This window comes from Polypterus senegalus, chromosome 17 (assembly GCF_016835505.1).
Source record: "Polypterus senegalus isolate Bchr_013 chromosome 17, ASM1683550v1, whole genome shotgun sequence".
NCBI classification, from domain to species: Eukaryota; Metazoa; Chordata; class Cladistia; order Polypteriformes; family Polypteridae; genus Polypterus; species Polypterus senegalus.
The window spans coordinates 18,986,036-19,051,553 of NC_053170.1; the positions used below are offsets into that span (position 1 = coordinate 18,986,036).

Below are 65,518 nucleotides of genomic sequence, written 5' to 3' on the forward strand. Positions count from 1 at the left end.
AGACTGGTTGGCTACCTCTTCTTGATATTCACACTTCTGCCTCCACGTAAATCAACTTGTCCAAAATCCCCCCACACTCAAGTGGAGAACTTACTTCTTTGGATGAAGACTCTATGAATGTATAATACCATTTGGAGGATCCTTATAATGTTTAGGTGTCTTGTTGTAGACAGTTAAGCACAATGGAGAATTGGAAATAGACTAATTTTCTTAACTAATAACAAACAACTAAATGTAACTTAAAGCAGCAGATGACAGTTGGTCTATGCCATTAACATTTTAATAGTGTCACTAGGATAAATGCACATCCTAAAATAATATATTGTGATAAATCAACTATTTTTCTCACCTTCTACTAAGTGTGGAGCTCATCAATTAACTAAATGAGTTCCAAGCACCTGGCCCTACATATTCATTTTGTTACAGAGAACCATACTTACTGTGGCCTCAACCAACATGTTGACTCTTGTTCTAAAGGTAGGTCTAGTGACGTTTTCCATTTTATCTTAGCCATTCCCCCTCTTTTAGCTTGACTCTATGTCTTTTGCTAAGCCAAAGTGCAGGCACAGCTGCAGAAGCTTACCTACTTGTGGTTTGCATTAGAAACTGTTTCAACATGTGCTGCTCAGACTTGGGAGTATCACTGTGTTCAAGAGTCTAGTATCTTTGTGTACACTTGAGTTCTCTTCTTTTTTGTGTGGTTGACATTGTGATTGTCTGAATAATGACAACTTATATGTACCCTTGACAGTTTTTGCTTCTTGAAATACCAACTTCTATCTATTACATTTACATCTTGGCTCTCCCAGAATTTTCTGTCTGCTTTACTAAATCCATATCAAGTTCAAGTTAATTGAGCGTATGTTATGCATTATGATCATCTAAGACCGGCTGTCCAGTTAAAAGAAATGCATCTGGAGACTACCATAGGCAGAACAGCACATAACAAAGGGGGCATAATTTTAACCAACATTATTGCTGATGTAAGTACCTAGATTTTTTTAAACAGCAGCTACAGTATAACTTACTTGCACTTGTGTTGAATGGTATGCTTTTGTAAACACTTTGTAATATGTTCACTGCAACTTCATAGATATAAATATTAACAAGTTCCTTTTTAGCATTTAATACTACTTAAGGAATACTTACTGTCTTAAATCCTAACAATTTTAAAATTGCCACTTTTACAAATACTATTTTTACCAAAGCCCGTCATTTGTCATTGTTAAAAAATAAACGATATACAGTATTTAAGTGTACAAAGTATTTTGCAATAAGAATGCTGTAAAAAAAAAAGTTACTTCGAGTAAGCTTTTCATTTTGTAATGTCTTTTAGCCAACACTGTACACCTACTGTAGTGTTGTTTGAATCCTAAATGTTTAATTGGTATATGATGTGCATAAGATATCTTGAAAAAAACCCAGATCAGTAATAAAATTACTCATTGAAAAAAGTTATCTACAAATGATTTTTACAACAAATTAAAAAAATAAAAGAGCGAGAGACACTTTGGAAAACAAACTCCTGGTTGTTGAGAGAACAATATTCTTTCTGTGAACTGAGTGATGACACCTTTGTAGACCTGTTTTAACATTGCGTCGCGTTGACTTTTTTCCAAGAAGTTACAAGTTCGATTACTTAGTTATTTAGTTATGACATTTGTTACACATTTAATGATGGAACATATTTTCTCAGAAAACCAACATCGCCATTGTTAGTTATTTTTTGATTAATACTTGATAACCATTGCTAAAAATGATAACCAATACACCCACGGCTACCCATTTTCTGTTAGAATCGTAAAGTCTTCAGATTGCTACAGGCCTTCAAAAGTTACAGAACGCAATACGTATTTTGCTAGACAAACGAAACGAGTAAATGCCTATTTCCACCTTAATCTACATACTGCAGCATTTCACATTCTTGTACGCCCCTGGCGGCGTGGAGGAGAGCGCGCAATGCTTCTTCTTCCCATGATGCAAACATACTGTGGGATGTACCATTTGTAAATAAACTAGGGGTACAACGATAAATTCTAATAGCATTTTTGATAGATCGCCTTGTACTATCTTCAGAAAACACGAGTAACGATAAAAATAATAAAATTAGAGTGTGTCGGTTCCATGTCAGTCCATTCTGTTTTCATGATCTGAGACAGCGACACGTCATTTCCCCACCAGCAGTGAGTCGTCCCTGTTGTAATAGTGGTAGCGTCCAGAGCGGAGTCGTTCTTTCTCTCTCTCTCGGCAGCCATGAGGTAAGGAGTGTGGCGTGGTAGCTCCGAGGAAGCCGGGTACCTCTAGTAGAGACTTTATAAAGTAACGGGATATTGTATTTTAGTCTAGTACGCCGGAATTATGTTTATTGTCTGGCACCTAATGGCTGTTGGTCTATTGCATATCGTTGTCTCGTGTATACTCTAGGGGCATGCCTGCCACTCATGTCCTCGTTGGGCCCTCAAGCCTGTGAACCTCATTTAGTAAGAAACAGACCATGTGATAAATCGCTTGTCCAAGAAAAGTCACGTTGCAGATGATAATATTTTGACTTCAGGACACAAAGAGCCAACGGGAATTGGGGCCTTGGCGGAGTCTTCGCCCCTTAGACTGCGTCCCGTTTTTGATGTGCTCAGCTTGTCACATACAAGAACGGTCCTTGTGAAACGTTGATGTGTACGTTTCTTTTTAGATGAAATAAGCCAGTATGTTCCACATGTTTCTTTTGCTGTTGCCCACATAAAGTTGACTTTAGGGTCATTTTTGAAAAATATGGTCACTTAACGCGTTTAAACGAGAGGGTGGAAATGTGCGCTTGTCACTTGTGCCTGAATCACCATTTTCATTTCTACCATTTGTGCCTGAATTGTCATTTTAACTCCACAGCATGCTCAGGCTTCAGAAGCGACTGGCCTCCAGCGTTCTGCGCTGCGGCAAGAAGAAGGTATGGCTCGATCCCAACGAGACCAACGAAATCGCCAACGCTAACTCCCGTAAGTGCGACTCTACTATTTGCCTTGATAGTTATCATCGTGGATATCAATCATTTTACTGCACCTTTGTCTGATGCTTGTACCGAGAGATTTTAGGTGCTGCGTTAAATTTATATAAACCCCTAGTCTGAAATGTAATGTTTTTAGGGTTGACATGTTAAAAAGCAAGCTGGTAGAAAGATTTGCTCAAAAACTGGAAAAAGACATTACAGTTTCTTGAATATAATGTTTAAACCTGGTGTTTCACCAGTGAAGGTAATTTCACGTTATTTGTTTGTAGGTAGACATTAGGTGTTTAGATAAAGTAACCCAGAATTAAATTGGACCGAGTTATCAATGTAAACTTGTACAGGAAGCTGTACATAAAATGTGCTAGATTATATGGATTCACAGGTGCTCATAACTGTTGATCACAAACAGCAACTTTAAAATGGCAGCTCAAGGATATGGTTTAATTATAAAACATTTTTTGTTTAAAACTGTTAAGAGCAGTGTCCAAACACCAGTAACATATTAAATTAAAGGACAGTGATTTCACAGTATTGTAATAAAAATGAAACTGCTTCTGCTGAAACTGTTAAGAGAGGGGTTTGGTGATTTTTTTTTTTTTTCAGGTCAGAAGTTAACTACTTCTGGGGCAATTTGTGTCAAGCTGAACTTGAAAAATAATTGCTGTTCTTTAATATCAACCAAGAAACTGGTTGTAGGAACAGTTCATCAATTGTAAACATTTGCGTGTGCTTGAATTTTCACCGGCTTTTAGTAATTTTTGTTTGTCTAAAGACCATCTCCTGTCTGTATGTGCTAACAGATATTGATTCCATGTGTACAGCATGTTTGCAAAGCATTGGGAACAAATGGAGAGTAATGTGCATTTTGTAAGAAGCAAGCAAATAAACTTTGGTCACCTTATTTTTAGGTTAACTATTGCACTGGAATTCAGTTACTTTCAGCTACAAGACTTCTGGCATATTTTGTGTTAACAGTAGAACAACACGAAAAGATCACAAATTTGGTACAGTGGTGCCTAAAGGTTCTGAGAGCAAGATTCACATTCATGACAAAGAATGGCAACCTGTGCTGCACAAGACCTCCCTTCATAAAATGAGAGAAATTAATAGCATTTGCTTGTTGACTCAGATTATTGTAATCTTTGAAGAACTAATTAAAACCATAAATCAACAGGACAATATCAATACTGAAATGAACTCCTGTGGAAAGCCTCAAACTTATCTTTAATCTCTGACTTGGTGATGAAGTGTCTAAAAAATGCACAAATAAGGCAATTTTAAATGTTTCTATGTGAAGCCCACAGACAGCCTTTGGCTGTTTTTTGTCCTTCCCTGTAGTAAAGACACATCATAACAATTGATTATTGACTTGTCACATTACAGAAATTTGATTACACTCTTTTAGTAAATGTACTAGAGAAAATCCCTCCACTATCTGTAGTAGTTATGATTAAAGTCAAAACGGTTTCTTTTTAAAGTGCTGGTTCACTTGTGGCTGACATCAGTATTATTAATAGAATTATATTTCCTTGTAGAGTAACCAAATAGTATTGGCATTTTTTTTTTTTTAAACATTTGTTCTTGATGAATGAAAGCTTGTGTAAACCAAGATCCTCAAAATAGGGGTGTTCCATTGCTAGTAATGTGTTTTTTTTTACGCCAGTCAAATGTTAAGGATTTTAATACCTTTATATCATCATCTAACTTGTAGGTCAGCAGATCCGCAAGCTGGTCAAAGATGGTTTAATCATCCGCAAACCAGTAACTGTTCACTCCAGGGCTCGCTGCAGGAAAAATACTCTGGCAAGACGTAAAGGGCGTCATATGGGCATTGGTGAGTTTCATTTATTTAAAAACCTGTAAATATGCTACATTTCACTGCATAAGGATGTTCTGGGAAATATCTTTATTAGCATAAATGTTTGGTGGAATCTGCCAACTGCAGGGTATAATTATGTACAATTAAATATACTTTTAAGGAGACTCGTGGTTACATTTTTAGTAGAAAATAAGTTTTGTGATGCATCAATTAAACTAGAAACAGCCTTGAGGCATTGTATCTATCTTCTCAAAATCAAAATTTTTGTCCTCTAGGTAAGAGAAAGGGTACAGCAAATGCCCGTATGCCAGAGAAGGTTTCATGGATGAGGCGTATGCGGATCCTCCGTCGATTGCTGCGTAGATACCGAGAGTCTAAGAAGATTGACCGCCACATGTAAGCGGCCTATTTTAGAAAGTCCGTATTGGATTGATTTGTGTAGGGTGATATCAGTCTAAAAGCGGTACTGAGAAGCAATCAAATCTGCTTTACCCAGTTAAGTGTTGCACAGAGTCGGAGAAAATTTCAGCAGCCTTGGGTGCAAAAACTAAACCAGCTGTGGCCAGAGAGCCAGTCCATCTGAGGAACAATTTAGAATTGCCAGATAACAAAATGCACATGTCTTTGTGATCCAAGGGGTACTGCTATGAATCTGGAAAGAACATACATCCAACACTCAAATGGTGACTGGTCGCACAGGATTCAAAGCCAAGTTCGTGAATCTGTACCACAGAAGACTGCTCTATGGTGATGCCCAGTCACATTGATTTAAAGAGTGTAAGGCAGAAATTAACCCTGAATGTGGTGCTAGTCCATCATAGGATACATTTGCATCCATTCTCTCACAGACCAGGCAAGTTTTGGATTTGGCAATAAGACCAACATGCTGCTTCCTCCAATATGACAAGGATGTGAATTGATATGATCGCATACACTTTGGATGGAATTTTTTTTTTTGACTCATCATGCAGTGTTAAATTTGTCTTCAAAATATCTACATTTTTTTTTCTGTAGTGTATTTAGTGTAGTTCTCCGAATTTGGCCTGTTTTTATTCATTTTTATTTTTCTGATTTAATGTTCCAAAAAAACTGGTAGTGTCTGAGCAGAGCAAGGCTAAAATCACCATTTTGCTTATGTCTCAGCCAGTATCTTAATTGTACTTCAAATTCAGCTACCAAAGGAATGTTATTAATTGGATGCTTAGCACAGCTACCTTTTTGAAAATTACTAATGAGGTAAACATCTTCCTCCTACATGAAACTTAACTGAAATAAGCTCCTTTATTAATAGCCTTTAATGCCTTCAAATCAGACTTTTCTGTCAGTTTCATTGCTTTTTAGTAGTGAAGTTTAAATAATACAGCATTTAATTGAATTCTTTTTGCAGTGCTTTTTCACTGTATTGTTTAACCATGCTCTTGAATACCTAAAAAATTGTTTTGGAAATAGTAAATTGTATCTTTTTATTTAACTCTTAAGTAATGTTTGACTTTTTGTTGCTCAAGGTATCACAACTTGTACTTGAAGGTCAAGGGTAATGTGTTTAAAAACAAGCGCATCTTGATGGAACATATCCATAAGCTGAAAGCAGACAAGGCTCGCAAGAAGTTCCTGGCGTAAGTACCTGCCTGCTCAAGAGCATCCTTTCTTTGATACTTTGCAAGTGGTTTAACTGTGTTGCTGCATAGAGCAACATTGTTAATATAGTTTGCATTTTCTTTTGTCATACATATTTTTTTTAAAGCCTTAATTATACAAGAAACACTAGTCGCAGCTGTTTTATGGCAAGTATTTTAAGTGCTTCTATCTTTATGCATTTTAATTCAAATTCTAATTATGGGCATCTATATTTCTTACAGTGACCAGGCAGAAGCCCGCAGATCTAAGACCAAGGAGGCTCGCAAGAGACGTGAAGAACGCCTGCAGGCTAAGAAAGAGGAGATCATAAAAACTTTGTCCAAGGAAGATGAAACAAAGAAGTGATCATGCTGTTTCTGTTTCATAGAAAATAAAATGTACAGAAAAGTTATTTGTTGTTTTCTTATTTTGCAATTTGGTAGCCTAGTTTCAAAATTTACTTAAGTTTGTAATTTAGAAGATGCTCAGTTCCCTTTTGAGTTAAATCCTTATTCTTGATTATTTGTCTTTACAAAGTCAATTTTGTTTAATATTTACAGTCAAAGGCAAGTATCAATACTTTGTGGATGAGGCATTAGACTTTATACCACAAGGTTGCAAGTTCAGTCCTTAATACAGTCCTACCACTCGTAATTCTGAGCAAGTCCGTTTGTCTAGCTGTTTCAAGATTGATGGGGGGGAGGGGGGTAAACTTTTGTATTAAATCTCATCATTTGTAATTGCCTTTATACTGTTTTCTGCTATAGAAAGGCACTATATATAGCTTTTACTCTGAAATAACTAAAAGTAGCATGGCAAGTCATAACTACTCCAGACTGCAAACCTTAGAGCCCATGGGTAGGAAATGATCCAAAATACTTTTTTTAACATAGTAGTCAACAGTGTTGGCTGTGAATATTATGGTACATTTTGATATGCAAATATAGTAGGGATTTACCAGTATTGTGCAGTACATTTTCAATAATGCCAAATAGAAGCTTTGTTACACAAATCAGATCTATTGTTCTTTTCTAGCACTTTTTTTTCCTTCTACTTTTGGGAGGTTCTGCCCTCTGGCGGTAGGAACTACTTACTGATTTTATGTAAAATGAGCTACAGTCCACCATTACCCAAACCTGTCAATTGTAGGCAAAAATAGTTAAAGAATAAGAAGAAATTATTTTGTTCAAATCTGTGGATTAACATTTATTTGTAATACAATTTAAAGGTTATCTTAATAACCATGTATGTCACACTTTTAGTGTTACGAAGGCTCTGTAGAGGAAATGTCTAATATTCAAGTTGCATCCAAATTGTATAGGAACATTTTAACAAAGTCCCAACTCTAATAAATGTTGCAAGATCTTAACTACCTATCCATTAACATGTGCAAAAAAATATAGTAAACGTGTGGGACCATAAAAAGTGGTAAAAGGTAAATTGGCATGTTTTTAACCTGTTCTTAAAGTTAGCTTTGTAAACATTTATGGATGAACAATGATTCCACTTTCTCGGTTCATAATTTGCCTTCCACAATGTTGGTAATAAAAATTTGAGGGGTTGGTTTTAGAAGAATGGGTCTAGTGAATAAACGTGCAAATGGCTGACGATCAGAAGCATACAGTAGGGACAAGCTCATAAATACCTTTTTAAGTATGAAAAATGTTTTGTAACATAACCAAGATTGATGGTTAATAATAATAGCATGTCTGATATACTCCTGAAATTACAGGTTACAACTCTCACCAAATTCTAGACATGTAGTTTGTGGACTTGGTTATCAAGCCAATATCTTGATGATTGTATTGATCATACGTTGGTTTCTGCCATATAGTAGTATACCGATCATTTTAAGGCAATTGGCATCCGTTGCGTTTTTAAAAGACTCTTAATAATGAGCGGGTTCAGTTCTGACACCCAGCTACCAATGAGGCCAGGTCAGGATACAATAATCTCAAAATTGCATTGTAAAACACAATTCTGGCTGCTGTGGAATCAGTCCAGTAGCAATACAGTGGGATGCAAAAGTTTGGGCAACCTTGTTAATAGTCATTATTTTCCTGTATAAATCGTTGGTTGTTAAGATAAAAAAATGTCAGTTAAATATATCATATAGGAGAGACACACAGTGATAGTTGAGAAGTGAAATGAAGTTTATTGGATTTACAGAAAGTGTGCAATAATTGTTCAAACAAAATCAGGCAGGTGCATAAATTTTGGCACCGTTGTCATTTTATTGATTCCAAAACTTTTAGAACTAATTATTGGAACTCAAATTGGCTTGGTAAGCTCAGTGACCCCTGACCTACATACACAGGTGAATCCTATAATGAGAGAGAGTATTTAAGGGGGTCAATTGTAAGTTTCCCTCCTTTAATTTTCTCTGAAGAGTAGCAACATGGGGGTTACAAAACAACTCTCAAATGACCTGAAGACAAAGATTGTTCACCATCATGGTTTAGGGGAAGGATACAGAAAGATGTCCCAGTGATTTAAGCTGCCTGTTTCCACAGTTAGGAACATATTGAGGAAATGGAAGACCACAGGCTCAGTTCAAGTTAAGGCTCGAAGTGGCAGACCAAGAAAGATTTCGGATAGACAGAAGTGACGAATGGTGAGAACAGTCAGAGTCAACCCACAGACCAGCACCAAAGACCTACAACATCATCTTGCAGTAGATGGAGTCACTGCGCATCGTTCAACCATTCGGTGCACTTTACACAAGGAGATGCTGTATGCGAGAGTGATGCAGAGGAAGACTTTTCTCCGCCCATAGCACAAACAGAGCCGCTTGAGGTATGCTCAAGCACATTTGGACAAGCCAGCTTCATTTTGGAATAAGGTGCTGTGGACTGATGAAACTAAATTTGAGTTATTTGGGCATAACAAGGGGCGTTATGCATGGAGGAAAAAGAACACAGCATTCCAAGAAAAACACCTGCTACCTACAGTAAAATATAGTGGTGGTTCCATCATGCTGTGTGGCCAGTGCAGGGACTGGGAATCTTGTCAAAGTTGAGGGACGCATGGATTCCACTCAATATCAGCAGATTCTGGAGACCAATGTCCAGGAATCCGTGACAAAGCTGAAGCTGCGCTGGGGCTAGATCTTTCAACAAGACAACGACCCGAAACACTGCTCAAAATCCACTAAGGCATTTATGCAGAGGAACAAGTACAACGTTTTGGAATGGCCATCTCAGTCCCCAGACCTGAATATAATTGAAAATCTGTGGTGTGAGTTAAAGAGAGCTGTCCATGCTCGGAAGCCATCAAACGTGAATGAACTAGAGATGTTTTGTAAAGAGGAATGGTCCAAAATACCTTCAACCACAATCCAGACTCTCATTGGAACCTACAGGAAGTGTTTAGAGGCTGTAATTTCTGCAAAAGGCAGATCTACTAAATATTGATTTCATTTCTTTTTTGTGTTGCCCAAATTTATGCACCTGCCTGATTTTGTTTGAACAATTATTGCACACTTTCTGTAAATCCAATAAACTTCATTTCACTTCTCAAATATCACTGTGTGTGTCTCCTATCTACAGTATATATATATAATTCACTAAGGCAAGACAACCATGGAAAGCACGCCGGAAGGGGCGTGGATTCACTAAGCTGCTGACAAGTGAGACACCTATGGCGCACGCAGGAAGGAGCCACGCCCACCAACTCCAAGACCATTGGATACGACGACAACTCACAGAGCCACGCCCACCAACTCGGACGCGACGACACAGAAAAACCGGCGTCATTTATATTCGTCTGTCGTAGAGGTCACATGCAGCTCCAACCCCCGTTGACTGTTAATAGAGGCATGTTTCTCGTGGAGGTGAATTGCCATATGCGCCGTGTAAAACTGTTTGCAAGGGGTTTCCCATGGGATCCTTAAAACTTTCCTTTACAAATGAGATTAAAACACAATGAAGTGAGCAGTCTTTAAAAAACGAGTTTTCGGTTACGACGCACGACCGCGTGCACTATAGCAAAATGTTTTACACGCTACATACAGCAATTCCCATCAGCGACAAACATGGGTCTTCTTAAATACTCCTGCACTTTGTACACACCCCCCTCCCACCGTGGTCGGGTGTCTTGGTGGATTATATATAGAAAGGCAGCCAAAACCGCACAGAGCAATGAAAAGTCTACGTGAGTCACAGGTGCATCTGGACTGTACAAAGACCACAACGACTCGAGTGACGAGTTGGAGGTGGGCACATGAGCAGGCAGTGTATACTGAACGAGAAATCAGCAGACTAGCATGACGGAGGGAGCGGAGTGGATGTCCTTCTCCTCTCCTCCCGTTCCACCCTGAGCGCCACACGGACGATTGTGTGTTGGTTCGTTCCGTGCATTGGTTAAAACCCAATGAAGGAAGCAGTCTTTAAAAACCAATAAGCCCTGTGCCTCTGTTTCATTACCGTCTCACCTGCTTCACCAATGCAGGCCCCGCAACAGGCGATCCGGCGGCGTCATTCCCATGACCCGCTGGGCAGCCAACCGGGTAACCAAAGTCTTTGGGTTCAGGGGGGAGAATGGTTACAAAGCTAAAACTTAAAGGAATTGACGGAAGGGCACCACCAGGTGTGGAGCCTTTCGCTTCATTTGACTCAACACAGGAAACCTCACCCGGCCCGGACACGGACAGGATTGACAGACTGATAGCTCTTTTTCGATTCTGTGGGTGGTGGTGCATGGCAGTTCTTAGTTGGTGGAGCGATTTGGCTGGTTATTTCCGAAAACGAACGAGACTCCGCCTGCTAAATAGTTACACGACCCAACAGCGGTCGGCGTCCAAATTCTTAGAGGGACAAGTGGCTTTCAGCCACGTGAGATTGAGCATTAACAGGTCTGTGATGCACTTGTATGTCCGGTACTGCACGCGCGCTACACTAAATGGATCAACGTGTGTCTACCCGCCGCGGGGAGGCGTGGGTAAGCCGTTGAACCCCATTCATGATGGAGACCATGGCTTCCAATTGTTCCCTACGAACGAGAAATTTCCAATACGTGCGGGTCATACGCTCGCACTGATTATGTCCCTGCCCTTTGTAAAGCCCCCCATGGTCAGGTGACTTGGTGGATTACATATAAAAAAAAGCAGGCGGAACCGCAAAGAACAATGAAAATTCAACGTGGAAACCGACTGAGGCGGTGTTTGGAAAATTAACAGGCAACGTGACTCACAGGTGCGTGTGGACTATACACAGACGAAAGCGACTCAGGTAGGGAGTTGGGGGCGGGCACATAAGCGGGCAGTGCGTACTGAACGAGCGCCGTTCAACCCCGTCCTTTGCTTTGGAAGGAGAAAGCGCGACGGCGCTCCTCCGGTTTTCAGTCACGGACAATTGTATGTTGGTTCGTAGCGTGCATTGTTGCAATGTTACTTTTCTTGGTGGTTTATTAAATTACGGATTTTTCAAATGTTTATTTTTTCCTCTGTGCTTAAAAATCATTTAAAAAGCGGCCTGATTATTCGGCGTATGGTTCGCCGCGGGTTGGCTAGTATGATATATTTAACTGACATTTTTTATTGTAACAACCAACGATTTATACAGGAAAATAATGACTATTAACAAGGTTGCCCAAACTTTTGCATCCCACTGTATATCTCAAATATTGTAAGTCACCTTTCATAAAGTCATCAGTCAAATAATAAGTATTAATACCATTAGGTAATTGGAGTTACTTACTCTTGAACATGCTGTACACAGTTGTCCATGAGTAATAAACTTTTTCTGTATTAGATCAATTCCCGCTTTTTTCTGCTTTTCCTAGTGACTTGGCTTTAGTTGATAATTGAAAAACTTTTTTTAATTTAAAATGGGTAATAGGTTATGATGCCTCTAAGCTTCAGCTGTGCACCTTTGTTCTTGGTGCATTGCATCACTTTTGAACTGCTGTGCAGCTTTTATCGCATTGCTCACTCCCACTCCATTAAGCAGTTTGGAAGAGCAATACAGCTGTCACAGCGCCTTTCACCTTTTTGGTATTGCACTCAAAACTCCAACTACTGTTAGTTTATGTGTTGGTGCTTTGTGGCACTTAATTCCAAACACCAGCTCCCCCTGTCTTTTATGTAAGAGTGCTTCACAGTGCTCAGTACTTCGTGCTAGGAGGTCAATGGAGCAGAATGGATAACCAAGATTAGAGCCAGTAGCCAACAGAAAAAATAGCACTTGCTAACCACTGCACTTTGCATCTTCCTTGAGCTACACTTTTTCTTTCAATTTCAAGCATCATCACGTATCTTTTTTCCCTGTCGTGTTCCAGAACAACACCCGTCATCTGTTGTACATCCACCATATTGGTTAATGGTGCATTTGTATGGCCTATCAAGTACTTACACACTGTCAGCTCAGTGCAAAACATGTCAAGTATGTTAGCATAATACTGTATTAATAATTATCAATTAAAAATTATCAACAAATAAAAAAACATGTCTGCTAATTTTCTTTTTTCAATGACACTACCAAATTTCAATCAAGTCCACCAACCATTTTTGAAATTCTGAACCTCATTAATCCCTTCCCCTCCATATCCACCTACCCTCACCTCCTTATTGGTTATATATTGCCATGAATTCCTGTAAGTCAAATCATCTTCTTCTGATGATGATTCCTGATAGGAGTCGAAAGCTTATAAATAAAAAACTATTTTAAGATACGTGGTTCATTTCCTTCCTTTGTGGATTTCGAGCTACTAATAGGCAAACCGTATCACAGACCTTTGCTTCCACATACACATACATACATACACATATATATATATATATATATATATATATATATATATATATATATATATGCAAACTTAATAAATAAGTTTAATGGAGGTTGAAGCTATATGGCCTAAAGCATATTTAAAGGTTCCCTAGTGCCCCAATGGTCATCCATCCATCCATTTTCCAACCTGCTGAATTCGAACACAGGGTCACGGGGGTCTTCTGGAGCCAATCCCAGCCAACACAGGGCACAAGGCAGGAATCCAATCCCGGGCAGGGTGCCAACCCACTGCAGGACACACACAAACACACCCACACATGTGAAAAGAAATTTCCCCTCAGAAATTAATACAGTGTACCAAATACCACAATATTTTGATAGAAGCTGTAGGTTTTATTTGTCACCCATCACAACTAAGAGAGGCTCCAACGCCCTTCCCCCAGTCTTTCAGTAAAAGCAGTCAGCTGTTAATTTAGTTCTGGAATCATGTTACAGACAAGATTGTACTATACAGAGGCAGGACATTTGGCATTACTGAAGAAAGGGCAGAGTATTTCTTAGTACAAACATGCAGCCTAACGGATCTGCTCTAGAGAGAAAGTACAAAAAAACAACAAATAAGCTTACATCATAAATCAGGGAATGGAAGTCCAAATGAAATAATCAAAGGACAGAAGATGTTGTGGAGGTTCATACTGTATGCTGGTTTAAGTGTCTTCATTTTGAGCACAGTTTTAGCAAGTTTTTACTACACTTTTAATTACAGGTGCGCTCACAGGTAATACTTTTAAATTTCATACACGTGTAGAAGATGAAAAACGTTTTGTGGTAATGTCTCTAGTAAAATAAAGATGATAAACACAGGGTGAGAAGTAAAAGGTAATTTTCTAAGAAGATGTGGTGCAGGCACTAACACTGTTGTTTAATGCAGATATGATTACACAAGACTTAATGGCCATGGCAAACAAGCTGTACAGAGGCTCAGATCTGGTGAATGCAAGCAGTGCCTGGAAAGGTAAGGATGTGTATGAGAACTGCAATCGTGACACATTGGAAAAACACATTTAAAACATTGGAACCTTAATGTGTTCTCTGCCACAACACATTCAATGGACACCTTCACAACTCAATTTCCAAAGTATATACAAATTTGATTCTGTGCAACAATATAACTACACAGATAGAATGCTAGAACTGTCTTATATTGGTTTGAGAATTATTATTATTAAACATGGGATTTTTTTCATTGTCTCCTAAGCTGATTTGACTAGCAGTCTTATCTATTCTATATATACTGTATAAAATCCTAAGCCTAAAAGTGGAACGATTTTATGTGACGTTTTTATGTCACTTTTTTGTCACGCTTTAAATTGGGCTTATTTTAAAACCTACATATATATGTTTGGTTTCATTCTTTTCAGAATTTATCAAACTTTAATGTGATGTTGTTAGATTTTCAGATTCTTATTCCATTTATTAAATTATAAACTAAAAAATATCAAGAACTCAGGTCCTGTTAGACGAGACTTTGTGCCAAGAGATTTAACCACGCCCGGGGCCGGAAATAAAAGCCAAATAGTAGGACAGCTGCTGTACAGGCTTTTAAATGTTCGAAGCGCCACGTGAGATGCAGAATACAAAGCACGGCAGCAGCAGCAGCTGATCGTGCAAAGACGAGGTTTTAAAAAAACAAACTATTTGTTTCCCATTGTATCACAGTTTAAGAGGGGGGGTTTTGGAGCAGCAACCGCATCTCCTTGGGGTGCGTTCAGACCCCCTCTTCACAATGCGAGCGTCAGAAACACAAAGTGGCTGGTGCATAGCGCAGGCCGCCGCCAGGGAGGTTTGAGTGAGCAAAGCGAGCAGGGGGCAAACACACTAGTACTAATATAAATGTTGGGGTACATATATTAACAGGTATGATGGCATTAGAAGGCAGGCAATCCATTTAAAGGAGGAGAAATGGCAAAAACAGGAAGCACATCACCAAAGTCTCAGGTGAGAAGAAGCATGTTTTTAAACAACTTATAAAGCCATTGGGTGGTAAACGGGTACTTCAGAAACTCATTTAACTTATATTTTAGAATAGCTTTGAAGAAGGAGTGTAATGCAGTCATAGAAGCCATCATCTCTAAGAGGAACACCCCACTGGGATCAAATGTTATATATGATGGGGAAAACAAAAAAAATATGAAGATCACTCCCAAGATATTCAGTACCTTCCCACAGGTGAGCACCACTGTGACATGTTAAATACCTATGGGAACACAAATTTAAGAAACCTCAATCTCCTTTTGTTTCTGCTTGCATTCTGCAATAAATCTAACCTTCTAGACACTGCACTTTTTAAATTTATCTTGGTAAGCCTTTATTTGTTGTTACTACTTCCTAGGAGTCACCTTTCATAAATCTTACTTATGAAAATTGTTCTGTGGTTGGAAATGGTGGAATCCTGGAAGACAGTGGATGTGGAATTCAGATTGACAACACAAATTTTGTAATAAGGTAGAAAAAATGTGACATGATTTCTCAAATCAAATGTAAAGCCGTTTATAGTAGTTAAGTATTGTGGGCAAGTATTTTACTATGTGGATTAAAATAATGTTGAAAAAAAAAAAAAAATTTCCTTCCCTATTAGGGCACATATGAGACACAACTGTGCACAAACAAATGCAAAATCATTATCTCCACAGGACAGCATCTACTGAAGCAATGTTGCTGAAATTCAAAATGCTTCTGTCTTTTCACGTGGCTAACAACTACAAACTATTTTAATTTAGATTGGGTGATTGTGTCTACAGCAGTGCATCCTGACACACACAGATAGATACCAGTCTGAAGGTGCTCATATCATGACCAGGGGTTTCTAAAATGTGTAAGTCGACTGAAACCTTGAACTTGAAATTTTGACCCTATCACACACAAATAGTATACTCAAGACATACAGTATGCTCTGTATAGGTCTATGTAGGGTAAAGTCTACTGAAGCGATTTTGCTCAAATTTAATAGGCCTCTATCATTCTGCAATACTAATACCTGTGCCATTTCTTTTAAATTGTTAAGCGTTTCTTTTACTTCAGGGAGCTTTAATGACTGGGACAACCCACACATGAGACAAAAAGACTATATATTTTTTTTGGTCAGTGTACTCAACTCTGACCCTGGAGGTCTGCAGTGTCTGCAAATTTTCGTTTTTTAACCAAATTTTTAATTAGAACTCATTTATCTACTACCAAAGAAATATGTTTTTTGGAATTTAGTTTTAGCTAACTTGCTTGTTATGATTCAGAACCATTAATTTGCTATTTTTGTTTTAAACTGCTGTTTTCTTAACCAGTCATAAGTTAATAGTGAGGTGCACATGGTAAAATAACCATCAGCACTCTAGATAACTTGTTTCCATTTAAACTAGTGTACATGCATCATGAAGTATTTGTGTTTTTAAATAAATGTGAGAGATGGGAAGGACCAAGAGGTATTAATCTGTTCCGTCCATCCATCCATCCATCCATTTTCCAACCCGCTGAATCTGAACACAGGGTCACGGGGGTCTGCTGGAGCCAATCCCAGCCAACACAGGGCACAAGGCAGGAACCAGTCCCAGGCAGGGTGCCAACCCACCACAGTAAATCTTTTCCGCACATTGATAATGTTCTCAGAAAACAAAAAATCTACAATGTGATAAACATTTGTCTTGGAAGAAAGAAAGCACTAACAAGCCATGTAGTTAAATACCAAGTTTAATTATCTGCTAGGCCTGGCTTCTAATTACAAAACTCTTTTGATTGAAATCTTGCACACACTGTGAACCAGCAGGACCAGAGTGGAGAAGGCTGTTAAATTTAGCAAACTTGCATCCTATGACCCAAAAATCTTAATAGTGAGTGCTGTCATTACAGTTCAAACATTTATGGTTATGACAATTCAATGACACAGGAAACTGCATTAAATGGTGTATTATAGGGTATTCAAAATCATAAGTAACCTGGCACAAACTTTCTCTAACATTTGCCTTCTGCATTAGTACTGCCAATGTCAGAGATATAGCCGAGCCTTGTAAGAGAAAATGGGGAATGCTTGGGTACTATTAGTTAACTTCCCTTCTGAGACAAATAAAGTAATAGTGATTGATCTCTCTGTCTATCTAACTTATATTGTCCCTTTTATGTCCGTTGTTTTATCGATCAGTTAATTAATTATATGATGCCTTTCATGTCTGTCACTTATATAATGCTTTTCACATTCCTACCTATCTACATATTGTCAGCTCATTCATTTAAACAGGTTAATTCTGTAGTATGGCCTAGTTCTACATTCTAATTCATATTGTTCAGTTTTTTTCTGAAAACACGTATTTATTAATATTATGCAGTTTTCCCCAGCTGATATGGACTGTGGCAACCCCTAACGGAAGCAACCAAAAGAAGAAGAATGTAATTTTCCCCAGCTCAACTGCAAATAATTAAAAATGATCAAATATAATTGTATTGAACTACTGTTCACTTTCTATCAGTTTTTCATGGCAAGGGACATGTTGGTAACATGACAAGTTGGACTATCTGGCTACTGTTTGCTTAGAAACTTTTATTCCATTCTCTTTCAAACTTTCAATGGCAGCTGAGAGTTATAATACTTCCATTTATGTATTTTTTCTGTGCCTAGGTCTCCTCCCCATGGACCTAATTTGATAAACCCAGCAGTAAGAGGCAATTGGGGACATCCTAACAAAATGTCGAAAGCAACTCCAGTGGCTCCTCTCAATCTATAGAAGCAGGGGTTCTATTCTGATGTCCTCCCATACTGCACAGCTCATGCCAGATAGCAATTGATAAAAGCTTAACTTCACCCTAAAGTGTATTTATATGTTACAGCAAACATAAGTATAATATTGAAATTGCACATTTTAGTTTGTCTGCCTTCTTTTAGGAAATACTGTATATTGTATGTATTGTTGGCAGGAATAGAAAAACAAAGAAACATATGAACCTATATTGTTATAGCGCTCTTGACTGTGATAGAAATTTCTCTTTCTTTGCCAGATGCAACCTCCCACCACTGAACAGAGATGTGGGTTACAAGACAAACCTGGTAACAGCCAACCCAAGCACTCTGTTTGAAAAGTGAGTAATCTGATAGGATGCTTTTTAAACAGGAATAGCCTGCAATTGACTTTCATGAAGATGCATGAAGCTTTAAAGAAACTAAGTCACTGCTTGAGAGTACATGCTGTGTGTGTGTGTTATTTTTTCGTAATTTATATATCTTCAGATGTTTTATTTAATGGTCTTGTTGCCTTCATCATCTGCTATTGGTTTTGTATTACTGTCAATAGTCCATCCATCCATCCATTTTCCAACCCACTGAATCCGAACACAGGGTCACGGGGGTCTGCTGGAGCCAATCTCAGCCAACACAGGGCACAAGGCAGGAACCAATCCCGGGCAGGGTGCCAACCCACCGCAGGACACAAACAAACAATTTAGAATCGCCAATCCACCTAGCCTGCATGTCTTTGGACTGTGGGAGGAAACCGGAGCGCCTGGAGGAAACCCACGCAGGCATGGGGAGAACATGCAAGCTCCACGCAGGGAGGACCCGGGAAGCGAACCCGGGTCTCCTAACTGTGAGGCAGCAGCACTACCACTGCGCCACCCTGCCGCCCCACTGTCAATAGTCTGTCACAGAAATGCTGGTTAAAATCTTATTGTTCTACGGATATACAGTATGAAAGTAAGTTTGAACCTGAACTACTAAGCAGCATGTTTCTTATTAAAGACTAGGCTTAGCATACAAATCGGAAGAAAATAAACCACAATAAAGAAGCAGGCTGTCATGTTAAACATGTGCTATCTAAACTTAGACTTTAGCAGAATCACTGTAAAAACTTTAATTGTACTTCTACTGTAATATATAATACTAGCTGTGTAAGCCTGTGCTGTAAAAAGCATGGAGTCCTAGAAACTATTGAAATCGTCAGAAAAAAAAATTTAAATGTTGAGTTGTCAGGTAATTGAAAGGAACTACTCTGGGCATCTCTCTCCTAGGAGGTTTCGTTTTGCTGATGTGCTCGCATTGTTTGTGCATTAGCGGCTAAGCGACTGTCTTTCTTCAGAAATTTAATTTTGCCGATGTGCTGGCCTTGCTTGTGTATCTGCGGAGGTGGAGCACTTACCCCGACTCCATCTCTCACTTCTGGGCTAGACAGACAGACGCACACACTTCCACATGTAGGCATTTATATATGAGATATAGGTCTATATTAATTTATTCATAATACAGAAATTTACAAAGCTCCATTAACTTTATTTTGAAAGCTTATTTTTGGAGCCAAACATAGTACAATTTTCAGAAAATATAAAGTGACATAGCAGTGATGACAGTGGAAACAACCAAGCTTTGTTGTGTACATTTGCTTATTTAAATCTATGTTTTTCTCTTTTGTTTGTAGGTTTGCAGGACCAGCAGAAAGGCACAGACATTTTGTGGACAGTGTGGATGTCTATGGGACTACCCTCCTTGCTCTTCCAGCATTTTCATACAAGCGAAATACAGCAGTCTCCTTTCGAGCTCTGAACACCCTGCAAGACTTTAAAAGCCAAGTACAGCCAATTTTTTTGAACCCTAAGTACCTACAGAATCTGGCCCAGTTTTGGAGACATCATGGCTTTCAGGCTTCTCAATTAAGCTCAGGTTTCACTATAGTCAGTCTGGCTTTGGAACTGTGTCACAACATTCATATTTACGGCTTTTGGCCTTTTACTGATGGCCTTGAAGGACAGCATCTCAAGCATCATTATTATGATGACTGTAAAGCTAAAACTATTCACAACTTGCCAGCTGAGTTCAGATGGCTACTTACCCTGCACAAAAAAGGAATCCTTCAAATGCACTTAGGCAAATGCAAATAATCAATTCATGAGGAAGGAATGTAATATACCTGTCATAATGACACATCTGGAAACTTTAGGAGGTTGTCCTTTCTTAGACATCAAAAGGCAGACTCATCTGCTAACCATACAAATTTGTATCAACAATGAATGCTAAAGAAATTCCAGTTACGGGTATTGTAATAAACCACATATGACAATTATATCAAAGGATCGAGATGTATGATCCATATATTATTAATAGGGCCTTCCATATTTAAAGAAGAATTCAAAGAAGCCAAAGGAATATTTTGGTAGACCATTATTATAGCACATTTAATATTTTCAATTCTTATGTTTACAGTTTAAGAGTTTGACACTAAACATTTCCAAACAGATAAATATTATTTTAAAAGCATTCATGGTAGGTACTAAATCATATGATGCATAGCTACCTGATCTTTTATTAAAATTAAAAAGGGAGAGGTCACAGCAATTACCCTTGTGTAATCTCCACTTCCACTTTCTAACATGACAAATGATAGCATGACATTTTTAGACCCAGTTAATGCAAGTTGAGGTTACACAGCCTGTCCAAGCAGCACTAGGTGTAGGGTTGGAAACAGTCCTAGACAGGGCACCCGTGCATTACGGGGCTCATTCACTACGGGTCATTTTGGTTTTGCCCATCAACCTAACCAGCACATCTCTGGGGATGTGACAGAAAAATACACGCCAATATAGTGTGAACATGCAAACTCCACATGCACAAGAACCAAGCACCGAATTCAAGCCCAGGATCTGTAAGATGACAGTGATACACAATGTAACACCAATGTGACAAATGATGCTGGTACCATAATCAATTTGCCCTGTACTTAAAATAATAATATGCCCCCTGAAGTCAGTAGTGCAATTCATTAATTGTAAAGATGTTTACAAGGTAATGCTGAAAAAGATTTTTATCTAGGAACATAATCAAGTCATATTGCAACAAACATCCCTGAGCTTTTGAAATCTGATTTTTTGCCAGCATGTGAATTTCAATGTAGTCGCAGCCACAGACATTTCTAATTTATCTTAATGTTATCCATTATACATTATTTATTATTGTAACATAACATTTCAATCTCACATTCACTTAATCAAACTCAGGGTTGTATGGGTATCTTGCGTGTTCTAACAGGATACAAACTTGGATAGGGCACCTGACCAATTCAGGTCCCACTCACACTCATACAGAACCAGTTTAGAATTGCCAATCTACTTAACTTCCATGCATTTGAGGACATGAGTGGAAACTCAATCCAGACACAAAGAGAATTTGCAAACTCTACAGATACAACAAACGGACACTTTTTTTTCAACATACTGGCATTTAACCCAGCATGCTTTATGCATAATAACACAAAAAGATAAGCAGAACCTTACAACTACATGATAATTTGAAACATAAATCAGTATATTTAATTAAATCTTTAATAGTTGACAATAAAGAAATAATGCTATAATAGGGAATTTTATAAATAAGGCAAAGCATACATATTAAAATGCAACAGACAAATAATTATAATGAAATATATTTATACAAGAATAGACTATCTAAACACAAAATACAAGATATAACCAAGATCTAATGAACTATCCCTTTTTTAGATTAGTTTAGTAATGAAATGAATAGGGAGTTATTACTTACATCAATAAAGTATCTACTACTTCTAATAGGACAGTCATTTATGACCTAACACTACCTATGGTTCCCTTGAAGAATTTATTTTATGGACAAGAACAACACATACAAGGATTCCTACAGTGGTGTGGAGAGAGGCACCATGTCTGACAGTGCAGGGTTTTCTCTCTCTCTGTTGCAAATGCTTCCTAACTTCTGGCTCCTAGCAAAATCTCTGTGCTTGGAAATCCTTACTATCGGGAAAACCTTTTTCAATACATACACTAACAGTCAAAAGATATAGAACACATCAGTTTTTTTGGAAATGCACACAGTTTAATGTCTTAATGTTTTATGAAATCAATGCAGAGAACACGTAAACAATGGCAAATTAAAAAAAAGTCAAGGAATCATTAAGTGTACAAAATTTTATTCAAATTTTTGTTTTATCAAAGTAACCACCTTTTGCTGATATAACAGCCAAGCTGTGGTAACTCTTTTGATTCAGAATGCTAGTCACTCTGTGCAAGCCACTAATCTGCCTCCAACAAAAAAAACCCCAGACCATCACACTTCCTCGGCAGTGTTTGACAGTTTGTGTCACGCACTGAGGAATCATCCTTTCATCAGCTCGAAGGCATACATCTTGTGTGATGAAACAATGATTTGAAATTTTGGTTCACAAGACTTTCTTCCAGTCTGCAGTAGTCCACAGCTGGTCTTTCAATGCCCTAGTCTGTCCTTTAAGGAATTGCTTTCTTACTGCCACGTACCCAGTCAAACCTGCAGCACAGTTTCCTCTTCACAGTAGAAACTGAGACTTGCTTTTTTTCGATCTGCACAGTTAAGCTCTGTTTGAAGCTGTTATGGTGTGAGGCGCCTGTGATCACTCCAGCTGTTGACCCTCATAAACTTTGGGTCTGCCAGATCTCTTCCTATCAGAGTTTCTTCCATTGTCTTTGGATTGTGTAGGACACCACTGTACTTGCTGACAATTTTTTTTTTTTTCCAACAATTTCTCTAAATGAAAGGCCTACACTTCTAATGATAATACTGCTCTCTCTCATTTCAGTTGTTGATTGCCATTTTCTTGCCATTATCACTGGAACTTACAACATTCTACAGTGTAATATGGCTCAAGTAGCACTTCAGAGGATGTAGTAACATAGTCTGTTCCAACTCTGCTTTAAGACAAACAGGGGTTTTTTAAGTTATTAACAGAAGGTAGGACACCTGTGCAAATTGTTGCTTCAGGTGGCAAGGCTTAATTTACTTTAGTTGCTGCAGAACATCTATAGGTTGTAACCTATTAGTTGTTCCCTGAAGAAGGTCTATTTAAAATATTCTGAAATTTCCTTTTTTTTTTCAGTTTTTGCTAACCTAAACTTTAAATTAAAATTTACTGCTTACCTGTTCACCTTTTTATGTCATTCATTGTATTTCAACTGATTAAATTTGAAAAAAAAAAAAAAACTGGAAAAACTGAGTGAGGTGTTCTAAAAGTTTTGACCAGTGGTGTAACAGAACAAGAATACACACATCGAAAGTAAACAATACACGACACTAATAAGAAGCAAAGAACAAGGCAAATAGTTAACACAAGTAACACTATTAATGTAAACAAAAGAATCAAAAATGGATAAAAAGCAATGTGGCTGAAATATAACAAGTACACTAAATGTAAGGATTAGTCACCAAAGTACAACAGGCAACATTAAACTCGAATTAGAAAGAGCAAGGCAAAGTCAAAAGCAAAGTCTAAAATGACTTACTTGAATACAAGTTCAGATACCGATTTATAGTGTGACCATGCAGACATCATATGTCATACAACACAAGCCTAGCAACATACAGCACACTGATGACTTGAAGCTCCAGAATGGTGGTGCCCTTGGAGAAAATAAACAAACAAAATGGAATTGAAATGTCTCCAAAACAACAATAAAAGTACAAACCAACTTGAGTAAAAATAATAAATCTGTAAGGAATATTACATTTGAGGTTGTACGGTTATTCTGGTTCAAGACCTCTTGTGAGAGTAAAGTAAAAAAGCACAGCCAGTTGGCAAGAGAGGAGATAAATCCAAAAATTTAGTTAATACCAATCCTTTGGGGGCCTGCAGTCCTCATAATAGATAAAGTGAAGGTCTAGCTGACACTAGCCAACTGGACACCCATTCTATTTTTGTAAGTTCCCCAGAAGTGCTGTGCCTATGATTGTGATGACATCATGTACTGATCTAAGATGATTATGCTGAATTTCTTTCTTTGCATTTAGTTTGAAAATGGATTTTCTAGGTACATTGTGAATTATCACTTAAGCAAATAAAGCCAACATGAATCCAGGATAACCAAGCTTGATATTATTGCTTTATTAGTGTGCATATTAGCTTAGGTATTTCTAGTCTTTTAAAAGTTCTGGTAATTTGCATGTACAGTATATGTACATTTTCTTACACAATGTGACTGCACTTTTGTGCATTGCTTGAACCTATTGTAGTTTATTTTAAGACAGTAATAAGACAGCAGTCTAAAATGTAACAGACTGAACTGAGCTCCAGGATGCCAAAAAGCTATAACAATATAGAGACTTTTGCTAATGTACCTGAAAAATCAAGACTCAGAGTGTCAGGTGCTGTGAATGCAGAAATTAATAAGCGGGAAAGCTAATTAGGTAAAAAGCTCATTTGCAGATGTGAACTGGACACTGATTAGGAGTTTGGTAGGAAAGAAAATTAGATACTACTGCAGGGCCAAACTTGATCATTCTAAACTTAATCCATTAGTGAAGATTTTGAGTCCAATTGCCTTTTGAGTAGCATATGTATATCCTCCATGTGAGCTTTCTTTTGGCACTCCACTTTCCTCGCACATCTAGACACCTACAGCAGTGTTTCCCAACCTTAGTCCTGGGTGCACCAGTGGCTGCAGGTTTTTGTTCCAACCAGATTCTTAATCAGTGACAACAACTGATAGCACTGATCTCATTTAATTAGCTGGTATTATTTTCCTTTTATTCTACATTCAGAAAAGCACAGCAGCATGGTTTTTATATAAGACATTTAGAAATATTTCTGCTTTTTGCTGTAGATTTAAATGCGTAACTCTCTTTTGTTGATTTTGTTATATTTTGCCCTTTCTCTGTGCAGTTTCTCCCCTTCGTTATATCTTATTAATGACAAAAATAAGTAGCGCAGACACGCTGGCAAACAATACTGAATAACCACAGGCGGAAACTACTTTAGCATCAGACCCACTAATTACTAAATAATGGATTATTTAAACAATTAGAACACCTAGAAAAGTAGAATGAAAATCAAGATGAATAATATTGTTAAAAGGAAAAAATACATTATTCCCATATAACTGCTTGGTACATTTTAATATATACAGTGGTGTGAAAAACTATTTGCCCCCTTCCTGATTTCTTATTCTTTTGCATGTTTGTCACACAAAATGTTTCTCATTATCAAACACACTTAACCATTAGTCAAATATAACACAAGTAAACACAAAATGCAGTTTTTAAATGATGGTTTTATTATTTAGGAGAAAAAATCCAAACCTACATGGCCCTGTGTGAAAAAGTAATTGCCCCCTTGTTAAAAAATAACCTAACTGTGGCGTATCACACCTGAGTTCAATTTCCGTAGCCACCTCCAGGCCTGATTACTGCCACACCTGTTTCAATCAAAAAATCACTTAAATAGGAGCTGCCTGACACAGAGAAGTAGACCAAAAGCACCTCAAAAGCTAGACATCATGCCAAGATCCAAAGAAATTCAGGAACAAATGAGAACAGAAGTAATTGAGATCTATCAGTCTGGTAAAGGTTATAAAGCCATTTCTAAAGCTTTGGGAATCCAGCGAACCACAGTGAGAGCCATTATCCACAAATGGCAAAAACATGGAACAGTGGTGAACCTTCCCAGGAGTGGCCGGCCGACCAAAATTACCCCAAGAGCGCAGAGACGACTCATCTGAGAGGTCACAAAAGACCCCAGGACAATGTCTAAAGAACTGCAGGCCTCACTTGCCTCAATTAAGGTTAGTGTTCACGACTCCACCATAAGAAAGAGACTGGGCAAAAACGGCCTGCATGGCAGATTTCCAAGACGCAAACCACTGTTAAGCAAAAAGAACATTAGGGCTCGTCTCAATTTTGCTAAGAAACATCTCAATGATTGCCAAGACTTTTCAGAAAATACCTTGTGGACTGATGAGACAAAAGTTGAACTTTTTGGAAGGCAAATGTCCGGTTACATCTGGCATAAAAGGAACACAGCATTTCAGAAAAAGAACATCATACCAACAGTAAAATATGGTGGTGGTAGTGTGATGGTCTGGGGTTGTTTTGCTGCTTCAGGACCTGGAAGAAATGGCGCTTTTCCACTGCATAGTACGGCACGACACGGTTCAGTTCAGCTCACTTTTGAGGGGTTTTCCACTGGGAACAGTACCTGGTACCTGGTCCTTTTTTTAGTACCACCTCAGCCGATGCTCCAAGCGCCGAACCGTTACCAAAACGTGACGTGTAAACTCTGCTGGTCACTGATTGGCCGGAGAAAATCGTCATTACTGCGTCACTGGCTATTCTTTTCTTCAAAGGTACACACACGCGGAGGTTTGTGTCCCGTCTCTCCATCGCTGGACGCAGTTTGTTGCATAAGTGGATGAATGTTTCTTCAGACATTCGAAAGTTCTCCAACCACTGAGTGTTTGTAAAACCGGGAACAATCACATCCCACCACTCTGAGGCACGGTTAAATGTCCAAACAGATGGTCTGTTGCGGCGACTTTTTTGCAAAATGTGGAAGATCTGTAATATACAGAATCAGCATTTTAATGTTACACTGGCAGTTAAGTTCATTTTATGCTTTGCAACAGTGATAAAAGTTAGCTAGTGATGTGCTTTTTTTTAGATTCTTACCCTTGCGCGTCGTCGAGCTAAAGTGTTGTCGTTGTCTGCGTGTTGTTGTAAAAGTTCCAAGGTGTCACGGCAGTAGAGGCGGCGCAACTATAACGACACTTGAATAATCCCGCCCACTCTAAAGCGGTACTAAACTGCAGTCGAAACGCAAACCGAGCCGAACTGAGCCAAACCAAGGTGAGCTGCACTGAACCATGCTGTGCCGTACTATGCAGTGGAAAAGCGCCTTTGCTGTGATAGATGGAACCATGAATTCTACTGTCTACCAAAAAATCCTGAAGGAGAATGTCCGGCCATCTGTTCGTCAACTCAAGCTGAAGCGATCTTGGCAATGACCCAAAACACACCAGCAAATCCACCACTGAATGGCTGAAGAAAAACAAAATGAAGACTTTGGAGTGGCCTAGTCAAAGTCCTGACCTGAATCCAATTGAGATGCTATGGCATGACCTTAAAAAGGCGGTTCATGCTAGAAAACCCCCAAATAAAGCTGAATTACAACAATTCTGCAAAGATGAGTGGGCCAAAATTCCTCCAGAGCGCTGTAAAAGACTCATTGCAAGTTATCGCAAAGGCTTGATTGCAGTTATTGCTGCTAAGGGTGGCCCAACCAGTTATTAGGTTCAGGGGGCAATTACGTTTTCACACAGGGCCATGTAGGTTTGGATTTTTTTTTCTCCCTAAATAATAAAAACCATCATTTAAAAACTGCATTTTGTGTTTACTTGTGTTATATTTGACTAATGGTTAAATGTGTTTGATGATCAGAAACATTTTGTGTGACAAACACGCAAAAGAATAAGAAATCAGGAAGGGGGCAAATAGTTTTTCACACCACTATATATATATATATATATATATATATATATATATATATATATATATATATATATATATATTACCAAACTTAGTTTTGTAATTTCTATATTGTTCCCAAAACACAGAATTTGGGAAATAACACATCATTTAATTAGCCCAGGAGTCCAATTAAAAACAGAAGCTGGTTGGAACAAAAACCTGCAGCCACAGTGTGCCCCCAGGACTGAGGTTGGGAAACACTGACCTACAGGGTATGTTAACTGGGGTCTCTAAATTGGCTTGGTATAGGTGATTAGCAATGTTGTGTAAACCTGTATTAATACATGCAGGATGGAAAATGTATGAATTGCTAAATATTAATAAAAAGGGCTGTTTGGCACACTGGTGCAACAGTTAACACTAATCCTTCACATGCAGCTTCAGGAAGACTAGGTTAAATTCCCAGCCTTGTTTTCATCTATATGGTTCATGAATGTTCTCCTTGTGTTATTCTGTGTACATTTTTCTCTAGTATTCAGTTCTGATTTTTTATCTAGTATTTTGTTCTTTCTCACACTTTAAAAAGACAAAACAAGGTTTATTGATGACACTTATCTTGCCTAATATAGGTGTGTGAGTATGTTTGAGCTAATGTTTTCACCATAAGTATTCTGAGACAAGTCACCATTCAGGGGGATGATACAGAAGTGACGCAGAGATACAAATATCTGGGGGTTCATATAAACCACAGACTGGAATAATGTGAGAAACAAGTGGCACTATACGAGAAGGCCCAGAGCAGACTGTACTTGCTAAGGAGACTCAGGTCTTTCGATATGTGCAGCAAGCTTTTCTACCAGTTCATAGTAGCCAGTGTGGCGTTCTACGCTGCAATCTCCTTTGGAAGCAACCCGAGCACAAAGGATGCACAAGGCCTGATCAAACTTATCAAGAAACCCTGGACACACTGGAAGCTGTTTTGGAAAAAGAGGATGACGGCAAAATTTAATGACATCATGAAACCCCCTCCCCCCCCATCCTCTCCAGGATGCGCTCTCTTGGAGCACTTTTAGCCACATGCTCATTCCACCATGGTGTGCTAAGTAGCATCTCTGGGGGTCTTTTCTGCCCACTGCTATCAGGCAATTCAATGCTTCCACCAAATGTACTCATCCATCCATCCATCCATCCATTATCCAACCTGCTATATCCTAACTACATGGCCACGGGGGTCTGCTGGAGCCAATCCCAGCCAGCACAGGGTGCAAGGCAGGAAAAAAAATCCCAAGCAAGGTGCCAGCCCACCGCAGGGCACACACACCCAGCGCACACTAGGGACAATTTAGGATCGCCAGTGTGGCTAACCTGCATGTCTTTGGAATGTGGGAGGAAACCCAATGTACTCATTACGTTTATATTTAATGAATTAATAATTAATTACCGATGTATGTACCCTGTGAGTGTCTGCTCTTGTTTTTTTATGTTTCTACTGAATGCATTTGAATTTCCCCAGGGGATTAACAAAAGTTCATCTAATCCAATCTATTATCTCACTGCCATATTATATTTATTTATATTAAATTTAAGTTTGATGGCTGTATTCTTTGTGGATGTGTTTTTAATGTTCTGTTAAGGTCTCTCTGTAAAACCTGTTGACAAACCAAGTTTACTTCTTGGGACAATAGGAGTGAATGAAATATTTTGTAACCCCATATTAGAATATGCAGTTTAGGAAAATAAATAAATTATTGAATATTAATGAACATAAAAACATTTGACATTGGAAGGCTTGTTCGGTGATATGGAGTCAGTGTGTAGCACTGCTACTTAATAAGTTCAGGGCACTATGTTCAAATTTCAGCCTGCTCAACATGTATGTATAGTTATAATGCCCCCACCCCAACCCACATGGCTACTTTTTTCAGGTCATTCAGTTTTCCTCTCATATTTGTAAAAATTAAGAAGATTAAAAACTTTGAACCATTGCGAGACGTTATCGACATTTGATTCCTGCTTAGTGGCCAAAGTTGTTGGCAAAAGTTCTGCATCTCCAGCAACCCAGAACTGGATTAAGCTTTTCAAAAACCATTAGATTGCCATTATTGAAACCTATCCCTAGGACGTTTCCATGAGCCAGCTTTTGTCCATTTTGGGTTGTGTTTAATGATCACATCGTAGTGGCAGATAATTGGCCGGGCCTTGACAATCATCTACCTTCACTCAAGGCGGTAATCCCCGTTCAGAGTTTCCCGAAACATTCTAGTTTTACTGATGTGTAACACATGTCTAAAACGACCGTTTTATTGCGTCATCTTCAATACAAAATTAAGTAACCTGTACGTAGCAGGCACGAATACAGAGTACAACACGGTGAGCGGAGCGTGTAAAACTGCAGCACTTTACCTGTCAGTACCGCCTCCTCCAGCTCGTTAATTGGTACCGTCAGCTTCGCGCGCGCATTTAAGTGGCGCGTGACGCGCGTCTACCGTGCTTTGCAAAATGCAGCGAAACGCGGGCTCGTTTCGCTGTGACCACGAGGGCTGCGGGGCCACCTTTACGCGGGAGTGGCGCCTGCTGGAGCATCGCACAGCACACACAGGAGAGGTAATCCGGAGCTTCACTTCTCGTGGCCTATACGTTACTGTGCCGTTTACCTAATCCTTTTTATTTTATTTTTTTTTGCTCTAGAAGCTGTATGGTTGTGATGTTGGAGAGTGTGGAAGGCGGTTTACGCGGAAGGCGCATTTGAAACGCCATATGCTTTCTCACAGTGGAGTAAAAAATTTCAAGTGAGTATATGACTAACCTTCGGTATGTTCAGGTTTAGGTGAGGGCATGTGTTAATACTTTCTATTATTGTGACGCGAATTGGTGGGGCCGCCGCCCCGGTTACGTAATTTTTGGATTTTAAATTAGACTGGCCTACCACAAATACTAACTTTAAAGTTAGTGGGCTTTGCAGCATAGTTACCTGTAGTTCCTTAATGTTAATGAACCCTTTGGGTGCCCAATTTAAAAAAAGAAAAAAAATGCACTTTGCGTCACGATAATAGAAAAGAGCCGTGTTCTCTTTATTCTCACTGACAAATGCCAACGGCCGTTTAAGCAGGTTATAAATAATGAACGCCCCTGTTCATTTGACACCTTTTGTAGCTTCTTTTTGAACTCTTTAACCTTTCTAGGCGTCTCGGCATATTTAGTGGACTGGGAAAAATCCAATTTGAAATGGTGAAAAGGGCCGTGACAACCCGGAGAAGTCTCACGAAGAGTAAGGCTGGGAACGTAGTTGGGGTTACCAATTACCTAATTAGCCAAAGATGAGCGCATAAATGAATGGGACCAGTACGTTAGATAAAAGCCAACATGTCGGAATGGAGGATCTGACCTTTTACCGGACGTCTGGAATTGTGATCTCCTAACGTCTTCGTCATTATTCTAGTTAAATATTTAAACTTTACATGATATACTGTTCATTTTCCTTGTAATTGATCTTGTGGTCTATTACGCTGGTCATTATCCTGTTGTGTGCAACCCTGTTCTGGTTTTCAATTGAATCGCCTTTTCTGCTTGTTAACTTGAGTCCTAATGGGGACAGTTGATAACAATCAGATCAGACCCCCAAATCCAGGGGTCCCGCTACTTGCTTGGTGTTGGAACTGTGAACCTGCTAGTTAATTTACTAACAGCTTAAATAACCAGAACCCATTGTCCAATGCAAGGCGAAGCCTGATATATAATGTGCATGTTTAGAATGTATTAAGCTGTGATGTGCTGCGCTCAATTGTTCATCAGTAGTTTTTTATATATAAAAAAACACCTCTTGCTTTCCTGAGGTACTGGTCTATTGCAAAAACTTGTACAATAGTACACGTGACAATTACATTAGTTTTGTGAGGTGTTCATGTCATTCGTGTGTGGTGTGGGTTTTTAAATCTCCTGTTTAACCTTTTGAGGTAGGTGGGGTGCAGAAGCAAACGCAATCAATCTTTGTACAACTTAAATTGCAGAACAGTTGAAATTAGAGATCAGTCCTTAAAATATTTTGTCTGGAATTCCAGCCAGCTGGGTAAATACACTACTTGAAAGTGCTGTATTATACAGAAATAAGGGGCAATTACCTTTGTCAGCACACTGTCCATATAATGTGGGAATTGCTCATACTGTGTTTACTAATATCTAAGCCTTCATGAGCATTGATGAAATTTGCACAGCCTAATCCATGTGGATATAACTGATTTATCCTTGGTTACTTTGACCGGTCTTCATTTCAGATGCTCGTATGTAGGTTGCAGTGAATCCTTCATTACACCAGACTCTCTTAAGAGACATGTTAAATATACCCATGGGGAGAAGGATAGCTACTTCAAGGTATGGACAGCAGGTGGAGCTGTGGTAATGTCTAATTCCTTGTATTGAATTTAGATAGTCTTTATTGCGAAGTAATTGTTACTATCAAAACCGATGCTTTGCTAGAATAAAGTGAAGAGTAACAAATATTGTTTGCTTTAGTGCTTTTACCAGGGTTGTGGCAAGAGCTTTAAGAAGCGTAAAACATTCAAATCTCATTTGAATGAGCATGTATCTGCCCCTCTGTTCAGGTAATGTAAGTTTTCCTTTCTTACTCTGAATCATCATACTTGTACTGTTGCAAAGATTATCTTTGCTTGAAATGCATTTGGCTGTAATAGGCTTGAATCTTGCTCTCAGAGCATCCCAGGTTAAGCATCAACTTCAGTTGAGCGGAGGTAAGGCAACCATGTCATACTAACTTGTTACTATACCCGATTAAGCAGGTTATTGTACATGTTGGCTGTGGCCAAATGGGGATTTCTAGGAATCAACTGGAGCATGTAGTCCTTGTATAATTATGCCATGAGGGATGTGATCTATTACACGTGCATAAACGTTACTGGTTTTTATTTTATTTAAACTTGTTCATATCCCCTGGGTATGATCAAAACATTTTGTTTTAATCTGTCAAATGTTCACTTTGCCCCTATAGTATGAAGGGAAATATTTCTTTTTTTTAGATGCCAGAAAGAGAAATGTAGGCAGAAATTTGAAACTGCAGCTTTACGAAAGGCCCATGAAAAGACCCATAAAGGTATTTTGGAATCTGTCAAAACTTTCTCTATGGCTGTATATGTTGGATTACTGCAAAAAAAAAAAAAAAATGCACCATGATGGTCTTGATAGAGGCCAATAAATTCGCACCCTTCACCATAGTTAACTGGCAGTCTAAGGCTACGATTTCCTAATAACTTTCAGGTTATGCATGCAAGGTTGCAGAATGTCCAGTTGTAGCTGCCAACTGGACTAAACTTCAGAAGCACCGTCTATTGCATCCTGGTAAGATTCACTTTTTAAGCACTTGGGTTCAATTTTAGCCTGATGTTTGGTTGCAGGATCCAAGAGTGGTACACACTAATTCAAGTAAACTTGTATATCTGAAATGGAGTTTAGGCACATGCTAAATTTTTTTTCTAAATAGATTCCCTTTGGTGTAAGCCTGGAAATTCTATTTGCATTCTGACTTGTAAAAGTGGCCTCTTCTGGGTTGAAAGGTTAATGTATGTAAACTGGGTGTGGTAGTGCCTTGAATAAGCAGGGGGTTCTGAATTGATTTTGGTAGGTTAGGAGGGATTAAATGGGCTGATTGTATGATTTATAAACTGCTCCCCAAATATCCCATATGGATTAAGGAAGACTGGGATTAGCAATAAAAGCAAGGTTTTTAGATACCTTTGCTAAAAAGTTAATTGAAAGAATGGTCCAGTTTAGTTCCTTGTTTACTTTGGTCTTTGTGCTTTGCAGAGCTATATCAAGCAATTGGTGACTACTGTTTTTAAAGGTTTTATTAAACAATGAAGGAACTGGTATGAATTTGTCAAGGTGTAGTGACTAGTCTGTGTCTAGTTGAATATAGGTGCCAGCAGTGCCAAAAAACCTTCAAAAAGTGTGCAACATTGCGGAACCACAAACGTAGTCATGCGCTACAGAAGCCGGTTTTGCTGTGTCCAATTAAAGACTGCAAGATATACTTCACCACCACATTTAACCTTCAGCATCACATTCGTAAAGAACACTTGCAGCTCTTCAAGTATTCCTGCTATTACCCAGACTGTGCTAAGGTCTTTGCCATGCGGGTAAGTGCCTGTTTTTGAGGAGTTTCTGTAGATCATGGGCGAAGTGTTTATATTTAAACTACCTTTTCAAACTTTACAGGAGAGCTTGTTGAGACATCTTGTTAGTCATGATCCTGATCGTAAGCTGGTTAAAGTAAGTTTTTTTTTTTGTTTTTGGGGGTGTTTTAAACCTTCTCCTCCCACCCCCTGGCTTTTTTAAATTGCTAGGATGTCTGTAGAGACCACATTTGTTCAGAAAAGATACTGAGGTAGGCAGATTTGGGAAGTGGCCTGTGTTTAAAGGAGGCAAGTTGGAACTTTGCAATTTTAGTTTATAATGAGACTTCTGTTAAAGTGGCTTTCCTCCCCCACCCGGGTTAATTTCCCAGACTTCAAGTGGACAAAAGCTTCAGCTCAAAGTTAGAGTGACATTTATTTATTTCTGCTTATTTGACCCTTAAACGATTACAACTCTTGTTGAGACCCTTGTGACCACTCCTCCAGTCCTTATGAGCCAAGGCTAATAGGTTAAAGTTCTATGAAGTCATGAGTTAGTGTTATAAAGATGTTGGTTTTTTTATAAACTGAATACAGTCTCTAAAGGAGCAGTTAAGTTCACTTTTATAGCTTCTCTCATTTTTGTGCTTTGTAATAAGGAAGTCATGAATTGAGTAGTACAGAATTCCTACTTTTAACTGTTAAAGTATTGGACAAATGACACCATAGGACATTGTAATTCTCCCCTACAGGTGAAACAGAAACGACCTGACAAATCCTGGCAAAAGCGGCTAGGTGGAAGCAGCAGCCAGAAAGCACCAGTGATTGAAGAGGACCTCCGTGCATTATTTGAGCAAAAGTTGCATTTTCGTATTCACAGTAAAGTGGAATGCAATTTATCTGGATTATTCAATGAGCGGAAAATTCCTCGTATAATTGAACAAGAAGTTGGATTACGGGAACTATTTGAACCTCCTTTGTTAAAACTACCTAAAGTTGCATAAGTTCTGATTTAGAAATAGTAAATGCCCCAAAAAAATTCTTGGGTACAGGAGTTTTTTTTTTTTTTTTGGGTATACTAGAATGCATATTGTACTGCATGTATTTATTTTGGGGAAAACCTGTATGGGGCTGGGCTTAAATAAACTTGGGTAATACTGTGGTGTGTGGTGGTTTTTTTATTTTTTATATAATGTTTTTATTGAGCAAATGGAATGTACCTTTTTCAGTAAGGAGGTCCAAGCCCTTATGCTAGTGTGGCATGTTAGCAGTAGTAGGAATTTAATGGTTGATTTTACCCAGGTATATTCCCTAGTTAAGATAATCACTGTAGAAATTCCCTACTGGTTCTAAGCATTAGCATAATCCACCCCCCTTTTTAGTTAACTGCCACCATCACAGATGTTTATGCCGTTTAGTTGAAAGGGTTGGGTACCTTTAAACTCTTTCCAAAATTTGAAAGAGGAACCCGTGATCTTGAATAAAAGTGTTTGGTGGCTATACACTTACAAGTCATACTCCTTTACCCTAGGCTATTTTGGCATTTCTATTTTAAGTGCCATTTATAAATCTGTTACCTTGTGTGAATTTTTCAGTGGGTCTAAAGAGGTGACTTTGTTAAAGTTTCAGCTGCTACTCTCGTACTGTTCTGACCAGGTAATGCTGGACTGGTCTCTGTCCCTTGTGACCTTGCTTGCCAGATTCAGTTTTAGAATGTTGGCATGGTTTTTACATCCGGTGTAACAGTTAAGCATGCAAGCTAGGGCTTTTTTTTTTTCTGGGGGTTGGGGAGAGAGAATAAATGCTGAACCCAGTGTTACCCCATTTAGTTTTTAGGAATGGCCAAGAAAGTTTCTAATTGTGTTGCAGCAGAAGCTTGATACAAACCACTGTTTGCTACTAGTGTACAATAGCAAGTGATATAGAAAGTAGGGATGTCTCGTAACTGAGGTTATTCAGATGTATGCTTAATGTACAAAGTCCTTTTTTACTAAAATATTGTTATAGTATTGCTGGAAAATCGGGGCATATCTGACAAATGTAAGTTACTTGTGCTTCATCCTGGTCAGATTCTTGACCACTTAGTAGAGGTGAGGAGGATTTTTAGTTCAGTCAGTTATAGGTACCTTTTGTTCTGTCCTGTAGGTTTTCCTGAGATGAGGTAGCTGACAGTTCTAGTTAAATAGTTGCTTAGCCTTAAGAGTTTGTAAAATAGCATTGCGTTCAAAGGGAAATCAAAAGCCTTAACCATCAGTTTAATCATATGGGTAACAAACCTGGGACAAAAAAAATGACCCTATGAAATTTGGTGGTGGTGGGAAAGATTGATAGGAAGCAATTCTCATGTAGTTACATCTTGAACACACAGGCCTGGATTATTCAATAATTGGAATCATGGTTCATTTTTATAAAATGCATTTTTCCTGAAGCAGTATATCCCATGTTGATGGCATGTACAGCATATGACGTTCAGAGAAGGTCTTTGAAGAATTAATCTTTGGGATAGGAGCTTGTCCACCTTGCCCTAATATACTTTTTATTGTAATTGATCTAAATAGTTGAAATAGTATTTGGCCTAAAGATACCACCTATACCTTAAATTAAGATGTGCATCTGGGGTCTCTGCTCACAACTCCAGCCCAGTAGATGGCAGTGATACACTTTTACATTAGTTTGCCAACTGCCCGAAAAACTTGGACAATGACTTGTTTCCTGTCTATAATGGGTACTGATATTTTCATAACTATCAATGAATTTAGTGAAAATGCGTGTTTTGAGCATGTGATTAGTTATCCAATGTGACTTATGTCATTTTTTTTTTTTTTTCCACTTCCCCATCCTGAACTTTCTTCATTTGCTGTTGTACAGCATTGGTCACATTTGGCTTTGTCAAATTCCTCTCCATTCTGTGTGAAAATGTTTTTTTTTCCTTGGTCATCACTAAACACTAAAGGGGGTAAATAACAATTTTTGGGTGGAGTATTTCTCTAGTTGTGTATATGCTGGAGTAGAATGAGCAAATTGACTTAGCAGATCCACTTATACATTTGTAATTTATTCCGTTAAGTACAATGTTAAAAAATAGTTTAAGTATACCATCTTGACCAATGAAGTTAACAGATATAAGGGGGACTTCACATTGACAGCTTCTTGCATACAAGAGTGGATTTTTACCTAAATGGAGTTTTGCAGTAAATATGCATATTTTCTATGTAAAGTGCTCGCTGTATCAGACGCAATACCTTTTAGTAAATTAGCAGCAGGTCCCTTGAAATGTCTTCTGAAATCATGCACACACCAGTAGATTATTTACCACTGGGTAGTTTTTCTTGAGTGGATGTTTTTTTGCTAGCTTGTTATTGGTTGTAACTACTATTTATTTTAAACCAGGCTGTAACAGAGCTGATGCTTCATTTTGTAGGCTGGAATTTGCTGCTTTGTAGTGTGAAAAGTCACTTTGTATCAAAATGAAATTCTGTGTTCAGAGAATTATATTCTGGTGAATTGAGTCATTGTTTCACATGATAAATGCTTTATTTCTGCATCTACTGTAGGGGTCTGGTTGTGTGGTTATATATAAATAAATCTTGGCAAACTTTGTGAGCCTTTTTTTAGTTTTGTACTTTCTTACTGAAGTCTGGGGGGGTCTCTTTTATAATGTTTAAATGAAAAGACCACATTACAATTTTCATTTGCAAAAACATTCTTCAAGTTTAATGGGCTCTTCTAAATTTTGCATTAGCTTTCTGGAATTCTGCCAATTTGTTTCTAGGCAGTATCTTGTTCATTATATTATTATATTGCATAGTAAAATACATTCTTGTTTTGACTTGATCCTTTTTTTATTCATGCTTTAGTTTCAATTTCAAGTTGTATTTTGTAAACCTTGTAATTTTTGATTTTGAAATCCCATATTACCCATCCATATTGCTTGTGTCATATCAATCTTTTGAAAACTGAGAAGGCCAGCATCCTAAGGGATTAAGAGCCATGTGCAACTCTTGCTGCATACTATCTCTGCTTTGTAGCTCCTACATTCTAGAAATGTATCCTAGTAATGGCATACTCTGTAAAGTGTTCTGTATCAAATAAACCAATTGGTTAATCACTGTGTTCTGTGAAAGACATTCACCTTCCCTCCATGCTATTCATCACTTTCCCAACACATAAATCATTCTAAACATAACTTTACGGCTTCTCTTGTGATTGCTGAGTGTTCAAACTGACATGCTGGTCTTGAACAAAGATTGCTTTACACAGTAACTCTTAGGTGCCTCCTGTGAAAGGATCTGATACTTCATGGCTTGGGGTAGTGGCCATGCCTACAACAGATGCAGTATGTTCATGCTGCCTGTCTGACAGAGGAGCTGATCTGATTGTTGCAGAACTTTGTATAGAGATGGTGGCGGAGGTCTGTCCACAATTGGATGAGATTCTGCTGTGGATTTGACTGCAGCCAATTGCTATACTGTTTGGCATCATTTTTTCCTTGTCTATTTCTGAATGGTGTGTATCTGTTCTATTACTTCTTGCCAAAGTGATTGACTATGCTGCATGGTAAGTTGTGCTGCATTTCAGTGCTATCCTAATGATATACAGCTGTACATGTCAATGGCACCAGGGGACCAGATGGTATCTCCCAAGATTTTTCCAGGATTCAATGACATTGAAACCATAGATGAAGGAACACCATCTCCAGCTCAAACAATAGGCCAATCTTCTTGTTATCCTTGTTTGTCCACCCATTCAGTACCCTATTTCTGTTCAGCTTGGTTCATTGTCTCTTAACAGCTGTCAAGTTGACATGGAGTGGTGATCAATGACCAAACTGTTGGTTTTAGGTCATTCTGCTTTCAAAGGTCATCCCCGCTTATTTCTAAATGCAAATGTTTTTGCAGGTTCACTTGTGCAGTCCTCATAAAATTATCAATGTCTGTTGGAGTTTTAATTTGTAGTAGTGATGTTAAGTTAGATAGATAGATAGATAGATAGATACTTTATTAATCCCAAGGGGAAATTCACATCCCCCATTCCCTGCAATGTTTCTGAGGAATTGGTTATGTGTTTCTGAAGAAGCTTAGGGGATGCATTGGTTGAAGCTTACAGTGGTCTTGATTAGTTCTGCTATTTTTACAACTTTTAATATAGATGCAAAAGTCTTAATGAATGTTGACTTTCTTATTAATCCTCGTGGGAAAGGTGTAGGAGTTTTAAGGCCTATATTCTAGGCTAACCTTTTCATTTTTGATTGCTGCTTCCCAATTGACTTAATACTGGTTGGTAATTAGCCACCTAGATAGTTTTTAAGACACCATAAACAAGGTGGTAACAAATCAAGACTGAATGAAATAACTGATGTTGTGTGTTACACATTTAAAATGGCAAATGTAGGTAGTGATACTCATACTGTGGTACCTTTGCTTTAATCTGTATTTTTGAGTTGACTTTAATAGTCTTCATTTTTGGAGCAGTTTTTTTTTTTCTTTTAAATTTTATTTATGTAGTTCCATTTTTAGAAAATCATGATTGGAAGCCAATGGGGTTTGATAATATGTGTTCTTCTACTTTTGTAAATTTTCTTTGGCCTGAATCCAAGTGTGATGTATTTGTGTATGTGTATGAGACACACAAACTTTCTACAGGTATACACTGTATAACAGCCTGGCTAAAAAAAATAGGAGGTAACCACAGTAGACTGTACTCCACAATAGCATTGTGAGTAGATTTATAATACTTGATCCACCCAAATGGAGTATGTTTGAAAGTAGGGAAGTATCTAATTGAAAATGGTTTAGTCAATGTAGGATAATGAAATCTTGTCATTTTGTGATGCTCATTGAATTTGCAAATTTGTTTCCATGGAAATGTGGTATGACAACATATCTGTTACAACTGCATACCATACTTACTGATCCGGTTATAATCCATTTTTCACAATTAACAGGCTGCATTATCTTCTTGTTAAAATGCTAAGTATGTCATTCTGCTTGTGAATTCTGTAAAATGAAAGCTCATTGCATTTACTTTTTGTCATGTTTCTAAACAGGTTAGAGTCACTTAACTCTCTTTGAAAGAAGAGCTCATTGTATGGGTAGAATTGTACTTATGCCACACTTACTTAACCCATTTTCTGTATAAACGAAATTACTGATCCATTTTCTAGCTGTTTATTAATTTTAAGGTCATTAGGAGTTGATGTCTGCCCTGGTTGTTTCACATTTTTTATTTAAAGAACATCACCTGCAAGACTGCAGCCATTGTGTGTGTGTGTGTGTGTGTGTGTGTGTGTGTTTGTTTAGGTGTTTGAATACCATAAGTTTAACCGTCTCTGATCATGAACAAATGAACTGCAGGTCTGACATTGTGGTCAGCAACACAGGAGCGCCGCAGGAGACTGTACTTTCTCCGGTCCTGTTCAATCTATTTACATCAGAATTCCAATACGACTCGGAGTCCTGCCACGTGCAAAAGTTCGCTGATGACACTGCTATTGTGGGCTGCATAAGGAGTGGGCAGGAGGAGGAGTACAGGAAGCTAATCAAAGACTTTGTTAAATGGTGCGACTCAAAGCACTTACACCTTAACACCAGCAAGACCAAGGAGCTGGTGGTGGATTTTAGGAGGCTTAGGCCCCTCATGGACCCTGTGATCATCAGAGGTGACTGTGTGCAGAGGGTGCAGACCTATAAATATCTGGGAGTGCAGCTGGATGACAAATTGGAATGGACTGCCAATACTAATGCTCTGTGTAAGAAATGTCAAAGCCGACTATACTTTCTTAGAAGGTTGGCGTCCTTCAACATCTGCAATAAGATGCTGCAGATGTTCTACCAGACAGTTGTGGCGAGTGCCCTCTTCTACACGGTGGTGTACTGGGGTGGCAGCATAAAGATGAAAGACGCCTCACGCCTGGACAGACTTGTTAAGAAGGCAGGCTCTATTGCAGGAGTAAAGTTGGACAGTTTAACATCTGTGGAAGAACGACGGGCATTAAGCAAACTCCTGTCAATCATGAAGAATCCACTGCATCCACTGAACAGTGTCATTTCCAGGCAGAGGAGTAGCTTCAGTGACAGACTTTTGTCACTGTCTTGTTCAACTGACAGACTGAGGAGATCGTTCCTCCCCCACACTATGCGACTCTTCAATTCCACCCAGGGGAGTAAATGCTAACATTACTCAAAGTTATTGTCTGCTTTTACATGCATTTTTATTACTATTTAATTTAATATTGTTTTTTTGTATCAGTATACTGCTGCTGGATTATGTGAATTTCCCTTTGGGATTAATAAAGAATCTATCTATCTGTCTATCTATCTGGAGAAAGTATCAACCAATTGAGGAAATGTGACTTAAGCTCTGATTTTTTCTGATCACTTGACTTGGCCACCTCACTTGGAAGACGTGCACTTTTCCTGCCTTTCAATTACAACTGCCGGGATGACTTGATTGACCTTGCCACATCAAGGATTAAATGTTAATTTTGTTTTATTTTAAAGTAACATGAAATGTTTCTCAAAAAACTTGAGTTCAAGGTCAAACCACTTTTGCCATTATAGTATGTATGGTGGAGAGCTGGAGTTTAATACCAGCAGCCAGTCCTTGGGGAAAGGGGTGACATCAAGTTTGTTAGGAGTGTGGTGTCTCTTCTTGGAGTTGTAAACGCATCAAACCACATCTGCAGTGCAGCATTTACAGAAGGATATTGTATTGACCTCAGACAAGCTCTCAAGCAGTATTTGTCGCAGGCAATTGTTTGTTTTGACCATAAATATGGATTGCTCTCTGACTGCCAGTGTAAAATGTGGGGTAGCCTCTGCAGGCAGCTTGTGCATGTTACAGTTATGTTTAATTTTCTATAAAAATATACTGTAGCTTTTCTATCTGACATTGCAGAATAAGGAAATGTGCTTGTATGTTTTCTGGTTTTCTTTGAAGACATGACTATGCATGTACATATCTTCCATTGATTCCCAGAGTAATGATGCTATCCACTGTCTACTTTAGTCTACTTTAGAGTTTAAAATATATATACATGTATTTCTTAATGTTTAAGTCCCTGTTGTGCAGTTTTTACTTTTCTAGTAAATTTGTGCAGTTTTTTATTGACTGTTAGTGATTTCTTTTAATTGCAAATTTTAGTTTGTGTATCCATAACAATGCTCTGCTTTGCCTCTGCACTCCATCAGACAAAACTTTCTGCGTAGTGGGCTGGCCTCCAACTCTCCACACTCTATTGACTATGTTTTGATGTTTTCAAGGTGTCCTGAAAGTCAAGTTTCACAAGTTCCTCTAGGGCTTCAGATAGCTATTGAATGTAGAATTTTGATTCTGATAGTTCTGTAAGAGGTTTTACAACGCATGATCATTACATACCAATAGGAGTTGGTTATGCTTAAGACCCTAGGCACAGCAACTCCAGAATGACGTAGTAAGGAATTGTTTCATCTTGAGGCATTTGCTGTGTTTTGTTGCTGAGTGAATGTAGCCAGATCATGTAACAGAGTACTGTCAATCCTTTAGGGTACTGGTGTCTGTCAGCTTTCATTTTAATTCAAGGTCATCTTTTTACTAATTGCATCTTTTATTGTATTTTATTTCATAAGAAAAGCAGTTCAGTTCAATGATTTAAAATGTTTTATCAATTGCAAAAATTCCCCTCTCATTGTATGTAGATTTGTTTGGCCTGTCACAGTGCAATTGTACAAGTTCACTGTATAGAATAATACTGATTTTGTTTTTTCTGTGAAACTGCTTGAGCAGGACATAAACAACTAAAGGGATTGCTGGCTACTGTAGACATTTTTGGTGTTAAGGACCAGGTGTACTGGTTGAGCTAGATATTAAATAAGCCATAACTTACAACAAGCATATTCACTTTCACTTTATTCTTTTAGAGTTCAGTGTAATTTTAAAACCCAGCTTACTGTACACATTTAAAATATACAATAATATAGTTAAAGTACAAACACATTGCAATATACTCCAAAACTATGCACTCTTATATTATGTACTTAAAGTCACATAAAAATAAGAGTAATGTGTGTGTGTGTATTTAATATGTATAAAGCTGAGACCATATGCTCATAAGGGGAAAACAAAACCAAGTAAATCTACAAGACCAGCAGTCATTAGAAAAAACAGTTTGATCTACTGTCAGTTCACGTGATTACGTGGGAGGCATGATGATGTCACACGAAACTCCGCCCCCCACGGCGTTCGAGCTCAACTCCATTACAGTAAATAGAGAAAAATAGCTTCCAGTTATGACCATTACGCGTAGAATTTTGAAATGAAACCTGCCCAACTTTTGTAAGGAAGCTGTAAGGAATGAGCCTGCCAAATTTCAGCCTTCTACCTACACAGGAACTTGTAGAATTAGTGATGAGTCAGTCAGTCAGTCAGTCAGTCAGTGAGGGCTTTGCCTTTTATTAGTATAGATAATGCCTGGCTGATGGAAGAAGTTCAAAAAGTTTGTGGTCTGGATTTGAGGGGTCATTGATGATTTTCCCAGCTTGCTTCTATAGAAAAATGTATTTTTAAAATTGTTAATCTGTACATATTAGAAAAGTATTATAAACATATGAGAAAAGTAGACTCTATATTTTAATAAGCATTAAGATGAAAGAGTTAGGAATAAAAAGACTGTGCCTACATATTTTTTATTATTTTGTATGAGCTAGAAATCAACAGTAGTTCATTAAGCCAAAGGTTAGACATGCAGGAGAGCTGGAGAAAGATGGGCCCCTCGCATAGAGGGGGAATGTGAACTCTTTGGCTGTAAATAATCGTAGCAAGCACCAAGCTGGTAAGGAGTAAGGACAGGCCTTGTCCAACTGAAATGATGAACAGAGAGGGGTTTTGACAACCCCTCAGTTATGAAGTATTGGTAGAATTAATTAGAGGCAAGATTAGAGCAGTGAAATGGTAGGAGTCAGATGAGGATAAATAATGGCTTGTTTGATAAGAATTGTAATAAATATAAGAGATGCCTATGGCTCAGGGCTCATTCCATCTGAATTGAGTCTGTATGTGCACCGTACAATAAATTTTGATTCTGCTGCCTGTTCTGAGACTGAGTGTCTTCTTTGGGGCTGAGGATGCCAGTGCTGCTTAGTCTGCTTCAGCACTTCATAACTCTAGAATAGTACAGATCCTGTAAGATGAGCAGAATGGCACCAATGATATTTTCGGCAGACCTGACTTTTTGTTGTAGTCTTTTTGTCATGTTTAGTCACTGATCCAGACCACACTGTTGTGGATGAGCTGAGAACAGACTCAATGACTGCTGTGCAGAACTGAATCAGCAGCTCCTGTAGAAGGTTGAACTTCCTTAACTTTCACATGATGTACATTTGCTGTTGTTCCTTTTTTATGATGGACCCTACATTGGTCTCCTATTTAAAGTCCTATTAGATAATGGATCCCAGAAACAAGAAGGTTTCCACAACTGTCACAGAAGTATTAAGTATGGAGGGAAAGGATAATATTCTTTGACTCATAAAGTCCACTGTCATCTTCACAGTTTGAGAGAAAAATGCACTTCATAGAGTAAGAGATTCATTTAAACAGCTCACTGTGGGAAACATGCATCCAGGCTGTTAGATTTCTTTAGTGTATTACACAGGTACTTTTTTGATTACCTGACCAAATTACTTTTTCTACTGCTTGTGTTCTTTTTACCACTTTTAACCTCTTAAGGCTACATATAATAATGTAGTCGAAATTCACCTTCAACCAGCACTGTCTGGAAAGCAGCAATAGATTATTGCTCACCTGTGGGAATGCTGCTAAGTTCTGCTATGCCTCCTTTGTAACAAAATTGATGCTGATAATTCACCAAAACTGTTTTATCTGGAATTGTAATGAATTTGATGACATTTTGTTAAGCCTAGCTAATAGGATAAGAATTGCCAGTTTAGCAAACCAAGCAGTGAGTAGCATGGCTGGCGGTTATGCTAGTTATCCATTTACAGTTATTAGTTAGTGTTTCAAAATAACATTTTATTTGATTCAGACCTGTATGTGATAATTGTAGCTTCAGAAAAATTTCTTGTCAGTGTCATCATTGTCTTTTGAACGACAGTTTTATTAAAACTGACTCTGACAATCTTATACTACCATCTGATCTCTTTACACTATTTAGGTTCACTTTTATGGTATTTGGACTATCTGCTCTTTGATTCTTGTTTACCCCATTAATGACCATCCTCCACTCCTGCCCAGTGAGAGAACAATAGAATAGAATAGAATAGAATGCCTTTTATTGTCACTATACACATGTACAATGAGATTAAAAGCAGCTCCTTCAGTGCAGACATATATGTAGTACACAACAAGTAAATAAACAAATAAACAAATGGTGTGAAAAGTTACAAAAAAAAAAAAAGGGCCATGTAGGTTTGGATTTTTTTTCTCCCTAAATAATAAAAACCATCATTTAAAAACTGCATTTTGTGTTTACTTGTGTTATATTTGACTAATGGTTAAATGTGTTTGATGATCAGAAACATTTTGTGTGACAAACATGCAAAAGAATAAGAAATCAGGAAGGGGGCAAATAGTTTTTCACACCACTGTATGTTCAGCTCCATGGCCACTGCTAGGGAGTTACCTGCAAGTGCAGCCTGAAGTAGGTCATCAAGCACCTGGAGCACTTCCAGGGGTGCTGTAAGAGGAGTCTGCAGCCACTACTCTAGGTGTGCCAGAGTCGGGAGGACGAAGCTGAAGCTGCCTGGGAGGAGTGGAGGAAGAAAGTTGTGCTTTCTGTTTTGCTTTTGCATGCTTGTGGGACTGTCTTGTGCCTGTGGGAAACAGGGAAGGCATTTCCCACATGGTTAAGAAGAAAAATAAAGTATTTTCTTTGGTTTGTACACGTGCCTCCGTTGTCAGTCTGTGTCAGGTCGGACGCCTATATAGCCCCTGTCAGGGATGCCAGGGGCAACGACCCGGCCGGGACGCCGTGAAAGACCGGAAGAGGGTTAGAGCCCACCCTGGATCACGTGGGGGCCGCCTTCCTGGTTGCTCTGGGGGCCACAGGTACAGGGCATGGAAGCTCCACCCTGTAGGGGCACGTGGTCACCTTGGGGACCTGTTACCCCAGCACTTCCGCCACACCAGGAAGTGCTGGGGGGCAGAGTTAGGACGGCACCCGGAGAGCTGCCGGCACTTCCGCCACGCTGGGGCGTGGCCAAGGGAGGAATTCCGGGAACACATGGGGCTCATGCGAGGACTGTATAAAAGGGGCCGTCTCTATTCATTCAGCGCTGGAGTCGGGAGGAGGCAGGACGAAGCACAGAGGAGGTGTGGAGGCGGCCCGAAGAGAGGCATTGTGGCCAGGACTGTGTTTTGGGGATTGTGCACTGAATTGGGTCTGTGTGACCATTGTAAATATTGTGAATAAACGTGTGGTGGTTGAAAAACAACGTGTCCGCCTGTCTGTGTCCGGGTCGTGTCCACACCCCTTATCACAGTGTATGTGTATATATATATATATATATATATATATAATATAAATATATATATATCTATATATATATCTATTATATATATATTATAAAATACAATACAATACAATACAGTTTATTTTTGTATAGCCCAAAATCACACAGGAAGTGCCGCAATGGGCTTTAACAGGCCCTGCCTTTTGACAGTCCCCCAGCCTTGACTCTCTGAGAAGACAAGGAAAAACTCCCAATAAAACCTTGTAGGGAAAAATGGAAGAAACCTTGGGAAAGGCAGTTCAAAGAGAGACCCCTTTCCAGGTAGGTTGGGCGTGCAGTGGGTGTCAAAAGTAGGGGGTCAATACAATACAATACACAGAACAGAACAATTCCTTAAGACAGCATAATAATAAAAATTTTAGAAGTACGGTTTAACAGTAGATGATATGACATAATTAGGTTTGGATATTTTTAGAGTCCTGGAGACCTCATCCATCTAGCTGCCTCCCCATTTGGCCATGCCACGGCTGAAACGTTGCTCGATGAAAGGACCCTCTTTCCCATGATTCCTGTGATCCTCCATCAGGGATGACTTTACCATAGGCAGGCAAACAACTTGGCAGGTGGGCGTGGCACCAATGCCACATTTGGGTACCGAGAAAGAAACAGAATAGGTGAGGGTTAGTATTCAAATATAATTATCATGTTACTTATGTTTAGTGCTAATGACTAACAACAGAGATGCAGTATGTACAGTTAATCAGCAGCTCTAGTCAGGATATGCTAAACTGAAGTAGTGAGTCTTCAGCCGGGATTTAAAGGCTGAGACTGAAGGGGCATCTCTTATGGAAGCAGGAAGACCATTCCACAGTTTAGGGGCCCTGTAACTAAAAGCTCGACCTCCCACTGTTATTTTATTAATCCTTGGAATCCTAAGCAGACCGGCATCTTGAGATCTTAATGTGCCTCAGGTTTGTAAGTCATGATAAGTTCAGACAAGTAAGCCGGACCTTGGCCATTTAATGCTTTATATGTTAAAAGGAGGATTTTGAAATCTGCCCTTAACTGGGAGCCAGTGTAAAGATTTAAGAACTGGAGTTATGTGTTCATATTTTCTTGTTCTTGTAATAATTCTTGCAGCGCATTTTGGATTAACTGGAGGCTGTATAGAGAACAGTTTGAACCAGCCAGTGAACACCGCATTGCAGTAGTCAATCCTACTAGAGATAAATGCATGAATTAATTTCTCACAATCCTGTTTATTTAGAAAGCCTTAATTTCCTAACATTTTTAAGATGGAAAAACATGTTTTGGACGACTTTGTAATATGTGCTTTAAATGACATGCTAGAGTCAAAGATAACTCCTAGATTGCGGGCTGATTCAGTAAAATTAATTGGGATTCCAACTGAGTTAAATGACGACAAAATATTGCTGTGATCAGCGTCATTCCCTCCAACAATTAACATCTCTGTTTTATCTGTATTTAAAGACAAGTAGTTCTCATTCATCCATTCCTTTAATTCACTAACACAACTAATTAAAGACAACATCGGAGAAACTTCATTTGATTTAAATGAAAGGTATAACTGGGTGTCATCTGCATACAAGTGAAAATTAACATTATGTTTCCTAATGAGAGATCCCAGTGGAAGCATGTAAAGTGAAAACAGTAAAGGTCCCAGTACTGAGCCCTGCGGACACCATATTGAACTTCTGTGTATAATGATGGAGTACTGTCTGCACATTTCTGTACATACTGGAATCGATTTGATAAATAAGAACTGAACCAAGCGAGCACGGGCCTGTAAGCCCAACATCGTTTTCTAGCCTGTGCAGTAAAATAGAATGGTCAATGGTGTCAAATGCTGCACTTAAGTCCAACAACATAATTACAGTGGAATTTCCTTCATCAGAGGATATCAGAATGTCATTTACAACCCGTGTTAGTGCCGTTTCTGTACTATGACCAGTGCGAAAGCCAGACTGGAATTTCTCAAATAAATTGTAATGCGTAAGGTGTGACTGAAGCTGACTGGCGACTACTTTTCTAGTATTTTAGAGAGAAATGGTAAATTTGAAATAGGCCTATAGTTATTTAGTATGTGTGGGTCTAGGTCTGACTTTTTAAGTAAAGGTTTAATGACTGACACTTTTAGTGCATCAGGTACTGTGCCATGCAGTAATGAACTATTGATAATGTTAGAATAGGCTGCAAGAACATCCATTGCACTTTTACTAGTTTTGTTGGCACTGGATCTAGGGAACAAGTAGTGGGCTTCATTTTAGTAATTAAAGTTAAGACTTCCTGTGAGTTACAGGATTAAAATTACTAAAGTGCTGAATGCAATGTGCAGGGTCTGCTAAGCTAGTATTTGGTTTGTACTGTGATGCTGAGATCTGGGATCTTATATTTTTAATTTTCTCATTGAAGAAGTTCATAAAGTCTGTACTGCTAATATCTGTTGGTATTTTGCACTGTTGATCTGAATTCCCATTTGTTAATTTAGCCACTGCTCTAAAAGTACCCTAGGATTTTTATTATTGCTATCTATTAATGTAGAATAGTATTCTGAGCGAGCTTTAAAGAGGGCTTTTTATATTTATTAACACTCTCTGTCCATGCAATTTGAAAGACATGTAGCTTTGTTGTTCTCCATCTGCTCCAGTTTTACACTCTAATTTAAGAGCTCGAGTATTTTCATTAAACCAGGGAGAGTTTCTATGTGCTTTGATCACTTTTGTTTTTAGGGGAGCCACTGTGTCCAGAGCATCTCTCAAGGTCACATTATAATGTGATATTAGCTGATCTAAATTGTTTTCCACGTTTACATTTGATGTTAACTGATCTAAATGGTTTTCCACAATTACACTCGACTTACTCAAGGTATCTATAAATTTTGAAGCAGAATTACAATCTAGATGTCGCACTGTCTTTGTTTTAATCTGAGTGCTTGGCATGGGCAGAACTAAATCAAATGTAATTAAGAAGTGATCGGAAATAACTACATTTAATGGAGTAATATTTAAATTTTGAATTTCAACTTTGTAAGTTATAATTAAATCTAATGTATGGTTATGATTATGAGTTGGACCTTTGACAATCTGACAAAATCCTACTGAATTTAACAAATAAGTAAAACATTTGCTAAAAGTGTCAGTTTCCACATCAATGTGTACATTAAAATCCCCATCAGAACTACGTGATCATAATTTATAGCCAAATCAGACAGAAGGTTGCTAAATTCAGTCATGAACAATGAATATGGCCCTGGTGGTCTGTAGACTAGCACTATAATTGTGTTGGAATCTGTTTTAATATTTAAAATGAATGCCTCAAAGGATGTAAAGTTGCCTAAATTTTTCGGAGTGATTTGCATTTTGTTACAATGAATTATTCCAAGGCCTCCTCCTCGACCAGAATCTCTAGACTTATGAAGGAACGAGTATCCATCTGGTGACGCCTCAGCTAGGGGAACAGTGTCACATTTACTAAGCCAGGTTTCAGTAAGAAGACACAGATCAGATTTTGTACTTAATATGATATCATTTACCAAAACAGCTTTAGTGCCAAGAGAGCGAATGTTCAATAAGCAGCATTTAAAACTGCATGGTTCTTTCTGAACTGCTGATATATTTTTTGTTTTAATTTGAAATAAATTTCTATTACAGATGCCCCCGGTAGAGGGTCTGGTTTTATCCCTTGGTCTAATTGTACACCTTATTGTTTGGTTATCAATTAATTTAAGGTTTGTATCAAGACTAAATTTACTGGATGCCCCACAACAGGGATTATGGGTAACAGCTTCAGGAAAGTAACAGGTGGGATAAAGAACAGCCTGTGATTTAAGATCACATGACTGCGGCCTGGATGGTGCTCTAATCAGTCAACCAGGCAGTTTTGCTGCCATATTTTGGGATAATACATAAGATCCCCTCCAGTTAGGATGAAGACCATCTCTTCGGAAAAATCCAGGCCTTTCCCAAAAATCATCCCAATATATAATATATCTAGTGTGTATAAATGTTATATAATGCAAAGTTGACTGACATACTCATAAACAAGAAAACTATTTGCTGGCACTTAGTTAAATCCATTTAAAGCATGGCTTTGCATATGCATTCACATCTGCAGACTTTATAAAGAGGAACTACATTCAACTGACGAAAAACACAAAAAAAATACTGTACTGTAATGTGAGTGAGCGGTTTAAACAAGTAAAACACATAAACATCTAATAATAATTTATACCCAAACTTTACATTATTCTTACTGATTACCTACTTCAATTCCAAAGAAAATGCTTTCCTGATAAATTTTGTTTTGCATTGACTGTCAACTAAAGTCAAGTTCCTAGATAAAGCAGGAAAAAAGCAGGAGCTGATCTAAAGAGGGAATGTTTCGTCATGGACAGTTGTGTATAGCATGTTGATTAAACAGCTCCAGTGACTTAATAATTTTATTACTTGTTTGACTGATGTCTTTATCCATGACGACTTAGAACATTTAAGATAAAATTGTTTACATTTCTTTTGCTTTTACACTTGGTGCACAGGCAGATGAAGTGACTTCCTAATGGTCACACTGTGCCAGTAGCAGGATTTAAAGTCCAAAGCCTTAACCACTATAACACACCGCCTACCAATATTAGCCCTTGGTGATATATGCGATTAGTGTAAAATGTAAATAAAACAAAATGCAATGATGTGCAAATTCCATAAGCCATATTTTATTCACAGTAGAACATAGAAAACATATCAAAAGTGAGATTTTTTACTATTTTGTGAAAAATATTAGCTCATTTTGAATTTGATGGCAGCATCATGTCTCAAAAAAGTTGAGATGGGCACAACAAAGGGCCAGAAGACAAGACTGAGAATCAATATTGAATGGCTGTGACCTTCAGGCACCTCAGGCGGCATAGCATTAAAAACAATCATAATTCGGTCATGTAAATCACTGTGCGGGCTCGGGAACACTTGCAGAAATCAATGTTTGAGAACACAGTTTGCCATGCCATCCACAAATCCAGTTTAAAGCTCTTTCATACAAAGAAGAAGTCATATGTGAACGTGATCCAGAAACACTGTTGTCTCCTCTGAGCCAAAGCTCATTTAAAATGAACTGAGTAAAAGTGGAAAACTGTTCTGTGGTCAGACGAATCAAAATTTAAAATTCTTTTTGGAAAACACAGACGCAGCGTCCTCTGGACTAAAGAAGAAAGTGACCCTCCGGCTTTGATGGTATGGCGGTACATTAGTGTCTATGGAATGGGCAGTTTGCACATCTGGAAACACATCATTAATGCTGAAAGATATATACAGATTTTAGAGCAACATATGCTCCCATCCAGACAGCAACTTTTAAAGGGAAGACCTTGCATATTTCAGCAAGACAATCCTAAACTGCATACTGCATCTGTTACAATAGCATGGCTTCAGAGTAGAAGAGTCTGGGTGCTGAACTAGCCTGCCTGCAGTCAATGACCTTTCACCAACTGAAAACATTTGTCGCATCATGAAAAGAAAAGACCCAGGACTGTTGTGCAGCTAGAATCCTATATTAGACAAGAATGGAACAACACTGATCTATGCTTGTAGGTTAAGAAAAGATGAACAATGGACATATATACTGATTATTGACAGGCATGTGGGGACAGTCTCAGATGCATTGCACTGCTCTCTCTGACCTTCCATCTGGTGGGCAACCAAATATCGTAAACTTAGTCCTTTAATTGAAACATAAAAGTTCTAGCTGCTGTGCAGTAGGAGGAAAGCTGCTGAGATCACAAATTAGGGAGAGCATTCAGAAAGTGCATTCTCAGCTACATTATCCCTTTTTGAACTTTAAGATTTCACAAGTCAGTAAAGGCCAGTAAAATGAGGTTTTACTGCAGATACAATTTTTATGTATTGATTTTTTTTCTTTTGACAAATTTTATACAAGCTTTCTTTTATTTATTATTTTATGTGTGTAGGGATATACTGTATGTGTGAGGAATGTATAGCATAAATGAACCAATGTTATGAAGTATTTTATTAGTTAATCATATGATAAAGTGGTGCAGTGTGATAGTGCTATTTTTTATCTTAGGGTTGCCCAATTGCTTTTCTATAAATCATACTTTAGGGTTTTATAGGGTCATTATTGTCAGGTATACAGAGAACAGTAAAAGAGCAAATATCAAAACTACCCCTCTAAAGCATTTTCGTCCTACCTGGTTTATTCTTGTTGTCCTGTGAGCAACTGCTTGTCACTTGTGTCTGTCTTTCTTACTCAGAATATCTTTGTGTTCACCATACTCTCAAACACACACACAGACCAGACAGTGCTTGGATATAGTGAAGTGTGAGAGAAAAGTAAAATAACAAAAAAAATCTTACACCGACATGACGTGAACATTCAAATTCTATATATTCATGCACGTTCTCTGTGTCCAGTTTGTTAGATATACCTGTTAACACAAACAGCCTGCACTACCAAACAGCCTGTCATGTGATTGCAGCTCATTATACTTTGAATTTCTGAAATGGTCAAAATATTCTTTTTGACCAAACATTAGAATGGACAAGAACTAAAGATTCTAGCATCTCTGAAATAGCTGACCTTGTAAAATTTTAGTTATTACAGTCTCTCAAGTTTACAGACAGTAGTTTTATAAATGGCCACTGAGCTGTTTAAAAACACCTTTTTAACTAAACAGGTCAAAAATGAATGGTCATGCACGTTCAAGCTAAGAGAAATTACACAAATTGACAAGTAATTCCTTAAAACAGTATTATGCAGAAAGGCACCTCCAAACGATATCATGTTGAACATTGTAGTGAGCTGCAGCAGCAAAAGGAAAAAATGGGCTATACACCGCTTATCTAGGAACAGAAAGATCAAGCCATAGTGGGCAAAAACTGGAGGAATGGAGATTGGAAAAAATGTTTTCTAGTCTGACAAATCTCAACTTCTGCTGCAGCTGGTAGATGACTGAGTGAGAATATAGTGTGAACAGAATGAATGCTTGAATCCATCTTGGATTATGTCAAAGGTATGGACACTGGTAGTGGTAATGTTTTCTTGCTATATACATTAAGCCCATTTAATTCCAAGAGAGCATTGTCTAAATGCAGCAGTGTGCCTAAGCATTGCTGCTGACCATATGCATTCCATTATGACTGCAGTCTAGCTTTTTTCAAATGGATAATGCCCCCTGCATAAAGCACACATATCTCACGTTGGTTCTTTGAATATTTGAATGGCTTCCATTTACTTCAATGCCTACACAGCCCAAAGACGACCTCTCTTTGGTTGAGGTGAAATAGGTAATTCACAGCATGACAATATGGCTTAAAAATTTGCCATGAATTACTTGCTTTTTATTATGTCATCATAGCCTAAAATCTGAAAAGAACGTTTCCAGCTTCTTGTTGAATTTATGCCTCCAAGATTTCACTTTTTTCTGAAGGTAAATGGGAATCTACCCTGTATGAGATAGGTATATCTAATAGTGTTCACTCTCAAAAAAAAAATATTTTAGGGTCAAGGAGAAAATTGGGCATAAGGCTTTCTGAGGTAAAGGTAGTTTGGCTGAGACAGGAGTAATTAAGTTACATATAAGAGTTGTGTTGATTTACTGTGCTTTTACTGTTGATTGGCCTCCCGACCATTTAAATATGTATACATCCTCCTTGTTTCACTAGGTCCAGTAAAACCACATTTTATACAGTATCTCTATCTTTTCTGATCATTGTACACTTCTTACATGTATTCATCCTTCCATTTGCAAAATAATGTAGAATTTTATGCACATGGTTTTCTTTTGGTCCAGCTTTGGGTTAGAAATGCATGCTTCAAATGAATTTAATTCTGGCTGCCCCTCTTACTCGCTTAATGCTATAGAAGTACAACATTTTGTGTTTTTTTGTTTTTTTTCCTTCAAAGTCAACATTTTTAGAAATCGAATTCAAGTCTGACTAGTACAATTTTGCTATCTGTGCTTGGGAGTTGACCTCAAATTCTGGCAGATCTAATAAACCTTCCTGTAGTGTATTCACTGAGGCTGTGATGAAAGTGCATGAACAGTCCATTCCCCAGGGAAAGAATGTCTCCTTCACCCTGTCCTTGCAAAACGCCAACTGTTTCCTGTAGCCAATATTTATTTGGAGTAAAACGAAAAATGTGTCAAGCTGAGCACCTTGGAGGAAAGAAGAACAAAATAGGAAATGGAGCAATGCAATACTCACAAGGTCAGCATGCTCCTGGTCTCACAGGCCATGCAGACCTCAGAGAATGTGGGTAGGGGGATTTTTATTTGACTCTTTGAGAGAATAATGGTGCAGTGGTTAGTGCTCCATCCTCAAGGATTTAGCAAATTGGTTTTAATCCTATGCCCAGTCGTTTATGTGGAGTATGTATGTTCTCTTTTTTTATCTGGGTGGATTTCCCTTTGGTAAGTCTGGGTATACTCCCACATTCCTAAAAATCCTCTGATTAGGTTGAATGGTCATTCCAAATTGACTCCGTGTGATGTTTGAATATGGGAGTGTACCTGAGTTGGATTAATTTGTTCTGAGAAATTAACTTAAATTTCTGTTTTCTGTTGAATCATATGAATATTAGGTGTATCTTCAATGAAGGGTGCTGGCTTCAGTTGCTTAAATATTCAGATTTTATGAGAATATTTTCAAATATGTTTAGATAATTTCAGGAACACTATTTTGAATTTGAGAAAGCTAACAAGAATTTTCTCTGAGAGATTGGAAAGGGTGTTTTTTTTTGGCTTGACCATGTACCTTTTTTACTTGTTTCATCCATGTGTACCTGCCTCTCAAATGATACACTTTAATTTGTCACCTAGCCTCTTGACATCAGCTGCAGTTTCCATGAGATTCAGATTCTAAGCTATGGTACTTATGACAAATAATAACTATTATTTTTACTAAGATTACCAATCTTCTCATAGTGTTTCACATGCATTATTATAACTGAAACAAACTAAAGGATGGCTATAGAACTTCTACATAAATGAGCAAGCTGATTATGGTTAAATGTTTCATAACCCTCAGTACTCAGGTGGCCTAAGGACTATTAAGACACATGCACATAGAACCCTGTTACAAAATCTCCATGCATTCATTAATAAAGGCCATTGTTTCATGCCTCTGAATCTGAATGGAAACTGACTCTAATTTTCTTTCCATTCATATCTGTATGTGTTCATCATGAAGCATCTTTTTAAATAAAACTAGCCAACCCGCGGCATACCATACGCCGCATAATCAGGCCAGGTTTTTAATAATTTTTAAGCACAGGGAGAAAATGTAACATTTGCAAAATCGGTAATGTAATAAATCAGCAACCGTTTCACACGCTGCGTATGGCGATTCACCTCCGCGAGAAACATGCCTCTATTAACAGTCAACGTAGCTCGGAGGTACATGACATTAACCTGACCTGCACTGCATGTGGCCTCTATGACAGACGAACATAAATAACGCCATTTTTTCTGTGTCGTCGCGTCCAAGTTGGTGGGCGTGGCCCTGCGAGTTGTCGTTGTATCCAATGGTCTTGGAGTTGGTGGGCGTGGCTCCTTCTTGTGTGCGCCATAGGTGTCTCACTTGTCGGCGGCTTAGTGAATCCACGCCCCTTCCGGCGTGCTTTTCATGGTTGTCTTGCCTTAATGAATTATATATAGATATTTGGAAAGAAACAGAAGAAAGCCAGTCTGGCTTCAAAAGGAACCACTTGACTGAGACAGCTGTACTAACTGGTCGACCAGCTACGATTTGCTAGAGCTACCAACAGGTCATTGGCCCTGATCCTTCTAGATCTCTCCTCTGCCTTTGACACAGTCATCTAACAACATCCTTCTTGCTGCTCTCTCTGACCTTGGCATCACTGGGACTGCTGTAAGATGGTTAGAGTCAATACATCTCTGGCAGATCCTGCAGTGTGTCCTGGTGAGGAGAGTTGTCAGGGGCACATCAGATATGCACAGGTGTGCCCCATGGATTGGTGCTGGGTCTTCTACTTTTTTTTCTGTACACCATCTTGCTGGGATCCATCATCCAATCTCATGGGTTCTGCATGTGCCTTCAAACTGCTGCAGATGGTGCAGAATGCAGCGGCCCATCTTGTATTTAACCAGCCGAGGTGGGCACATGTCACTCCTCTCTTCAGGTCACTACTTTGGCTCCCTGTAGCAGCACACATTAAGTTAAAATCTCTGATGTTTGCCTACAGAGTAGTCAATGGGTCAGCTTGTTAGTATATTGAGACATTGGGGAGGTGCTATGGTCCTTTTTACCCACTCAGGTCTGCCAGGGAACAGTGTCTGGTGATTCCACTACTGTGTGGAATCAAGTCTCAATTCAGACTCTTATCTTGTCTAGTTTATAGTTGGTGGAGTGAGCCGCCCACCTCCATCTGAGCTTTGGATAAAAGTGTCTGCCAAGCAAATAAATGTAAATATAAAGAAGTGAAGGACTGAGGATTAATAAACTGCCTTGTACTATAAATCAGTTGGATGGCATTATTGGAAAGGAAAAATGTGAAGTATAAGTGGAGATTGAAAGTAATTGAATGATCTATTATCGGCAAAGATTAATTTATTAGACAATTGGGTTGGAGCAAAAACTTGTTGCCACTGTGACCCTTCAGGACCAAGACATGACAAATCTTATGCTATGTGATGTAGGTGCCCTGTGACATGGTGACTATACATACATACAAGATATCTATCTATCTATCTATCTATCTATCTATCTATCTATCTATCTATCTATCTATCTATCTATCTATCTATCCAAACCTTGTTGGAAAATAAAGGAAGGTCTCTTAACAAAACTCTGTTTATGATCAATATTCTAGTTTAGAAATGCCTAGTTTTTGCCTTTTTTTGTTTTTATGTTGACAAAATTTAAGGATTTACACTAAATTACCACTTATAGTGAGTTCAATTCCATGACCTCCTTTAAGTCTCTGCCACACAATTTAATAATTTTGGCTCTATCAAGATATTTAATTAAAAAATCCTTATGATAAAGACATATGTTCAGACCAAGAAAATGAATGAGGCAAAGTTCAAAAGTATCAGTTCTGTAAGAATTAATTTGGCAACTTTCAGAAGTAAAAATTATAATAAATGGTTAGCTTTAGAGCTAGATACCTTGACAACAGAATGTAAGAGCTGCTGCTGGTGCTATTGCCACTATACTAGCAGCAGTACCTTTTATTAGAGATCTTTAAATGCCACCTTCAGATGAGATCGTTTCTTAGGAGTGTTGTGTTTAGAGTAGATTAGAAAAACTTTTACCAATCCCAGGGGGAAATTCAAAAGCTTTCTTAAAAAACGTAAATTAAGTTTTATACTACAGCCATGCTTGTTTTGCAAAAGAAATTAAATCCAGCTCTATTTCACTACTGATGGGGAAATCTTTGAAATGGGGTTCTTCTGTCCAATGCAATAATCAAACTTGTCTCAGAGTTTTCTTAAAATTTTCATTGTTTTTAAAACTCCCAAAAGGAAAACAATATCAAGTAACATACTGATGAATTTCAAAGAAAAGAAAAAAGCTACAAGAGTATGCAGTATGTGCCCAAACCCAAAATGCATAGAGCCTGAAACACTGTTGGGACTGGGCAAATTTGTAATTATGCATAAAGTATAAAAGTGCTTGTGTTTTTACTATGGAGAAATATCACAAGAAACCAATAAGCTTACTGAATATTGAGATTGTAAGGGTAGCTGCTATAATCAGAGTTTTAAGATTTCTGTGTCCTATTTTTGGATTTTCTGTGCATTTATGGATTATTTTTATTTCCCTCAAAAATGTTTGTGACGCTGATGTCCCCTTGGCATCATCTTGTTTGTTTTCCTTGTGCCCATTTTGCAAGATTAAATCGTGCTGTTTACATCAACAATGTCTGTTGCTAGTTGCATTTTCAAATGTTGCTATGAGTTTTCTCAATGTGTTTTCCCTACTAAAGATGGTGCCAATGTCAAGGACATGGTTTAATGGACAGAAAGTTAGGATTGAATTGAAAATAGATCAGTTCCAGTCAAATTGGAAAACAATCCCGGAATATATAGATAGATAGATATAGATAGATAGATAGATAGATAGATAGATAGATAGATAGATAGATAGATAGATAGATAGATATACAGGTATATAGTGTGGCAGATGACCTGGGACCTTGCCCCACCGGGATGCCTGGAGCAAGAAAAGACTGGGAGAGGGGTGTCAGAGTTGGACATTTTTTGTACACTGAGTCATTCCATTTCTCTCTTAGGAAAAGAAACATGTCAATATTACATTTAAAACCCCGCAGATGAACAGGAAATAGGCACCCATTGTTGGCACTGGGGGTGAGAAGTTAAAAGGCTGTCTGCAGATTGTAGGTATTTGCTGTATTGCAAGGAGTCACCACTTTGAAGTTTTTGGCTGGTTGAGATTACAAACAATACCAAGTTGTGATAGCAGCACTGCTCCTTCCTTGGAGGATGTCTGTATTTACCTGACTTGAAAATTAACATGTTTGACAATATTGGTTGCTAATCAGCAAATCTGTACTCATTAATGGTTGGTAACAATACATTTTGTTAACTTGTGTTTTCATTAATTGTTAAATCCAGAACATTTAGATGTGCCATTGTTTAATTTGATTGTCCAGAACTGATAATTGTAAGAACTGATAATTGCAGGGACTGAAGGAGATTTAAGCTCTGGCCAGGAGAAGGCAAAGAGAGAGACAGTCCACTGAGAATGCTGCCAAAACACTCGGACAGAGCACAGGGGCTCACCTTGCAGACAAGGGTACGTGGCTGGCACGACATGAGGCATAAGGACGGCAACACTTACTTCCAGGGAGGAAGAGACAGCTCCACAAGGAGACGCCAGTTGTGGGTCCAGCGAGAGAGGGAAGCTGCATGAAAGGACCGAGCAAAGCTGGCAGACGAGAAATAAGGTGTGCCTAGATCATAGCAACACAAGTAGCCCAGAGGAAGGAACGACGAAGAGACACTGACAGGGATTCCACGATTTTGACAAAACTTCTGTTGTGAAACGAGTGTCCGATGAACAGAGTGCATCCATGGACAGTTGAACGATTAAGTGTTGGGGTAACACAGTGCGCAAACTGGACTCTGCACCACTAAAGGTTGTATCCTCCAGTTCTGTTTTTGACGGACTTTTAGAATGTGGACTGTGTGTTTTTCTTTTAGAAAAAGGAAATTCGTTCTTGATATTGTTAGATTTTGTTTATGTTCATTTATCTTTTTCATGTACTTATTATTGTCTAGTGTAATAGAAGTTACTGTTGCTTTTCCTGAAATTACTGTTGTGTCTTTCATTGTGTGTTTACTCACTGCTCAATTTAAAGAAACCTGTGTGCTATTATTGGTAAATTTCAGGAGTTCCCAGTCTCTTAATAAAACTGGGTGGCGTAGTCAGATATTTAAATGGTGTCTTAAGTTAGATTACCTGTAAGTGTGACCTGACACCTGTCACAGAGGGGCAATATCTTCCCTGGGTGCAAGAGGGCAGACCCCCTGGTTTCCATCAGGGGCCACAGATATGGAGCTGGGAAGCTCAACCCTGGGGCACCTGGACAGTCCTAGAGCCCTGGAGGACAGCACTTCCGCTACACCAGGAAGTGCTGCCGAACCATGATTTGTGTACGCCCGGACTGCTTCTGGGTGCAAGGGCAGCACTTCCGCTACACTAGGAAGTGCTACCGGAAGATCATCACCAAGCACCTGGAGCACGCCGGGGCAGGATAAAAGGGGCCATCTTACTCTGTTTGAGGAGCCGGAGTCAGGAGGAGGAAGATGAAGCTTGCAAGAGAGGAGTGGAGGCAGCTGAAGAGAGGAAAGGACTGAGTTTAATGTGGGGTTTTGTACACTGTCGTTGTGTTGTGTCGCAAAATAAACCATGTGTGGTGGACATCTGGTGTTGTGTCTGTCTGTGTCTTTTACAATAGATATATACAGATATAAATAGATTTAGATATAGATAAAATGACCCATTTTTAGTGTGTTTATTCTCTGATTGTACTGTACATCTACCACATGTTTGCAGTTCCTAGCATCTCTAATCTTTTAAATACTTTTAAGATTCTTTGGGCCAGAATTCTGTAGAAACAGTGGAAAGCTAACACCTCAACTAACAAATTAGCTGTCTGAAAATAAAAAACAGCACCTATAGTATATTATTAGTAGATGAAAAGGTATGTTACTCAATGAAAGAATTCTAGCTAAAAGCTGACTCCATGATAAATGTCTTTTTAAAATAATTAAACAGAGTGTGCCAGTTACTTATAAAATGGCTTTGCCAGCTCACTAAAAAATCATACCTTACAGTTGACTTTAAATCTATTAATTCTATCCCTATCCCTCCCCTGCCCCAATAATAATTGACAGAGAACCAAAGTATGAGATCCTAATATCATAAAATTCCAGCTGTCCAGGTTCTTGTGTGCAATGTTTTGTTTTCCTGAGAGTTTATGGACCATAGGGGTATTCTTGGGTTCCTGTTTAGAGATGTTTATGTTGATATGTTACTCTATCAAATTCATAAAAATCCTTAAAAATCACAAGGGCGTATTTATTGACCCCACTTAAATAGAAGGTCTCTGTTAACCGTGTGTTCATTTAAGTTGTCCATTGCATCATTAGTTAATAATGTTACTGTTGGTATGGTGGTATTGTTGGAGCCATGTTGTAAGATTATTTTGTCTTGGGCACTGCCATTTTATGCCTTGTTTGTATAGGCACTACATTTGTCTGTTTCTGGTTTTCAATAATACTGCAATTTTGTATGTTTCATTTCTATGATGCTAACATGCAGGTTAAATGTGACACCATAATGGCCATCCTGTATTAGACAGCCATGCGATTAAAGTAGTATCTAAACTTTGTTAGAAAATAAAAGAAAGACTATGGGCTTAGAGTACCTCCTCAAATGGTCAGCCTTCTGACATAAAATGTACTGACTTTGGAAAGTCTGACTTTCCCTTAAATCTCCTCCATGCAGTGTAATAATCTTTGGTTCATTAGGGTAACTTTTGAGTAAAAAATGAAATGAAGATCACAAGTCATAAAATTGAAAAGTGTGCTCTAGTAGCTTTGCTCTGGAAAGTCATCAATCTCAATTAATTGCGACCAGCAGAGGAAGCAGTGTCCCCTTGATAGCGATGGGATAACTCAAGAGATGATTCCTCCTAAACACACCTCAGTTAAACTTGCCAGATTGGCCAGTTAGTAACAGTGTCTGCAAGCAAAGCTATCAAGGGAATTTTTTCAGAAAATGTCTGTCTTAGATATTACTTAGTAAAAGAATCACCAATGCCTTTACTTCCTCAGATGTGCAAGGAAAACCACCACTGTCTTCATGTATGTGATGTTGTCCAACTTCTACATGTGCACAGCAGTGTCTTTACTTATTGGATGCATTTTACCCTAGAATATTTTATCTTTTTAGCACAGGACTGCAAGAAGTCAGGTTAGAATACTACTTAAATAGTGTTTGTATACTGACAATGCATGCGTGTTTCTTAAATATAAGTATTTGGACAGTGACACAATTTTCATAATTTTGGTTCTGTACCCCACCACAATGGATTTTAAATAAAGCAATGATTTGATTGAAATCAAATGTGATTGAAGTGCAGTCTTTTAGTTCTAAAGATTTTAGCAAAAATATTGCATGCACCATTTAGGAATGACAGCCATTTTTATACATGGTCCCCCAATTTCCAGGGGAACAAAAGTATTTGGGCATTTGACTGACAAGCTGTTCCATAGCCAGGCGAGAGCAGTTCCCTCATTATTTGATTAACTTTTAAGTAGGTAAAAGGTCTGGAATTGATTCCAAGTGTGGAATTGGCATTTGAAAGCTGTCACTGTGAACCCTCAACATGAGGTCCAAAGAGCAGCCTATGCAAATAAAGACAGGCCACCATTAGGCTGAGAAAACAAAACAAACCTTATAGACAGATAACAGAAACACGAGGAGTGGTTAAATCAACTATCTGGTACATTCTTAAAAAGAAGGAAAGCACTGGTGAGCTCAGCAACTCCAGAGGGCCTGGACAATCATAGAAGACAACTTTGCTAGAAGATTTGCAGAATTCTTTGCTTGGTGAAGAAGAACCAGTTCACAACATTTAGTCAAACCAAGAACACTCTCTGGGAGGTACGCCTATCAGTGCCAAAGTCTACAATTAAAAGAAGACTTCATGAAAGTAAAGACAGAGGGTTTACCACGAAGTACAAACCACTGGTACACCTCAAGGATAGGAACGACAGATTAGACTTTGCGAGAAAACATTTTTTAAATGCCTGTCTAGTTCTGTAACAATTTTCTTTGGACAAAGGAAACAAAGATAAATATGTATTAGAATGTTGGAAAGAGAAGAAATGGTTCTTGTTTGAATACAACATAATCTGTGAAACATAATGGAATCAGTTTTACATGCATGGCTGTGAATGGATGTCAGTCTCTGGTGTTTATTGATGATATGGCTGCTGGCAGAAGTAGCAGGATGAATTTTGAAGTGTACAGGGCTATACTGTCTGCTCAGATTCAGCCAAACGCTGCAAAATGGGTAGGACGACGCTTCACAGTACAGATGGATAATGAGCCAAAACATATTGCTATAGGAAACTAAATGCTTTTCAACGCAGAGAAGTGGAATATTCTTTAAAGGCCAAGTCAATTAGCTGACCTCAGCCCACCTAGATATGCATTTCACTTGCTGAAAACAAAACTGATGACTAAAAGTCCAACGAACAAGCAGTGACTGAAGACAGCTGCAGTAAAGGCCTGGCAAAGCACCACTAGGGTGGAAACCCAGCACTTGGAGAAGGCAATGGGTTCAGACTTCAGGCAGTCATTGAATGTAAAGGATTTTCAACCAAATATTGAAAATGATTATTATATTTATGATCATGTACGTTTGTCCAAATACTTCTGAGCCCCTGAAAATAGGGGGACCATTTATAAGAATGTCTGTCCTTTCTAAACGCCCCATACAATATTTTTGGTAAACCCCTCAAATTAAAGCTGAATGTCTATACTTCGATTATATAATGGTTGCTTTATTCCAAATCTGTAGTGGTGGTGTACAGTGTTAAAATTATGAAAATTGTATCACTGTCCAAATACTTGTGGACCTATCTCTAGATGTTGCATCTATAGTACAAAGTTGTATTCAATGTCTTCTGTTGTCTTACTACTCTCACTAGTCTGTGGGAGATATGTACACCTGAAAAGAAATTTGAACTTGAAGCTTTGTAATAAAGTAACAACTACAGGACACCTCACCTTGAACAGCTGTCATGTTGGGGAACCTGTGGAGCAAATGCTTCTTGGATACTGTCTAAAGGAAAGCCTTCAATCTTTAAACTTTCCCAAAATGAGCTGTAGAGAAGAAACAATTGCAGACATGCCTTGATGTCACATAATAACCAGTGTGACTGGTTCAGATTTTTGGGCAATACCTGTATTCATTTAAAAAGCCAAAGCAGGTTGTCATAATCCTTTTGTCCTCCCCCGTCAAGACTTCACAGTAAACATCAATTTCATGGCACATCAGGCCACTGTTTGTGACTGTTTTCTAAGTGACAAGAGCTTTAGAGAAAGGTGTGAGGCTAGTAGGCAAGATTTGCTGCAGATGGCGTCGGTATTATCACTAAACCTATTTTCAGACGTTCCAGGTGTATCTCACCGCCCCCTGTGTGCGCTGCAAAATGAAATTCAAGTTTCCTGAGGATATCCAATGTGCTGGTGCATTCCTAATCAGTAAACATCTTTGCTGTGTGTCCTAGAACTCAAATATCACAGGGTGCCAACAAATGTATTTGTGAACAGACTGAGAGCCAAGACTGGGACGTGGCGGTGATCTTGCACTTCCCAAAAAACCCCTTTCCTCCTCCTCCTCCTCCTCCTCTTCATATCAATGCAATGTTTGAGCCAGATCTAGCTGTCCCAGCTGGTACCGTTTGATGGTGCAGATTATGAAGGAGTGGTAATTAGCAGGAGTGTTCCACACGGTCAAGCACAGCAGAGGATGCAGCATTACCCATAGTCCAATGCTAAAGGAATTGGCTCAGAGGCGCATTTAAAAAACATATTCAACTACACAATGCAGGCATTTCCATCATTCACTTTATTAAAGCTGGTTTTGGTCATGCATGTGTATATATTATTTACAGAATAAAAATTATTTGAAATTATTGCCTTAATGCATTAAGAGCCAGCAGCTCGGAGTGAGGCTGTGTAGAAAGAAAAGTGCATTTGGTGGAGAGGAGATAAAATACAAAGTGTTCAACCCTTCACTGCAGGAGGGGAGCCCAAATCACAGCAGCTTATTAACTGGCAGAGGGGTCTATATAGGCAAGCTGCTACTTTCCTGAGTGGCAAAAAAAAGCCCACCTGCATCCTGAGTCCCTCTATTGCTTCCCAGTAATGCGTTTACATATTTAGAAATAAAAAGGCTTTTGCCTGCAGGAATCCAAGTTGGCCCCTGTGATGCTAATATATGAAGCAGAATCAAAGGCATTATCTTCCTCCAGGATGTTGGAGGGCTCACTAGCACAAGGTTGAAAAGGTGGACGTGATACTGCCTTCTTCTTGTGGGAATAAAACACGGAATAGGTCATCATGCAGACACGCAGAGGAACTGGTTCAATAATACGCTTTTTACCCTTTTGGCAATAAAATATTTGGAACATTCTAAAATACATCTTTTCAGTTTAGTGTTTCACACAGGAAACTTTTCTCTTCCCATACCTCAAGTTTTTATTCAGTTGATAATTTTCTGAACCTTCTTTTATTTTTCTTCACAGGGTCTTCGACATAACTTTACAATGATGGGCACAAGGTAGAAAGCAACATGCCAGGCAATTGCAGGGAAGACTCTGTCATGCTGTTATCAATCAACCTAACAGCGTGACTTGGACAGTGGAAGGAAAATGGGACAAATTCTGCACGGAGGGATCCCTAGCTGTGAGGTGGTAATGTAACCAGGTGTGCCACTGTGCCAACTCAGTTTTAAGTGCTTACTCTTAGTATATTCAAGTGGGTAGGCTGCTGCCTGGAAAGGTGCACACCCAGACCACACCAGGATGTATGTAATATTTTTTAATATTAGTAAGAGATGGGCAATGTGGTGGAGTGGGTCAGGCTCTGGAGCTTTAGCATCAAGGCTGCTAGTTCAATGCCTGCCTCTCACTCACCATTGGATAAGCCTGCTGTCCCATCAGTTATAAAAAATGTCTGTAAAGTATTATGATGAGTTCCCTTGTAAGTCACCTTACATGAAGGCACCAGCTAAATGCATCCTACTTTTAATAGTATTGTTGCTGCTTTGCCAGTTTTTTTTCCCTGTGGTGTTTGTATATCATAGTGCTCTGAGAAAACACTCTTTTTTATAAATGTCTACGCGTGGAAGTGTGTGTGTTGTTCTGTCCAGCCCGGAAGTGAGAGGTGGAGTCAGGGTAAGGGCTCCGCCTCCGAGGAAACAGACAACT

At 38.6% G+C, this 65,518-nt stretch overlaps 3 protein-coding genes across 4 annotated transcripts; all 3 read left to right on the top strand.

Annotated features, from left to right (window-relative positions):
* Positions 1-2,854: 2,854 nt before the first annotated feature.
* rpl19 (ribosomal protein L19) lies at positions 2,855-6,840 on the top strand. The gene is made up of 5 exons (XM_039739581.1): positions 2,855-2,990; positions 4,713-4,835; positions 5,096-5,216; positions 6,326-6,436; positions 6,680-6,840. The coding sequence occupies exons 1-5, from the start codon at positions 2,885-2,887 to the stop codon at positions 6,801-6,803; spliced, it is 585 nt and encodes a 194-aa protein (XP_039595515.1). The 5' UTR covers positions 2,855-2,884; the 3' UTR covers positions 6,804-6,840.
* Positions 6,841-13,706: 6,866 nt separating this feature from the next.
* Positions 13,707-20,847, top strand: st8sia6 (ST8 alpha-N-acetyl-neuraminide alpha-2,8-sialyltransferase 6). 2 transcript variants are annotated; one of them, XM_039740351.1, is made up of 7 exons: positions 13,707-13,943; positions 14,097-14,180; positions 15,083-15,163; positions 15,250-15,394; positions 15,558-15,670; positions 18,206-18,286; positions 19,615-20,847. In XM_039740351.1, exons 1-7 carry the CDS (start codon positions 13,843-13,845, stop codon positions 20,072-20,074), a joined length of 1,065 nt encoding a protein of 354 aa, XP_039596285.1. In that variant the 5' UTR covers positions 13,707-13,842; the 3' UTR covers positions 20,075-20,847. The 2 variants fall into 2 exon arrangements, with proteins under 2 accessions (XP_039596285.1, XP_039596286.1); XM_039740352.1 differs by having other exon boundaries at positions 13,707-13,931.
* Positions 20,848-29,781: 8,934 nt separating this feature from the next.
* Positions 29,782-34,713, top strand: si:dkey-208k4.2 (uncharacterized protein LOC570186 homolog). Its single transcript, XM_039740430.1, has 9 exons — positions 29,782-30,032; positions 30,117-30,217; positions 31,700-31,796; positions 31,938-32,026; positions 32,459-32,532; positions 32,697-32,777; positions 33,345-33,574; positions 33,654-33,707; positions 34,303-34,713. Exons 1-9 carry the CDS (start codon positions 29,928-29,930, stop codon positions 34,552-34,554), a joined length of 1,083 nt encoding a protein of 360 aa, XP_039596364.1. The 5' UTR covers positions 29,782-29,927; the 3' UTR covers positions 34,555-34,713.
* Positions 34,714-65,518: the final 30,805 nt, after the last annotated feature.

Excerpts from the sequence above, each read along its gene's own strand:
- rpl19 (XM_039739581.1), top strand. The coding sequence starts at position 2,885 with ATGCTCAGGCTTCAGAAGCGACTGGCCTCCAGCGTTCTGCGCTGCGGC. Across the intron at positions 4,836-5,095 it reads AGGGCGTCATATGGGCATTG|GTAAGAGAAAGGGTACAGCA; the intron begins GTGAGTTTCATT and ends TTTGTCCTCTAG. Across the intron at positions 5,217-6,325 it reads AAGAAGATTGACCGCCACAT|GTATCACAACTTGTACTTGA; the intron begins GTAAGCGGCCTA and ends TTGTTGCTCAAG.
- st8sia6 (XM_039740351.1), top strand. The coding sequence starts at position 13,843 with ATGTTGTGGAGGTTCATACTGTATGCTGGTTTAAGTGTCTTCATTTTG. Across the intron at positions 15,671-18,205 it reads AACACAAATTTTGTAATAAG|ATGCAACCTCCCACCACTGA; the intron begins GTAGAAAAAATG and ends TTTCTTTGCCAG. Across the intron at positions 18,287-19,614 it reads CCAAGCACTCTGTTTGAAAA|GTTTGCAGGACCAGCAGAAA; the intron begins GTGAGTAATCTG and ends TTTTGTTTGTAG.
- si:dkey-208k4.2 (XM_039740430.1), top strand. The coding sequence starts at position 29,928 with ATGCAGCGAAACGCGGGCTCGTTTCGCTGTGACCACGAGGGCTGCGGG. Across the intron at positions 30,218-31,699 it reads AGTGGAGTAAAAAATTTCAA|ATGCTCGTATGTAGGTTGCA; the intron begins GTGAGTATATGA and ends TCTTCATTTCAG. Across the intron at positions 33,575-33,653 it reads CTAAGGTCTTTGCCATGCGG|GAGAGCTTGTTGAGACATCT; the intron begins GTAAGTGCCTGT and ends CAAACTTTACAG.